The sequence below is a fragment of the Ambystoma mexicanum genome, chromosome 6q (genome assembly GCF_040938575.1).
Source record: "Ambystoma mexicanum isolate Mex_15411 chromosome 6q, UKY_AmexF1_1, whole genome shotgun sequence".
Lineage (NCBI taxonomy): Eukaryota > Metazoa > Chordata > Amphibia > Caudata > Ambystomatidae > Ambystoma > Ambystoma mexicanum.
Window position 1 is genome coordinate 404,048,977 of NC_090937.1, and position 72,089 is coordinate 404,121,065.

Consider the following 72,089-nt stretch of genomic DNA (forward strand, 5'->3'; position numbering starts at 1 on the left):
AACTTTTGCAATATTGATCTGAAAACTGTCAGTGACCCACTTCTGGTGAGCCAAAAACAATTTTGGTGACACAAACATACCAAAAGTTGCGAGGAAAAACTTGATTGTGATCTTTGCATAGATGTGAGAACCATAACTATGAGTAAAATGATGTAAAAGGTTATCCATATTTCACGCACCGAGTGCCATATTTTTCACTAATATAGTTTTGGAGACAGGGAGAAATACTGTGGCTTTGCACCCGTAGGTCGCTCAGACATCAAACAAGGTTTATGAGATTCACAAAAAAAAAATACTATTAAAAAATGTTCCCATATGTGTCATAATATGATGAGAATGGGCAGTAGTCATACAGTGAGATTTCCATGTACCAAAAATCAGACCCAGCCCCTTGTCTTAGTTAGATGATGGATGTGGTCACCTCTCTTGGCTTTCCAAAAACACACCCACATTTTCTGGTCCTATCGGCCCACAGAGGGAAGGGAACCCTTGAACACTGCCCTATCCACTCTGCAAAAACTATGAGACATCTGTGATGTCATTAGCCTTATAATATAGTCCCTCCGCCTCAAATCAGGACTCTCCCTACCCAATCTCGAGGTGTGCAGCTGACCAAATTGTAACCATCATTACGGAGTAAGGCCTACATCTTGGAGTGAAGCCAGGAGCTGGAGTAGCTGACTTGGGACTCTTTTGGAGGACAGAGAGAAGCCTTGACTGACTCCTTGATTGTCCCTGCAGTGATGCCCTGGTTCCCTCTTCATGTCCATTAAGCCCTCTCTTATAAGTATAGACATCCCCAGTAATAGATTAAATAAGCCCTATATTTTCAGCATTGCCATACGAGATTCCACCATCGAAAAATCCCCTATCTTCTTTGTTTTGTAATTCAGTCATTTTCTTATTGAAAATATTTTACTTGTCTGGGCATTGTAGTAATTCTCCCATTGAAAAATCCTTTGTTTGTCTGTGCATTTCAGTAATTTCCCATTGAAGAATCTCCAGTTGCTTTTGTAGATCCCTAGTATATATTTTTTCAGTAAATCAATTAATTTCCACATTATTTCACGGGATCGAGAAATCGAGTTTGAATTTGAAACTAACTATCTCTTCCCAGTGTCCTTTGAGTTGTTATAGTTATAAAGTGTTCCCCCGACTAATTAAATTAATTGTGAGCTGAAAATCATTTCTCTATGTGTTTAAATGGTGTTTCCCAAAACAAATTTCTAGGTGCACCTTTGGGGGGCAATAGGATCCTGCCCAGTGCCCACTTTGTCCATGGTTTAAAAGGGGGGACCGTGGTGCGCACATTGTCTTCATGCAATCATGAGCGCTCTCATTCCTGTGCCAGAATTGGTGGCAGGCAACAAGGCATTTTTGTATCATTCTGGACCTGGGACACACAATAGGAGGCAGGCGTTCCCAGCCTAGGGGACACTTATAGCTATGAAAGAAATAACAGTTTCTTACTCTGCAGAGGGTCGCAGGACATTCAGGGCCTCATTACACGGACGGTGGTAAGGGTTTACTGGTACCGGTAAAGGTACCAGTGCTGGTAAACCCTTACCGCCTTACTACGAGGTCCCTTTGTGGGACCCTACCTTAACGGCTGGTTCTACCAGCCATTAAGGATGGACCCACAAAGGGACCTAGGAGGTAATTACGGCACCGCAATTTGTGGTACAATAATTACCACCTTTCCCATTCCCATTGAGCCCTATGAGGCAAAAATGGGAATGGGGAAGTGCCATGGTGAATGGGGAATTTCCGCCCCCACACACCTTGGAATAGGGTGCTAATTCCGCCATTCACCATGGCGGACTCGGTAAAATACCGGCGGCAAACATGGCGCTAATGACATTTGTGATGTCATCTTTGATGTCCTGGGTGTTAGTCTTAGCAGTGCACGGTGGTGGCGCCAGTTATGGTTGCTTAGCTTACCATAACTGGCGAATTTCAAGGGTTTTTCGGTTTTACTTGGAACCATAACATCCCTTTGACAAAGTTTTTTCACTGAATTTCATAGGTTTTTAGTAGCGCAACTTAACCATAACGTCCCTTTAACAAAGTTTTTTCACTGAATTTCATAGGCTTTTAGCAGCGCAACTTAACCATAATGTCCCTTTAACAAAGTTTTTTAATTGAATTTCATAGGTTTTTATAAGTGCAAGTTAACCATAACGTCCCTTTAACAAAGTTTTTTCACTGAATTTCATAGGTTTTTAGTAGTGCAACTTAACAATAATGACTTTGACTTTATATACATATCATATGGAGCTGACTGAATCTCTTCTACTGTACTTGATGTCCGCAAACTCATTTAATGTCCGCGGACATGTTCAAAGAACAGTACCACTACCTAAAAACTCTGGGGGGGTATGTTTGATTGATATATCATAACATAGGAACATTTAACAAATTCAAAAAGAAGCACACAGACACATTATATGTACTAATACATAAGAAATGTAAGCCATATATACAACACACTAACCATTCATTTAAATGCACTATGTTCTAAAATGGAATATACCACAAGAAAATATATTGGCTTCCAAGATAATTCCCTCACAAATACGAAAGAACTGAGAACAAGAGCAGACCCACTGAGCACATAGGACATATCTTACCTGAAATAGTAAGTGTACTTAATTTTATTCATATATTTATAAACTTTCTGTATTACATAAAAAAATATATTATCTTTTTTTTTTCTCTCACAGAAATGTCTAGTACTCTGGAATGGCTAGAGGAGCATTTCCCACATGAAGAAATGTCACAAGATAGTGAAACTAATGGTAAACACTTTATAATATAAACCATTTAATTATTATTATTTTGTATACATTTAACATATATATATATTTTTTTTGTACAGAGCATACCAAAATAGAAAATACTTCAGAAAAACCTGTTATGGATAACACTTTTCACAGTATAGAAGAAAAAATTGATTTATTGTTGACTAATTTTAATAATTTGAAAACTTTTGTGGAAGATCATTTTAAACCAAAAACCTCGTACCATTGCCCCACATGTGCTTGTCCCTCCTCACCATATCCCAGTCAATTATCTCCAAACCCTCTCCATAACCAAAACGTTTTGATGAGACTTCCATCCCTTCTTCACCTAATAACAATCATGTTGAAACCCCTAATTCTCCTGTTTTTGTTTCTGTTTCTGCCTCACCTTCTCTGTCATAAATTATTAATATATGTTAAATAAAGTTTAATTTTTATATTGTGTTGTAAATAGTTTCGTTTTTTTTTTAAAAAAACAATGTAGGTGTCCGCGGACAGTGCAGGTGTTCTGAAATGTTCGTAAATAAACGAAAATGGAGGTGTCCTGAAGAACACTATACCTGTTCGTACTGTTCGCTAGCAAGATGGAGCTATTCTAAGAACAGACGCGGTGTCCTGAAATGTTCGTAAAAAAAAAAATTAAAGTGTCCTAAAGAACACTATATCTGTCCGTAGTGTTCGCTATCAAGTTTAAACTCTTCTAAGAACACAATTGGTGTCCTGAAATGTTCGTACGTAAACAAAAATGGAGGTGTCCTGAAGAACACTATACCTGTTCGTAGTATTCGCTAGCAAGTTCAAACTGTTCTAAGAAGACACGCGGTGTCCTGAATTGTTCGTAATTAAACGAAAAAGGAGGTGTCTTAAAGAACACTATACCTGTCTGTACTGTTCGCTAGCAACTTGAAAATGTTCTTAGAACACAATTGGTGTCCTGAAATGTTCGTACATAAACGAAATTGAACGTGTCCTGAAGAACACTATATCTGTCCTTACTGTTCGCTAGCAAGTTTAAACTGTTCTAAGAACACACGCAGTGTCCTGAAATGTTAATTTCACGTGTGACGCAATTTTAATTAGTTCCGGACCCGAACAGTGTCTGTAGAATATCAACGCGCATGTGCTAGCCAATCTCCATGCATTTGGTGTCCTGCGGACATGCGCTTCCTTCGCGGACTTGTTCGCGAACGGATCATATGACCGCGCCCACGCTGATCGCGTGTTCTGAATGCGGACACTGTTCGGGTCCCCGAACTGTGGAAACAGAAAAATAAGATAAGGCCGGGAAGCCCAGAAAGAAACACACCAACACAGGTTGCAAAGAACATACAAGTGCTTTATTTAAAAGATACAACAGTTACCAAAGTCAATTGACAAACGGATAGCTATTCAGCTCTCAGAGTAACATAACGAACTTCAACGAGAGTTCAATGCGTTAGTGAGAGAGAGCGTACATTGGAATACTTGCGTCTTTTATACTGTTTGTCCAGTCCTTGGCCAACCCTCTCGCGGGTTAACCATTCTGTGAGCCGGGCCTATGGGTTCCTTGCCAGGTCAATCCTTTAATATATATGCATTTTGATTAGTTTCACTGATATAGTTGTACATTTACATATAGGTCAACGGTAGGACAAGGTCTCAGTTCGCGACCCCGACAAGTGGCCTGCAGGCATATTAATTATTCATGTGTACGGAGGTCACAACGGCCAGAATCTTACTCAGAATGTCATTCAGCCTCCATTTTGATGTTCAGGGTGACTTCCATATAACAAGAGAACCTAAAATGGTGGCTTAATCCAAGATGGCGACTTACATTACTTTCTCTAAGGTCAAGACCTTGCCGTGGAGTTTGTTCGCATATGATGTTTAAACAACTTGGCGTAGGCCAATACACATACAATTGATGCGATAGGGGGCATAATATTGCTTCAATTCAACAAACCCTCCTTTTGGCCTATGCCAAGTGCTAATATCATTTCTAATATCTTTGTAAATAACTCCATGCATTGGCGTCCATACATCCTGAATCATTATCCGTAATATCTATAGCCATTAGGTCGTTCATCAGAACCTCTTGTAACACAAACTCTTTAGATGCTGTATCTGGGGCATACATTTTGTGCCCTACTGTGCTCACTGCTTGAGCACAACATCCCCCTAGCATTGCACATATACTAGGTAGACATTGGAAACAGCAACAAAGGAATAGCAGGATTCCCAAAATAACCAGTATAACAGAAAGCACCTTCCAACCCCAGGATCGTAGAGAATCCCAGAACCAGGCGCTAATATTCCAATCTCCCACAGGAACATGCACTTCAGAACTAAGGATGTGCAAGTTCTGTATTGCTTTGAAAATTGTCGGTGAGGAATCTGGTACGAAAACACAGCAAGCGGACCCCGCTAATTTGCATACTCCACCACGTTCTGCCAGGATGACATCTAATGCCATCCGATTTTGGAGTGCTACCAATCTTATTGCTTTTTGTTCTAGTGTCATATTGTAGAGTATATCCGTGGTCCGGTTGATGGTTCTCTCCAGTACCCTTGCTAGTCCCCTTATATTTTCAGAATTTGCTATCTGTCCCCAAAATGGCACAACTGATTTTGCTATATCTCCCAACACTTGCCCAGGGGTATCTCCGTTCTCGTCCCGCCGTGGGCGAGCTTTAGAAACTTCCAATGTACTAGCTATGAATACCCCAGGTAACAGGATTCCTAAATAACAGGTTCCCTGCCAATCCTTGGGCAACCAGGGAAATGCTGTACTACCGCAAACGAAATAGACAGGCCCCCCTACATACAGAGGCCTGTTCTCCCCGGTCAAGTTTACAATGTTCACACAACCTTCAAAATCTCCCATTGACAGAGTGCCATTTCTTTGTACTCAAAAGGGGACTGAATCGGGGCTATGATTAATAGAGTAGGAAGGAGGCACGGCGTCCTTATTGCCTATCGGAGCCATTTTAAAGGAAATTAGAGTTTGAAAAGGAAGAGATAGTTTATCAGATGGCCTAATAGAAGCAACATTAGGTTTACTTCTATTTGCAAAAAGCGAGCATCCCAGGGGAGTCAATTCATGTTTCTCAAAATCATTTAAATTAGTTCCATCAAAGTTCCCTGAGATGCTATCATTCCAACGGCCAAAGAATAGTGCTCTAAGAGAGGCATAGCAAACAGTCGTTAAAGGTAAAGGGTGAATATACCATCCTAGCCCCTTGTTCCCATGTTGCGGTAAATGGGTGCAAATCCAGCAATTACTCTTATTAAAAATGGCATGCGTTGCATTCATTATTATCATTAAAGTGTTATTATGGTACTTTTGTCTATGCTGGGAGTCTCTAGGTGACAAAGTGTGAAGGTGTACAGAGGGAGTCAAAGCAGTAGGTACAATCTCAATTGGCAGTAGAGGTTTTAGAGGGTACATTTCTTCGAAGTACCAAAGCCCACAGCAGTAACTATACAAATTCCAATTATTATTAACACAACACAGCAATATGTTTTCGGGGCCCAGGCACATCGTTCGTTGTCCGAGTTGGTCACCCCCTTATTTACAAGTTCAATACGAGCAGCAGCAGTGGAGGTGGCAGGCATCGTAGTTTCTCAATCGACGACCCCAATGTTCGTTGCTGGCGACACTACGGTCGCGCGACTTCTTAGTCCTTCCCCAACCCTAGCCAGCAGAATCCCTTTTTCAAAAAAAACTTCCTTTTGCAAGAGAAAAGACTCTCAATAACTTTTTCTTTCCAGATGCACAGGCAAAACCCGTGCCGTAGTTCTATTTTCTTCGTCGAAGGTCGTACCTCATGGTACCCAGTACTGTTTGATCCGGAAATAGGGTAACGTCACTTCCTGAGGGAAGCAAGGTATCGGAGGCGACGGAAGTCGCAGAACTTAAAACAGTGTTTTCCGGAAGTGACTTTTTCAAAGAGTGCGGAGATGAAATGGACTGTTCCCCAAGCTCCACGGGCTCAGAGAAATTCTCCGACGCACTCACAGCGCTGTTTGCTACTCCAGGATCAGAGATTGTAGCACCAGCGAGGGGTTCTGCTTCTTCTGTAACGTGTGGCGTCGGGTGAGGAAGTTTTCTTAACATGCGTCACGTGGATCCAATGCTTCTTTCCAGCCACCCGCACTGCTGTCTGGGTGACCAACAGCACCTGGTAGGGTCTCCGCCAGCGAGGCGCGATACAGGAAGACCTTTCGTAGGCCTTCACCAGGACCCAACTTCCAGGCTGAATATCGTGTCCTAGGCCCGTAAACCGCACAGGTAAAGCTGATTGGACCTGATGATAAATGAGATACAGATTTTTAGTGAACTGGTTACAGTAGTCTACAAGCAATACATTTTTGACCTCCTTCAGGGTTTTGGGCTTCAGAAGGCCCCAAATGTTAGCAGGTCTCCCCATCACTACCTCAAATGGAGAGAGCCCAGTCTTAGTTTGAGGTGTGGTACGCATGGCTAACAATACAATAGGTAAGGCATCCGGCCATTTCAGTTTGGTGTCGGCACATGTTTTTGCAAGCTTATTCTTTAGGATACCATTATGTCTCTCTACCAACCCAGCACTTTGAGGATGCCTAGCCGAGTGAAATCGCTTTTCAATGTGTAACGCTGTGCATATCTGCAAAATTACTGCTGCAACAAAATGGGGACCATTGTCTGACCAAATTACCCTAGGTAGCCCAAATTGTGGAAAGAATTCCTTTACCATAGTCTTTGCAGTGGTCATGGCAGTAGCATCCATAACGGGGAAAGCCTCAACCCATTTACTAAAGGCACAAATAATCACAAGAACATATTTTAGATTGTTACACCGTTCCATCTCAATAAAATCAAAGTGGATGACTTCGAAGGGAACAGAAGGGGGCCCAAAGCTACCCCTTGGAGTTACTGTCCCCTTCCCCAGATTATGCTGTAAGCAAATCATACAATTCTGAATTGCTGTGCAATCTTCAAAATTTTATCATTCACCCAGACTTGTTCTAACATTTTCGTGATCTGTTGAGCACACATATGCGTAGGACCGTGTGCCATCGTAACCATTGCCAGCACATATGAATCAGGGAGCAACCATTTTCCTTCAGATGTATCCACCCAACACCCATCGTCATCCAGTTTCCCCATCCCTTCAGCCCACCTTTTGGATTCTTCTATTGTGGCATCAGTTTGGATATCCGCACAGACCCGATACCCTCATCCATTAAATAGGCATCTTTTGTTTCCCTTAGAGCATACATGTCTGCGCTAAGGTCTGTGGCCGTTTGCCTGGCTATCTGGTCAGCAAATGCGTTCCCTTTTCTCACATCATCTATGACCTTACGATGTGCTGCACATTTCATGATCACTAACTGCCTAGGGAGTGAGAGTGCCAAGAGCAATTGCACTATCAGGGGACCATGCTGAATCTTGGTCCCATGTGAGGTTAGGAACCCTCTTTCCGACCAGAGCTTCCCAAAGTTGTGAGCCACCCCAAAGGCGTACTAGCTATCAGTATATATGTTTACTGTATGCCCTTTGGAGAGATCACAAGCTCGGGTCAACGCTATAATTTCTGCGGCCTGCGCGGAGTTATGCGGAATTCTCTTAGTTTCAACAACCGTACTCAACGTAGTAACTGCGTAGGCAGCTGTAGATGTATCATCTGGGGGTTTGAAGCAGGAGCCATCACAAAACAGCTCCCCTTCCGCATTGCCCAAAGGAGTATCTATAAGGTCTATCCTGCCCTTCGTTTCCTGTTCAGTAGTATACAGGCAGTCATGTAATTCTTCGTCACCACAAACAGTATTTTGCGGGAAAGGTAGGAGTTCAGCCGGATTAAGAACACAACACCTCTTAATTTGAATGTGAGGGGCAAACAAATTTAATTCATACTTTGTCAGCCGTGCAGAGGTGAGGTGTTGCGTTTGGGTCTTATTCAATAGGACATCTACAGAGTGAGGTACCATCAAAATTAAGTCGTGCCCTAGGACCATTCCCTCACTCTGTTTTACAGACGCGGCAGCAGCAGCAACAGCTCGCAAACATCTTGGCAAAGCGCATGCGACAGGATCAAGAGCGGAAGAGTAGTAGCCGCACGGCCTATTCTTCCCTCCGTGTTCCTGTGTTAACACAGCCAAAGCACATCAATCACATTCATGCACAAACAACACAAAGGCCTTGTCATAATTTGGAGTACCCAGAACCGGTGTAGAGCATAACGCGGTTTTGAGAAGCTCAAATGATCGTTGATGTTCCGATTTCCATGGCAGCGGCAAAGAAATGCCCTTCTTCGTCAAAGCCAACATCGGTTTTATCACTAGTGAAAAGTTCGGGATCCACAACCTACAGTAAGAAGCCATACCTATTAAGGCTCTGACTTCCTTCTGTGTATTTGGAACAGACATGCCAGAAATGTGTTTTATTCTTTCAGGTGTCAATCTTCTCCCCTCCTTTGACAGGAGGTAGCCTAAATAGGCAACCTCCTGACAACAATATTGACATTTTTTGAGCGAAGCTTTATGACTGTTTTTAGCCAGATGAACAAGCAACAATACAGTGCCTTCTTTACAAGCACTTTCAGAATCTGCAGCTAAAAGCAAGTCATCGACATACTGAAGCAGTGTACAAGTAGTTGGCAATTCAAGGGTATCAAGTGGCTCTTTCAAAGCTCTACTATAAATGCTTGGACTTTCAGTATACCCTTGAGGTGCACGAGTAAATGTGAACGAACGTCCTCCCAAGGTGAACGCGAACAAATATCTACTCTCCTTGTGTATAGGAATACTAAAGAAAGCATTCTTTAGATCCACAACACTAAAGTGCGTAGCTGTAGCAGGGATCATTGTTAGTATCGTTGTTACATCAGGCACAATTGGAAATTGTGGGGCGACAACTTTGTTAATAGCACAAAGATCAATTATGAAACGGTATGGGATTGCGTTGTCGCCTTTCTTGTATACAGGCAAAATCGGGCTGTTACATAAACTACCTGCAATCTCTTCAATCACCCCTCGATGCACAAAATCGGAGACAATGCACTTCAAAGCACGCTCGCCCTCAACTGATATTTTATATTGCGGAATGCATGGTAGGTTAACTCCATGTTTCAAAAATATTTTAACGGGTTTGATCTGTAGCACCCCGACATCATTGTCGTCAACCGCCCACAAACATTCCGGAACAACGCTAAACTCAGGAGGCAATGGTCGAGTCAGAAACTGAGAATTGGGAAGTTGCTGTGGTGAAACCGTCAGTCGCACTCCGTCAGAGGAACAATGAATTACTGCATTCAGTTTTTCAACAAATTTAACCCCAGCAAATTCTCTCCACAGTTCGAAGTTAGGAGGAAGGGACAATGGTCCGCGAAGGGACCCAAAGAAACAGGCACCGGCGAAGAAACCGGGCAAGCAATTGGTATGCCAGAAAACCCTACAGAAACATTTGTTTGCCCTGACAGTGGAATGTTTGGAACCCGGGAATGATCAATGGAGCACTTCTGTGCTCCAGTGTCTATCAAAAACTGATGTCTCCTATTCCCCACTAACAATTCAATGTAGAGACCTTTCTGATTAACGGGAATAGGTGAAGGTTCCAAACCCTGCTTCAGGCAGTCCTAACGAAATAAAATGTTGTCGGAAGGAAGCTCTTCAGAGAAGTAGGCAGCAGAAGGGTGATCAAATATGTTTCTCGTGTCCACACTCGAAATCTGATTTTCCCGTGAAAAAGGTTGCTGAGGATCTTGCGAGAACTGACCTCTATCAGGGCCCCCGCTCCGCGGCGACCTCTAGGTCGTCTACCCAAACTCCCGAATGCATTGTTTGACCTTTGGCGAAGGACGGGGCACTGTGCTCGCCAATGACCTTCCTGGCGGAAATAGGCACATTGATTAACATTCACATGACGCAAAGGAGTGTTTCCTTTTGGGACGTACTGACCTCTGGTCTGTAAAGTACCTCCTCTGGGATTTCTAACAATTTGTTGTAACAATACCATCGTCTTCAAATCTCCTTTCCTCTTCTCTATTTTTTCTTTTTTATTATTAACACGGTTCTCATAATACTGAGCCATGTGCAAAACTTCAGATTGGGATTTCGCCTGCCAAGCGCTCTCAGAGGACATAATCTGTGACTGGATGTCGGGCAACAATCCACGTACAAATTTGTCCACAAACAACCTTTTCCCAGACTATGTGCCCAAGTCCTGTCCACTGAAGTTAGAGAATACCTGTTTGAATCTATTAAAGAACTCGGTGGCACCTTCAGTTTTTCCTTGAACACAGGCCGTAAGCTTGTCCCAAATAATTCTTTTCTCAGGAATTATGGTTTTCAATTTTGCGATAATTCTATCAGGCAAAGTAAGTATTACCTGAGGTGGTTTTTCACCAGCTGGTCTTTCCCCATCAAACCTAGTCATGTTAGCCCACGTATCTCCTAACCCTGGCACATCGTCTATTGTTCGAACCTGCTTCCATAAATCTACGGGCAGGAGTACAGGGAATAGCAAGTCAATATCACTTAAGGTGAACACAGAGGACTGCAAAACGGACTCTATCTCTTTGTAGAATCCTGTCAGGTTTTTCCTAATATCGGGAATTGATTGTCTAATAGTGTTCACTTCCTGTCGTGAAAACGGGACGTGAACAAATTGCGATACATAATGTGCAGGGATGTCCACAGTGGGTGCACCAGTCCCAACATTAGCGGGAATCTCAACCTTTGGGACAAATGTCAGAGGAACCTCTCTCATAGGCAACTGAGATGTAGGTAACTCTGACCGCTTACTAAGCAACAGAGCCAGGTCGAGCGCTAAGGCAGCTGAAGAAGTGTCGGGCGAAAAAGCCCTCATACAAATTCCCAATAACTCTATAGGACAACTAACCTTCTTCCTTACACATTCTTCCTGCAGGTACTGTACCATTACCTGAATCACCTTCCTCTGCATTTCTACTGTATACTGACTATACGTGTCATATACTTCATCTGGTGGTATCGATGAATCCGAGATCCATCGAATCGCATCTTTGGTACAATATCATACTTCCTCAGTTGCCGATCTACGACACGGAAGGAACCGTTTCTGCACATACATACTGTCGTCTTCATCATCCTCATCTCGTAATTTCTCAAAGTCCCTCCTATACTCAAACAATCTCTCAACATGACCATGTACTTTCTCCTCTGTGTCCCTCGAAAGTGCTAAAGTATTTAGATCCCTCACCCCTTGTGGGAGATCCGTATTATGTAATCTACCCCACATTACACATAAATGAGTCCCCAAAGCTTCGATAAAAACATTTTTCTCGGGAAAATTGCCCATACCTGATAATGTGGAAGAAACGTTAACTTGATCACCTTTCTCCATACAGTGCTTAGCCCATGCAAATAATTCCTGTTTCTTGTCTGCAGAAACAGTATTTCGAGTGACAATCTTTGACCCCGCACCCCGATCAACTTCAGTCAATACAGAACCACTCGGGAGAGGAGGTGTGGGCAAATTCAATGAGGGTGCAACTATCGGCCCAAGAGGAAGGGGTGGTACGATAGGTGGAGGAACAACAACTAGAGGAATAGGAACAGTAGGTTGTACAGGGGGAACAGGAATAACAACAGGAATAACAGCACGAATGGGCAGAGCACCAGGGAGAGGATCATACGGAGGTGGCGCAGATGCACCAGGCCTGCGTTCGTTTAACAATTTTTCAATAAATTCTTCGGAAGCATGAAAATCTTTAGAGGGATACATTTTCTGGATACCGAGAGAGAAAGCCCTATCCATATTTTTGACTGACTCTGAATGTTTTTCTTTATCATATAACAATGCCTTTTCGGCATTTGTTTTATGACGGCGTGCATGTTTATCCCTACTTTTAAGCTGCTGCTGCAACGCTTCTTTTTTCCAATTCTGCAAAACATCAAATGCTGCAGGTCTGGCCTTCTTTTTTGGCAAAACCGATTCTAGGTATTCAATACGGGAGATCTCAAAACTACCATTGATTGGCCACTGAAATTCGGAGACATGTCTGGTTTGTCTGTGCCAAATATCATTAAATACTTACAGTACATAGTACATGCCGGCGACCCCTCCTGTGGTGCCGGGCGGCATGATTCCAAAGATTGTCGATCGCTGCGGAACAGAGGAACAGAGGCCTAAAGCAGCTAGACAATTTCCCAGGCATTTCACAAAAAATTGGTGTTACCTGGTCAATAATTGTGTCTGCAGATACAATACGCCAAATTCAAATTGTCAGGGTTAAATTAAGAGTCGGGTCACGACTACACCTGACCAAACCTAAGGAGGACCGTACGGTTTACCAAAGAACTTACCTAACGAATTTTACCTTGTGTTTGGTGGTTTCGACAAATCTGCCCGCCTCAAAAATGGACCCTCGTCAAGATGCTGTGTCAGACCACACGACTATCGTCCAAGGATCGGATCGTGCAGCGCTGCCGAGGTATCACGTCTCGTTCGGTCGGGCCCGCAGTATCACACCTTCCGATCCCGGTTCGATAGTCTGTGTCAACCTTCAATGATCCAGCATCAATCTTGAGGGTCCCTATTCGGGCGCCAACTGTGGAAACAGAAAAATAAGATGAGGCCGGGAAGCCCAGAAAGAAACACACCAACACAGGTTGCAAAGAACATACAAGTGCTTTATTTAAAAGCTACAACATTTACCAAAGTCAATTGACAAACGGATAGCTATTCGGCTCTCAGAGTAACATAACGAACTTCAACGAGAGTTCAATGCGTTAGTGAGAGAGAGCATACATTGGAATACTTGGGTCTTTTATACTGTTTTCCAAGCCCTTGGCCAACCCTCTCGCGGGTTAACCATTCTGTGAGCCGGGCCTATGGGTACCTTGCCAGGTCAATCCTTTAATATATATGCATTTTGATTAGTTTCACTGATATAGTTGTACATTTACATATAGGTCAACGGTAGGACAAGTGGCCTGCAGGCATATTAATTATTCATGTGTACGGAGATCACAACGCCAGAATCTTACTCAGAATGTCATTCAGCCTCCATTTTGATGTTCAGGGTGACTTCCATATAACAAGAGAACCTAAAATGGCGGCTTAATCCAAGATGGCGACTTACATTACTTTCTCTAAGGTCAAGACCTTGCCATGGAGTTTGTTCGCATATGATGTTTAGACAACTTGGCGTAGGCCAATACACATACAATTGTTGCGATAGGGGGCATCATATTGCTTCAATTCCGACAGAACAAATTAAAAGTACATTTTCAATTAATCCATAATATTTTTCAATAAAATCTCACCATGGCACAAGTCCCACATAGTAACCCTGAGTTTCTACGTACCTTTTGAAACTTTTCAAACTTTTTTTTGTGTTCGATCTGTCCGCGGACGACCGCGCACAAGCACCCCTATAAAAGACCATGCCCTAGAGCTTATTCTCTTTGTGTTTCTGGCTATTCTTCAGAACACAGCGATTTTTGCTGCCACCTGCAGATTACACCATCATCGAGATGGCATCCCTGGCTGCTGAACTGCCACCTGGTGCTGCACTTGCTTCAGCACCACCCCCACCCCCTCCACCACCACCACCTCCCCAAGGGCCTGAAGAGGGGAACAGGAGTGAGGATGCAGAGGAGGAAGAAGAGGATGATGAGAATGAGGTAGAGGAAAACCCTACTACCCGCACTAGACTTGAGTCTTGGGTGTGGCGGTTATTTACCATTCATGGGAATGTTCCTAAGGCTCATGCGAACCGTGTTACCTGCAATAAGTGCAAAATGATACTCAGTCGCGGGAAGCACGGTAAGTACAGCTTTGGGACCACTACTATGAAGCGACACCTGAGGTCATTTCACTCTGGGGCTATTCGCAGGGTTGTACCTTGCGAAGAACGTAGCAGGTTGATTTCCTCTACTTCATCCTCTGTTTCTGATCCTGTCACCAAAAGGACCACCTCTGTGGGACAGCGTCTTCCTCAAGCTGCCTCACAGGCCATACAGAATGCTGATGACCCTTACCTTTCGAGGGTCACAGTTGTATGTATGTACTGTGACACAGTACTCTGCAGGGGGAGCGACTTCGTAGTGCTTTTGAGACTATCGTCTCAGAGCACGATAAGATCTGCTCACTACCCAAATAAAACCCATTCTACATCTTCCTCTCTCTACTCGCCCTTTCTTTTCCCTGTGGTTGGTGTGTCCCCCTTTACCTTCCTTTCCCCTCCTCTTCTAGTGTGTTGTGTATAAAAAACCAAAAAAATACAAAATATCAAAAATCCCCAAAAAAATAAGGCTCTTTTCAGAGCCGCCTTTCACAGTTAAAAAATAGAAGTGAAAATAAATGAAGCAGGGCCCTTTGTATGTTTTAGAAGTCCGCGGACAGTTCGCGAACATTTAAAAAATTGGTTTGCTACCCTATCACAAACATTGCAATTTTCTCTGGGAGGAAGTGGTGGCTCTGAAAAGAGCCTTTGGGAGGTGTTTGTAAGTCAAAAATTATAAATGCTTAACACCTACTTCAAAATGGATGTTGTAATTCCAAAAAAGGTCGCAATGCATTTTGAACATTTCTCAGAAAAATCTGATTGCCACCATAAGTAAGATGGACTCCATCTTTGCGAAAAATGTTTGTATAACGAAACAGAATATTTTCATTGTGAAAAGAAGACATGCCAAAATCTTTTAGAAAGGCACAAACAGCTTTATTAACATTGTGCCTTGCTTTTTCCATTTGTGGACCAAATGAAGAAGAACAAAGCCACATTTGTCTCTGCGCAATCCGTGAAAATATCACTTGAGAATTAGGAAACATGTCCATAACCTTCCCAAGTCCTTCTTTCATAGCAAATTGCAAAAAAAATCCAGTCACATGTCCTAAACTGTTCCCTCCACAATGAATTACAATTATGTCTGGATGTTGCTCTGTCTCCAAAGTAGCACAGAGAGGTATCAAATCCAATCACTTCTTTCCACGTACTCCATGCCAGTGTACTTCCACATGTGTGAATCCAAGATCTACAGCTACTCCACAGCTTTCTGCATGCACCTTCAACCAATATATCCATGAATCTCCCAAAATCCATACAATCTTTTTCCTAAAATACACAGACATAGCTATCTGTTGTTCTCTCAGCAAAAACAGTATATGAGAAACTCTCTTCTGGCACAACACACCCACTAAACTTTCCTGACCAATCCCTTTTAGTACTCATTCTCATTTGCATGACTTCTGAACCCAAAAATCCCCGATGTCCGCGAACTACCGCCATGTCCGCGGACATATCGTAACATGAACAGCCCATCTACCATTTCCACTTCACTCTCCCTGCCATTCCCTCATTGGATATAGCTAAGAAATCACATGACCATGCACCAATCACATTCAAGACCTCTACATCTAACTGCATCATCATAGATCAGCACTGCAAATGTACTGTGAATCTGTCTGAGTACAAGTGTCATATCATTGGCAAGCCCCATCTACCAAAAATACTGTACAAGTCTCCAAGATTTCTACTTGCAGCTCCATGCACATCCATATGCATGAACACAAACTTCAGGTATGCATATTTTCTGTACAGTAGATGAACACATTTTCAAACAGACTTTTATCTTATGTAATCTGTAAAATGAATTTTCTGTATTTTTTCAATTTCCTAAAATCAACTATCACTTATAAACCTTTATACTATTTACTTTCTTTATACACACACACTCAAATCATGTTAAACTAACATGTTTTAAATGAAATATATAGACTACATATATTCAAACAAAATTGCATGCAAGCACAATCTATGTTTAAATCTTTGAAAAAAAGACTTATACAATTTGATATTTTTTTGTTTTTATTTATTTATTTACTTAATTACTTTAATTTAGACATGACATTGAGGCGCTATTACCTAGAACAGCTTAGTTACAGAAATAGTGGTATTCATTGGTACTGAACTGATGCAATGTATCTTATGTAAATAAATTAGTTTAATGGTTTTAAAGAAGGCACTGAGCATTTCAATAAAAAAACAATATTTAAATTAAAAACAGCGCTATATACAAACAAAGTTACTAATTTGAAGCTTTTACAATTGCAGTTAAGACCAGTCTCCTGAAAAGAAGCAGCCGAATTCGAAGAACAAAGAAGAACTAAGAAGTTACCTGTTAATTTAATATCACCATAATATTTGTATTATTACTCAAACATACTATAACGTTAATACAAGCTATTTCTGTGCCTAAAAATAGAGATTGTGTACCATTTTGTCCAAAAATCTCCATGTCTTAAACAGTGATTTACAGCCAGAATGGCCCACAAATTCCAATTTTTGGACACACAAATTACCCAACTGATCCGCTACAATTTTCATATTATAGAACAAACAACTGTTTTAATTGTATACATTAGATTTACTATTTGTACTTTTCCACACCACTAGCTTACTTTTTTTTGTCATCTGAACACCAGTTTAGTAACACATAAATTCAAGAATACCTATCCCTACTAGTTGTAGTTCCCAATGCACAATCACACACCATTACATACATCTTTATCATCTTACTCAAACACTCATGCACACAGCACACATACATTCCAGAACACCCCAACCCATATCTTCTTTATTTTTTTCAACAGACCCTAAAGAATGCCTATCAAAAGTCAAGTCCGTAGAAAGCAACGCAAAAGTAGAGCAAATGAAAATAAAGATGTCCAACATAAGCATCCATCTCTAGCAGAATTTGTAAAAAAAAGTTGAAACAAACCGGCTAATACAGTCATTTAGTGAAACACAAGAAGTTTCAAGTGCAAAAACTTTGCCTCCTCTATCAAAATGTAAAACAAACCAAAAAACAATTAACAGAAAATCAGCTATCACTACAGATAAAACTACTTCTTCAAATTTTAATATAGTGCAAAGTAAGCATACCAAGAAAAGTATTTTAGCCAAAATGTACCATCACAAAGTCCTTCAAAATCTTATAAAAACAGGAGAGAAATCATGTTCAATGCTTAAAACCTATCGTCAGAAATTAATCTTAGAAGCGTTGATGGACAGTGCAATTCTTCTAAAAAAAAAGTTATTTATTTTACTGTTAAACAAAATGAAACGACTAACAAAACTAATAACTAAATTACAAAAAAGACTTCTCAATAAGCGAAATGTCAACAGAAAGAACTTCTTAAGTATCTGCGGAGGTGAATGGAATCACACTACGAGCACAGAACCATATTTTAATGAAGAAGCGTACAAACAAAAGCAAACAAATACAATTGCCATACATAGCAGTGGTCGAAGTTATGAAAAAGTGAATAATACCGTAATGGAACAAGAAGTACTCCTTACAAAAATATGCCCTGAAAACTTAGAATTACCCCTCCATTCAACTGAATCAGAACGTCTAGTGTACAAATGGCCATGCACGTCAATGTGTAACATTCACAAACAATGTTTCAAATCTTTACACCAATTCCTCAATAAATATGTAAAAAGCAAAGACAAAATCAAAATTAAATTACTTCAAAATATGGATACCTGTCCAGTGCGCAAGTACACAGGACTACAAGGACATTCATTGGCTGCATTACAGGACCTACTTGTAAAACCACTTTCATGATATCAAAAGGATATCAACACATCATTTAACTATAAGAAATCTAGTCTATAAACTGTACTATGCTAAAAGTCCTGCTTTAGCACTAGCAAAGTTAAATAACATCCTTCTTCATGGTACAGCAAAAGACCTACTTGAAGAAATTCACTATATCCAGAAAAAATATTTTGGAAGTGAAAGCCATTTACAGAATGAAATAGCTTTAAACCAATTAAGCAACAATTCTACACATGGCAACCTTTTGCTAAACACATACAAAGAAGAAATACTAACATTTAAACGTACATCAGCTGAAGTACCAAACCATGTGTGTGTATGTTGCCGTAGAGCTTTTTAAAAAAGTAACATAAAAACTGTAGACCTATCATACAAAATAGAAGACAATGAAGATTCTAAATGGTTTGAATTAGCTCTCTACCTTGTAGCAGAAACAAATACGAAATAACTGAGCCCTTAATGCTTTGCAGTTACTGCACTACAAAACTTGACAAGAACCAAACTCCTTCACGAGCTATCACAAATAATTTGGAATTATACCCAGTAGCAAAACCGCTACAACAACTTAATTTATATGAGAGCATCATAATTCAAACAGTACACTCATTTCAAGCAATAATACGCCTTCAACCAAAAACAGCAAAATTACCTCCCTCTGAATTGGTAAAAGGCATTTGTGGAAAAGTAGTGTATTTACCATAAGACCTAAAAGAAAATGTGCATACTCTAGGAGTGCAACGTCCAATGTAGCAATCTTTAATTATCTTAGTAAATGGAGTACCTACAAAAGACAAAAAAATATGGCAACAGCTGGTAGATTTATATAAAGTTAGACAAGCCTTCCAATATCTTAAAGAGAATAATGAATATTACAAAGAAATTAATATTGAAGAAAACCTGAAAGATACAACTGAAATAATTCAAGAAACACAAGAAGCTGGTCAATTTGAGCTACTAGATCCTGCTACAATATCAAATACTTTAGACCATTATACAATTCATCCTTTGCACTGTAATGACACCGTAGAAGATTTACTGGAAACTTACCAAATGCGTCAAACAAAAGGATTGCATATCAGCATATGGGAAAAAAGTATAGAAGCACGTCCTTTTCCTCTACTCTTTCCTACTGGCAAAGGAGGAAGGTATGATGATAGACCTATTCAAATATCAGCTTCAGAATACCGCTCATTACGGATGTATTCTGAAGATCCCAGATTTAGACAAAATGTGGAATACATATTCCACCTACTCTTTGAAAGTGAACTAGCAACTTTATGTTACGGAGTTGCACACATATTAAAATCAGGATCACACTTTCAAAATATGACAGCTACACAATTATTAGAAAAAGTGCAACAAAAGGATGAGGTTTTACAATCAAATATTACAAATCTATTAGCAAATATGCGTGGTACTAAAGAGTACTGGTTTCAACGTCATGGAGATGTACGCTGTATGATCAGAAACCTTGGCCCACCCACTTGGTTTGTTACAATAAGTTGTGCAGAATATGCATGGGAAGATTTACATGATTTCCTACGCATATCAAATAAAAACAAAACAAACATAGATATACTAACACCTGGAGAACTTTGTTCTTTGGATCCTGTTAATGTTTCAAGATATTTTCAACATCGCTTCATTGCTATGCTACATTTTATTTGTAATAAAGCTGTTCCTCCCCTTAGAGAAGTGCAACACTTCTTTTGGAGAAAAGAATACCAAGCCAGAGGAGCATCACATATCTACATGCTTTTATGGATTAAAGATACTCCTAAATTTGGTCAAGACAGTGATGCCACTGTTTTACAGTTTATTGAAAAATATGTCACTTGTGAAATTCCATCGGAAGCCACAAATAGTGATCTTCATGCACACATTTTACAATTTCAAAGACACAAATGTGGAAAATATTGTCGTCGCAAATACAAAAACAAGGGAAATACTACACCAAATGCCGATTTGGTTTCCCTAGACCAGTTACAAATACAGGTCAAGTGAACAACCTCATGTCTTCAGTTAGACATAGTGTTAAAGGTAAGTCACCTAAAAATACATATTACATAAAAAGAAAAGAAGAAGAAAAATATATCAATGATTATAATGCAATCATTGCCCACTTATGGAATGCAAACATAGATGTGCAGTACATTGCAGACAATTCTACTGCAGTTGCACGATATGTCACAGCATACTTAACTAAAGCAGAAAAGACAGAGCTCCAAGACCTCTGGAATGACCTGTCATCAGATAAAACAGTATCTCAGAAATTATACAGCTTGGGCATAAAAATGCTCACCCATAGAGAATGTGGATCTTATGAAGCAGCTGATCATTTAACTGGTACTTCATTGTATGGTAAATCTGAAAATATAGGATGGCTAAGTCTTGGTCCAGCTAAATCTAGAAAAAGATCATATGAAGATATAGAAACAATAGCCAAACATGATCCCAACAGGCAAGACATTTTAAAAAACAATTTATTAGACACATACTACCCAAACAGAAGTAATACTTTGGAAAACATGTGTCTATACCAAATAGCCCAAAACTACACATACAAAAATAATATGAAACCTGATGAAAAAAAAGGTAAATATAGAGTGACAGACTGTGAAGGCAGCTTAGTTAAACTCACTAAACCAAATTTAATTAATCATATCAAATTGTCATTGAAGACTCCTCAACATAAAGAAGTATATTACATGCCCCTGCCACAACTCTTCAAACCATGGAGAAAAGAAGAACAATTACTAGATAACTATGACTCATATGAGGATGCTTTCAAAGCAAATGAAAGCACTACATTTTTTTTATTATTATTATTATTAAAAAGCCTAATTATTATTATTATTATTATTATTATTATTATTATTATTATTATTATTATTATTATTATTACAACTGATGTAAACCTTACACAGTACAAAACAATGTTGCACAATGAACAGCAACATGAAGAAGAACTCCAAGCCCAACTAGATAAGGATACGCCATGTGTCAGTATGAAGATAAGGAAGACTTAACTATACTACAATCAAAACTAAACAATGAGCAAAGTAGCATTTTTCAAGAAGTAACAAAACAAATTGCACATGGTGTAAAACATGAAAATAAAGAATGTTCCTGCCATAATTATAAACCTATACTACTGTACGTCAGTGGTGAAGCTGGTTCTGGCAAAACAATCCTAATCAAAATCATTAGTCAACAATTGACAAACAACAAACTGTCAGCTGTTGTCACTGCCCCCACAGGTTTAGCTGCCTACAACATAGGTGGTGTTACATTACACCGATTACTACTATTACCAGTAGAACACCAGAACAAATTAGACTATTACAAACTTTCTGCAGAAGCTGCAATGGAATTACGCAGAGTATTGAAACAAATGAAAATGCTACTAATAGATGAAGTGAGCATGGTCTCCAACCTGATGTTAGCTTTGATTCACCTCAGCTTACAAGAAGTACTCAAAACAGACTATGAAGAGCTCTTTGCAGGAAAACACATTATTGTTTTTGGAGATCTGCTTCAATTAACACCAGTAAAAGGTGAACCTATTTTTAAAACATTAGGGCACAAACTCTGCCGTAAAACTGTTGGCAGCATTGGGAATGTCAACCTTTGGCAACATTTCCAATACAGAGAATTAACAGAAAACATGCACCAATCTGCAGATCTAACTTATGCCAACATTTTAAAAAGTTTGAGAGTTGGTATACTTTCTAAAGAAGCAGAAGCAATATTGAAAACCCGGCACATTAATGCACTTCATGGCGATAATGCATGTGCTAGAGATGTTATGGAACAATTAGCCCACAAAAATGTCAATTGTATGGCCTTAATGCCAACTCTTGCAAGCTGTCTCAAATTCAATGAAATAATGTTAAGTAAAGAAAGGAAACCAATAATGGAAATTAGCGCCACAGACAAACTAGATGTACATGGTATGACACTACCCATGTGTGACCAAGCCACAACAAGACGAAATAATTTAGAAAAATCAATCTCAAACACAGCAGGCTTAGAAAAGATGTTAAAATTATTCTTAAATTGCAGAGTAATGCTTAAACGTAACCTTGACGTGGACCAAGGACTAGTTAATGGAGCACTGGGTACAGTTGTTGGCTTTCAAACATACCCACGTGACAACAAAATTCAGTTTGTCAATATACTCTTTGACAAACTTTCAGAAGTAAAACGGATAGGACGCTCAACAGCTAGATTCCTTCTCTTCAAAGATATGTATGTACGCAGAGAACAATTTTCTCTAACTCTTGCATACGCAGTCACGATTCATAAATCACAAGGTCTTACCCTAGACAAAGCAATGATAGATATTGGTAACACAGTCTTTAAAGAAGGCATGAGCTACGTAGCACTATCACGCTTACGTACACTTGACGGTCTATTTCTAATCAACTTTGATTCAAGTAAAGTAAACGCTGATATTCCTTGCATTTTAGAATATAATAGACTTTGCTCACTATACACTCCCCATCTAAACACATATTCTGTTCCACAAAAACTAAAACGTTGTAAAAGAAAACTAAATCAAACAGAAATGCAACAGGACGTCACTGCAAATCCTCCAAAGAGAGTAAAAGAAACTAATACTTCATCAAGTACCACAAACAAAAAAGAATCAATTAGAGAAAGTAAACCAGGTACTTCTTTAAAGAAGGAAGACAAACTCCAAAAAAAGCAGTTAGATACAGAACTACCTGGACCATTTAAATTCTCAAATATCGTTGGTGTAAGTTGCTATGCAAATGCAGCAATGAATATTCTATTTCAATAACCACCAATTGTTGACAACATTTACTTACACAGTACAGACCCTTTGTGTTTGCAAATGTTAGTACTTCACAGAAATGCAGCAAACAATCCTGACAACACATATAGTGTTTTTGGAATAAGACGACAATTGGACTACTGTGCTGGAATGGTGAAATTCACTATAAACTCACAGGAAGATCCACAAGAATTTCTAATGTACTTACTATTAGTACTGGAAAACAAAAACATACCTATAAATGAAATCTTCCAGATTTCATACATGTGGAAACATACATGCACTCTGTGCAACAATGTGACACAAGAAGAAATTCCCAATGAAAGCTTCATATATATATCAATACCAAATTGTGAATCCATTCCATTTCAGCAACTTGTACAAAATATAAACCATGGTAGACTATGCTCTACCTGCAATTGAGATAATCGCTCCACATTAGTAATACAAACACATAGTAAATATGTAATACTAATGCTTCTACGTTACAATGCAGATGGTACCAAAAACAACTGCAAGCTGACTGGATTCACACATAGTCAAATATCACTTGGTAAGAAAACCTTCACAACAATAGCTATAATCTACCACGCAGGAGCCACAACCAATTCAGGGCACTACACGGCATATATAAAAAAGAAATGTGGATGGTTTGAATGTAATGATAGTACCATTACTCTAAAGCAGATATTACCAGCAAATCTTACAAATGCTTATTTGATGTTCTTAAAACCAAAATTTGATAAATAAACTGTTTTTAAACCTTTAAGTAAATTTGTGTTAAAAAAATATAAACTGTTAGAATACACCAAAAGCTATCTAACTGCTCAAAGATTCTACAACAACTAATCAGATAAATGAATACCACTAAATTAGACCAAAAAATACACAGTTAGAATACGCCAATTGGTATCTAACTGTCCCAAAATTTAACAATATCCAAATCGATAAATCAAAACCACTAAAATATATTAAAAAAATAGACAGTTAGAATACGCCAATTGGTATCTAACTGCTCCAAAATTTTATAATATCAAAACAAATGAAGAATCTGTTACTGCTCCAAAAAAAATACAACAAAGCAAAGTATAAAGCATTAGCCAGAAACAAAAAGTGAACATTGAAAACAAACAAACAAATAAACTGTAGCATAACAGAAAAAGGTTTTTTTTTTAATCCAACATGGATTTTTTTTTTCTCCCACAGTCCCAATGATTTTAGCAACACATACAGAAACTGAGCAAATTGCACAGTACTCTGATTTGTACTCTACTAAATATGAGGGTCGAAAAAAAATAAAAGTATATTGCTTATACAAAGTAATAATACTAACATGCTATTTTCTTTTATCACAGAAATGAAGAAGAAAAACATGGACTCCCATTACTAGACCAAACAGTAAGTATACAATAATAATGACAACCATAGCAGCATATCACATCCATAGTATCTAATACCTTTGTTCCTTATACATTTGTTTTTCACCCAAAGTTATAAGCAAATATGAATGTGATATGCTGCGGTGGTTGTTGCCAGGGCATAGAGTCTTGGGTGCATGGCCACCCAAGACTCTATGCCCTGGCAACAACCACCGCAGCATATCACATCCATAGAGTCAAACATTTCAACTATGATCTATGGGAAACTTTTAATGTCAGCGAACAATGTGAGTGTTCTTAGAACACTTTGAACTTGCCAGCGAACAATACAGACACCGTTTTCAGGACACCCCCTACAAACATTTCAGAACAACGCGATAGTTCTTAGAACACTTTCAACTTAACAACGAACAATACGGACATCGGCCTAAGGACACCCCCTACGAACATTCCAGGACACCGGGAGTGTTCTCAAAAACGTCTTCAGAACACCCCCATTTTGTTTATTTGCAAACATTTCAGGACACCGCGGGTGTTCTTAGAACACAGTCAACTTGACAGAGAACAATACGGACAGCATCCTCAGGACACCCCCTACGAACACTCCCCGGACACCGCAAGTGTTCTTAGAAGCGTCTTCAGAACACCACCATCTTGTTTATTTGTGAACATTTCAGGACACCGCGAGTGTTCTTAGGACACATTCAACTTGACAGAGAACAATACGGACAGCGTCCTCAGGACACCCCCTACGAACATTCCAGGACACCGGGAGTGTTCTTAGAAGCTTCTTCAGAACACCACCATCTTGTTTATTTGCGACCATTTCAGGACACCGCAAGTGTTCTTAGGACACATTCAACTTGACAGAGAATAATACGGACAGCATCCTCAGGACACCGCCTACGAACACTCCCCGGACACTGCGAGTGTTCTTAGAAGCGTCTTCAGAACACCACCATCTTGTTTATTTGTGAACATTTCAGGACACCGCGGGTGTTCTTAGAACACATTCAACTTGACAGAGAACAATACGGACAGCGTCCTAAGGACACCCCCTACGAACACTCCCCGGACACCGCAAGTGTTCTTAGAAGCGTCTTCAGAACACCACCATCTTGTTTATTTGCGAACATTTCAGGACACCGCGAGTGTTCTTAGGGCACATTCAACTTGACAGAGAACAATATGGACAGCGTCCTCAGGACACTCCCTACGAACATTCCAGGACACCGGGAGTGTTCTTAGAAGCTTCTTCAGAACACCACCATCTTGTTTATTTGCAAACATTTCAGGACACGGCGAGTGTTCTTAGGACACATTCAACTTGACAGAGAACAATACGGACAGCGTCCTCAGGACACCCCCTACGAACACTCCCCGGACACCGCGAGTGTTCTTAGAAGCGTCTTCAGAACACCCCCATTTTGTTTATTTACGAACATTTCAGGACACCGCGAGTGTTCTTAGGACACATTCAACTTGACAGAGAACAATACGGACAGCGTCCTCAGGACACCCCCTACGAACACTCCCCGGACACCGCAAGTGTTCCTAGAAGCGTCTTCAGAACACCTCCATTTTGTTTATTTGCGAACATTTCAGGACACCGCGGGTGTTCTTAGAACACATTCAACTTGACAGAGAACAATACGGACAGCGTCCTCAGGACACCCCCTACGAACATTCCAGGACACCGGGAGTGTTCTTAGAAGCGTCTTCAGAACACCACCATCTTGTTTATTTGCGAACATTTCAGGACACCGCGAGTGTTCTTAGGACACATTCAACTTGACAGGGAACAATACGGACAGTGTCCTCAGGACACCCCCTATGAACACTCCCCGGACACCGCGAGTGTTCTTAGAAGCGTCTTCAGAACACCCTCATTTTTGTTTATTTGCGAACATTTCAGGGCACCGCGGGTGTTCTTAGAACACATTCAACTTGACAGAGAACAATACGGACAGCGTCCTCAGGACACCCCCTACGAACATTACAGGACACCGGGAGTGTTCTTAGAAGCGTCTTCAGAACACCACCATCTTGTTTATTTGCGAACATTTCAGGACACCGCGAGTGTTCCTTGGACACATTCAACTTGACAGAGAACAATACGGACAGTGTCCTCAGAACACCCCCTACGAACACTCCCCGGACACCGCGAGTGTTCTTAGAAGCGTCTTCAGAACACCCCCATTTTGTTTATTTGCGAACATTTCAGGACACCGCGGGTGTTCTTAGAACACATTCAACTTGACAGAGAACAATATGGACAGCGTCCTCAGGACACCCCCTACGAACATTCCAGGACACCGGGAGTGTTCTTAGAAGCTTCTTCAGAACACCACCATCTTGTTTATTTGCGAACATTTCAGGACACGGCGAGTGTTCTTAGGACACATTCAACTTGACAGAGAACAATACGGACAGTGTCCTCAGAACACCCCCTACGAACACTCCCCGGACACCGCGAGTGTTCTTAGAAGCGTCTTCAGAACACCCCCATTTTGTTTATTTGCGAACATTTCAGGACACCGCGGGTGTTCTTAGAACACATTCAACTTGACAGAGAACAATATGGACAGCGTCCTCAGGACACCCCCTACGAACATTCCAGGACACCGGGAGTGTTCTTAGAAGCTTCTTCAGAACACCACCATCTTGTTTATTTGCGAACATTTCAGGACACGGCGAGTGTTCTTAGGACACATTCAACTTGACAGAGAACAATACGGACAGCGTCCTCAGGACACCCCCTACGAACACTCCCCGGACACCGCGAGTGTTCTTAGAAGCGTCTTCAGAACACCCCCATTTTGTTTATTTACGAACATTTCAGGACACCGCGAGTGTTCTTAGGACACATTCAACTTGACAGAGAACAATACGGACAGCGTCCTCAGGACACCCCCTACAAACACTCCCCGGACACCGGGAGTGTTCTTAGAAGCTTCATCAGAACACCACCATCTTGTTTATTTGCGAACATTTCAGGACACGGCGAGTGTTCTTAGGACACATTCAACTTGACAGAGAACAATACGGACAGCGTCCTCAGGACACCCCCTACGAACACTCCCCGGACACCGCGAGTGTTCTTAGAAGCGTCTTCAGAACACCCCCATTTTTGTTTATTTGCGAACATTTCAGGGCACCGCGGGTGTTCTTAGAACACATTCAACTTGACAGAGAACAATACGGACAGCGTCCTCAGGACACCCCCTACGAACATTACAGGACACCGGGAGTGTTCTTAGAAGCGTCTTCAGAACACCACCATCTTGTTTATTTGCGAACATTTCAGGACACTGCGAGTGTTCCTTGGACACATTCAACTTGACAGAGAACAATACGGACAGTGTCCTCAGGACACCCCCTACGAACACTCCCCGGACACCGCGAGTGTTCTTAGAAGCGTCTTCAGAACACCCCCATTTTGTTTATTTGCGAACATTTCAGGACACCGCGGGTGTTCTTAGAACACATTCAACTTGACAGAGAACAATACGGACAGCGTCCTCAGGACACCCCCTACGAACATTCCAGGACACCGGGAGTGTTCTTAGAAGCGTCTTCAGAACACCACCTTCTTGTTTATTTGCGAACATTTCAGGACACCGCGAGTGTTCTTAGGACACATTCAACTTGACAGAGAGCAATACGGACAGCGTCCTCAGGACACCCCCCTACGAACATTTCAGGACACCGGGAGTGTTCTCAAAAACGTCTTCAGAACACCCCCATTTTGTTTATTTGCGAACATTTCAGGACACCGCGGGTGTTCTTAGAACACATTCAACTTGACAGAGAACAATAAGGACAGCGTCCTCAGGACACCCCCTACGAACACTCCCCGGACACCGCGAGTGTTCTTAGAACAGTTTCACTTTGCTTGCGAACAAAACAGACACATATTGAGTCCTTAGTACACCCCCCAGTCAGTTTATTTAGAACATTTCAGAACACCCGTGATGTCTGCAAACAAATCGAACACAAAAAGAACGTCTGACACATAAAAAACACAACTTTCATCCTATCTCATACACTCCCACCCTCCCCAAACACTCCTACACACCAACACACTCTACAAAATACACATTTTGAACAAAGTTTCACCGCGCTGTCCGCGGACGTCCGCGAATCCAAGATGGCGGGCGCTACCGAAAAATCTGACGCGCTTCACGCTCCACGCCGTCCAATCAGCGAACACGTTGCATGTCTGCGAACATCACGCAAGACGATTGGCCAATCAGGACACTGTCCGCGGAACGAACAGGGAAGTGTGTCCGCGAACCGAACACAGATATCACTAAATTTTTTTGACCTACTTTTTGGCTAATTTTTAAAAAACTACTGGACGGATTTTCACCAAATTTGCAAAAGCACGCTTTCGGGACCAAGCCGCTGCTCCTGGTCCAAATTTGGTGGAAATCCGTCCAGCGGTTTGGGCTGTAGGCGCGAGCAAAATTTTTTTCCCATTCAGTCTATGGGAAAAAAAACGTTTTGGGACCCCCCTATAACTTTGCCCCCCTGGACGAATCCTCACCAATCTTTGCAAATAAATTCAGAGTGACCCAAATACTTCTTTTGCAAAGTTTGGTGAGGATCCGTCCAGGGAGAGCGAAGTTATAAGCCACCCAAAAAGTGCTCTTCCTATGGAAACAGCAAAACAGCAACTTAACCATAACTACATGGCCACTATATATATCCTGTCCGAAACACAAGTTATGCTCATACTAGTCAGAGAACACAACTCATATAGTCAGTGTCCAATGACTATTGGAGCACTTGCATTAGGAGCAACATCAACAAACCCATGAATAGCTCAGATTTTAATCTGTCTTCACAGAAACACAAAACATACCAAACAAAGATATCTGCATATTCTACTAACAGATTTTTACAAATCGGCACATTTGCAGCTTTTCCAAGCATTGCCAAGCAACTTCCTAACACCCAATGGACAAGTAAAATCTAAGGGCTGCCATTCCTGTGACTGCCTACTCAACTCTTCCACACAGAAAAAGAGCATTGCAAATATTGATTCTTTCTAGTCTGGCAGCTTATACTGTCCTAATTAACCTGTTCTTTTTCAATAAATGTTCACCCTAGCCATAATTCACACTCATTTCCAGTAACCCAGAACACTTACATGTGTCTTTGAGCCCAACACTTGCCCTCAAGCAGGCACAGATTTTTGTGATTGTATTTATAGAGCACAACCCAAACCACCAAACTCAGTAGCAATTGAGCATTGTCCATGATGGAGGCACATTGGAGATCAAGCACCTAGATAAGAAAAGGGGTAAGATCTGAAATAGGTAGGGAGGGAAATACTGCATTGCCGGTTCGGGGGGTGGGGCGTGGGTGTTGGAGAGTTGTGTATTATTTTGCAGGAGCCAGTGTCGGGTCCTTTGAAGAGATGGGGTTTCAATTCCTTTTGAAAGTACAGGAAAGATGCACCGGATCCAATGAGATGGAGTTTGTTGTTCCAGATGAGCCTCTGGAGTGGTGTGCCCTCATGGGCAATAGTGGCGGCAAGAACAGTCTAATCACCTTGCCACTAGTTCCCTTCCCAGATAAGTGCCTCAGGTACAGAGGACTGTAGAATTAAGTGTTGTTGGCTCCTATTATGGCCAGAAGTAGTACCCAGGAGGAGCGGTGGGGAGTCGGGCAAGGTAGAGAATGAGGACCTTACATGTCTTAAGGTTCCAAAGTTTGGCCAGGGTTTCAAGGTGCCTAGGATAACGCAGAAAAGAAACAAAGCTGTGACAATCCCTAGATTAGTGGCTCAAGAGCACTGAGAAGTACTTCGAGGAGATTCCCATGGGTTTCATCTGCTGTACAATGATGCCAACTTGGCTTTGAGATGTTCAAACACAGCGGCGTGCAACAACAAATGTTCAACTGAATACAATGCCTCTGCACCATTTAGGTATTTCAGCAATGCCTTCCAGCCATCTTGGCGGTCTCTACAGATGGCTCAATTATGCAGGAAGTGAAAGGTTGTGTCCAGATTTCTCAAAGTTGGTGAGAGGATGTCTATTTGTCTATTTGTTTATTTCTTACGCGCACCAGACAGGAAAACTGCATTTGGGCGCAGATGTTAACTAGAGGTCGAGTTTTAGCTGTGATGGCCTATAGATGCCCTGAATACTTAGATTTATTTAAATAGGAAGGTTTTCAGTTCTTTTCTGAACCTTACCAATGTGGTGCACGATTGTATACCAATAGGTAGCTGATTCCACAACTTTGGTCCAAACACAGAGAACCTCCTGTCACCCTTAGAGGTGTGTTTTGTCCAGGGGATGTATACCAAGAGTTTGTCTCCTGATCAGAGGTATCTAGTTGGATGATACTGGTGAATTCTAGTATTCAGATATCTAGGTGCGAGTTTGTGAAAACACTTGGTACAGTACTAAATCGGAATGTGGATGATGTTGACCCAGAGCTGCTTGACTGGCCTTCTAGGACAGCTTAAAAATCATACTAGTTGCTACGAGGTGCTTATTAGCATTACGCTGCCCTGAGCCCCGATTTTGGTTTACTGGCTGAATAAGCCTCAAAGATATGTCGTTCTCTGCTGAATAAGAAAATGCGCTTGAGGCTGTAAATTGCTGACGTGTACTCAGGCATATCCAGGCACGTCATTTCCCTGGCGGCATCTAGGTGTCTTAGTCTCTTCGTCCTCAGTCACAGGCAAGCTCAAGGTTGTTCCAAAAGTTATCACTTATGTGCCCCAGGGATGTTGGGTGGGGGGGTTAATCCAACTTCTGACTGGCTACCTTCACCCCACTGAAACAACAGGTAACCAACAGAGTGGAGGGATCCCACTCTATGTAAAGTTAAATACTAGCAGGATATCAGTGAGTTACAAACCTCCTGCTCGGATCAATGAGAACATCCTCTTGCGTCTTGTCCTCCATCCTTTGCAGCAATACTCAGGGTGTCTTGCTCCCATAGGGGTAACTGTGGGGAGAAACTAAACAGTATGATAGTTTCTAAAATGGTGGAAGGGTGTTTCCCTGTCCAGAAGCTCCCATCCTACCATAGTTCGACCCATATCTTGCCCCTCCTGAAATCAAAAGACTCTGACTGCAATTATTTGCCTATGACCTACTGTTCTCCAGAGTCCAGCGGTCTATTGTGGGTCCTGCCCTCAGAAGTCCCCCATTTGCATGCAAATGAAGTGCACTTACTGCTCACTGGGAGAACAAATGGAAACCTGTCCTAGGCAGATGCTGGCTAGTGAAACCTATGTGGGAATGAGCTGCAGAGGTCTCAAATCCAATCCCAGGCAGGCAGATTCAGGTATTTTAAATTATAAAAACACGATTGTCGATAGCTTTAGTTCATTACATTTCACAGGAAAATTCTATGGAGACAAGCTGCTACATCTGTATGTCTGTCCAGCAACCAATGATGAGGCTGCTAGAGTACCGCCCTTAGATATAAAGAAGAAATACAATTATATTTTCTAATCATGGCTCTGCATGTTTTAAACATCATTCTGATGAGGTATGGTTTTGGATTTAGCCATCATCAGGAATAATGATATGTGTTCTCTGACTAAAAACGTTGATGCAACAAAGGTTAGGAATGCCAAATGACAACTGTATAATATAAACTCCATTTCCTAAAACCAGCATATGACTAAAGAAATGTACAGAGACCATGAGCACATAGTTCTTCTTTTATATAACTTTATTGCTGAAAGGTGACCGTGTTGTCCAGCAGGTGGGGTTTATCAGTACACTTTGCACAGCAGAATGTATACTTATGTATCTCTATACTTATGTTATGTTAATGCCACTTGTATTGCACACTAAATCACCAGCTTCACAACCCGGGATGCTTAAGGTTTTAAATAAGAAAATATGGCAAGAATAATTACATAGAAAAGAGTCAAATATTTAAGGCTTTCCTAAAAATCAGATGAGAATCCAGATTCCTAAGATATTGTGGAAGAGAATTCCATAAAAGCACAGATTGATATGAGAAGGCATCATGAGAAGGCACGATGAGAAGACTCATCCTCCACCTACCCAAACATTCACACATCACACCTGCTCTTGCCCAGATCGACTGGCTACCCAATCCCCAGAAAATTGCATTCAAAGGACTCTGCATTGTACTCAAAGATATCCACCTCAAAACTCCATCTTACCTTCATGACAACATCAAACCCATTTATATTCTGAGGGCTTCGGTGTGCCCAGGGTGACAAGTAGCAGACTCAGGCATCAAAGATACAAAAACAAAAGGAAGTAGAACTGCTACCTTCCAGGTTCATACCCAATTTTATCAATAAATGGAACAAATGGAAATCGGGGAGCCTGGTATAGTTATACTAATGGATTAAATCCCTGAGTTAGTAACCCATAAGGTTTGTCCAGAAAGAAGAAAGATCGAATAAGGAGACTCACACGTGTCAAAGGTTGTGAACATAAAAGGTTTGTATTAAAACAAAAAAAAAAAAACATCAAAAAAACCCATTTGAAAACAATATGTAAGAGACAAATTTCAATAATCTAGACAACGAATAACTTGGTGGGGTACATAAGAACATCAAAAAACATTTGAAAGCAATATGTATGAGACAAATGTCAATAATCTAGACAACAATAACTTGATAAGGTACATGAAAGAAATGCCCATTCAGGCCTTTTAGTATTTGCTGAATGGAGAGTATTTAAGCGTGACCCAAAGGGGAAAATATTCACAAATGGTTCTGGGTTTTAGAACATGCTCCATGTATAATACATGTAGGAGTTGAAAAGGTTTATTAGACCTGTAGCCATCTAGGTCCTGGAGTTGCTTCTATACAAGGAAGCATCTCATCTTGCAGGTGCCAACGTGACAGGGGGAACTGGGTCAGCTTGTGGAATACAATTGCTGGCCTAAAGATGTTTGTAAAATAAGTACTAATCGGACATATGGATCAATACAGCCCCCTTGCACATAGTACACGTTTCGGCGGAAAAATTATCCCATTTGGAAATGCTTCTGAGGGATACATTTTGTTCTACGTGAACCGCCTTCATCAGGGCGAGTGGGTGGCCCCTGTAGCAAGAAGATAAAAATAAAGAAAAAACAAAAGGAGAAAATCAATGTCAAGTCCTTATGTATCGGGACCCTAATTCTTTCTGGACATAACTGGGTTAAATTAGTAATAACAATTAAATTGTGCAACGAATCGAGTGTTCGAATTCATAAGAAACCTAAGTTTAGTAGGTGGGCAAACCTGAGAATAAATTACGTGAGTGCAAGAAATTGCAACTGTAATCTGTCTGTGGTGGTTGGAAGGCATGCCTAACTCACCACAGAAACCTTGAGGTGAATCTCACTGTGAGGCGGGCACTCCTTGTGGGCCGGATCAGTCAAACCGCACTGTATGTTGCTTGGTTGATGAGGAAGTGGCTGAATTCAGTCCACAAAAATGGATACTGCAGGGAACATCATTCTGTGCAGAGAAAGCAAGAGACAAAACAGTGTCATAGCAGTATCAATTGCGTGTGCAAAGGAGGCTCAATGGGTTCTGTAGCGTGTACTGGGTTGGGAGAATCCACCAAGAATGGAGCAAAAATAGAAAGGGGTTTGTTTGTGATGGTGGTGTAGTATCTGTTCGTCCCATGCAGGGACGTCACGCATATGAACATGGGCGGTATCTGGGCTAGGAGGTGGCTAACTCCCTAGGTGTATGGATGTCTTTCATATGGCAGGGCGAGGCCGGACTTCATTTGTGCCAGCACCCGGCCTGGAGCAGACTGTGACCGCTCCAGGCCGGTTACTAGTAGCTCCTATGCGTGTGGGCGAAAAGAGCCCTTGGCGCCCGATACGAATTTTGTGGTCGTGAGAATTTTGATAAATACCTGTTGAGTGATGCTGGAGGCACTTCCAACTTGGTGCCGTCTGGACGTAAGTCTCCAGATGTCCCAGGCGGTGCTGGAGTGTGCGCTCAAGCATACGATGCTTGTGGTCTGGTGAGCTGCTGCGGACTGAAAGCATTCGTCTTGTTGGCATGTTTGTAATGTCCTGGAGGTGTGTGGGAGCTGGCCAATCAGCTCGCAGAACGTGTTGTGTCCTGATTGGTGGATGCATCAGGAATGCGGAACCGACTCTAGAAAGTCCGCTGTGTGAACGGGCGGAGTTGCCTTCTGGGGCCGGTGCTGGGAGTTCGAGAGAAGAGAGGCAGAGAGTGGCGTGGAGTCCAAATTGGGACTTAATGGGAATGCCCTGTGAGGTCACTGTGCTGCGTGGAGGAAGGTACAGAGAGAGGGCGCCTAGGCGTCCTTTTTTACAGAAATAACTCGGGTGGGTCAGAGTGGGCCGGTTGTCCAATCGAGGTGGGCCTGAATCCACCTGATTGACTGCCCGTGTCACGTTAACTGATCGGGGGGCGCTGCATGTGGGTGCACCCTGTTGTTGAAAAGCTAAACGGTGTAGTCAAAAAGTGTCATACCCAGGGGGAGAGCTAGTGGTGGAGCAGGGTATGAAGTAGAGTTTTTTGTAAAGGAAATAGTAGTAATAAAGACACGTCAGTGTCTCCTAACTATGCGCTGGTGAGTTGCCAGCATGACATGGTTGGCGAATTCGTAGATCAAATATCTTCATCTATGTCTCTGATGAGTGTTTCTCTGGGAAATGCACGTGTAAAGAGTGCAAGGCGGACCGTTCTTTCCCTTTTAATATGGGAAGATTTGCTGTTCATTGAGGCCATGTTGTACCGAGTCCAGTCTGTGGATCCACCTGCATTCAAGGTCTAAAAGTCTGCCTTGGATGTTAGGGCCATGGCGCACTCTTTCAAGAACCCACCATTTGATGTCTTGGGTGGTGTGCTTTTTGTCCATGTAGTGTTGTACCAAAGGTGATATGAGATTTTTGCACCTGATCCGTGACCGGTGTTCAGAAATCCGTGTGCCAATATTGCGCATGGTTTGCCCGACATAGCGTAACTTGCAAGGACATTCTATGCAATAAACCACTTGGTTGGTTTTGCAATTAGAAATGTCTTTAAGAGCCCAGGTTTTTTGTCCCACTTGGAAATGTTGTATTTTGGACGTAAATTGACAAACCGAGCAGGACCCACATGGGTAGTGTCCTTTTAGTGGTTTTAGGTTCCACAGATTGCTTTGAGATGCTTTGAGATGGTCTCTCATCAAACCCATTACCACCACAAACACCAAACAAGCCAGCAAACACCTTCTACACATTCCACTCTGCAAACTCGCATGAACCCAAAAACAATCATTTACCCACTGGGAACCAAGGGCATGGAACACCCTACCTCTCCATATACGCACTGCATCCTCCATCACCACTTTCAGAAAGAGCCTCAAAACATTCCTGTTTCCCCATACATAACCCTGCCCTCCTCCACTGCTATCACTTATCAATCCTAACCTCCCTATCCTTTCCTGAAACCATTTTGTAACTTCTTTTTTCAGCTCCCACCTTTTCACTATTTGAAGCATGCAAGGTGCCCGAGACACTCTCCGTAGGGCCAGCACTAAAAAGAAATTCAAATAAGTAAATAAATAAACAAATAAACAAGGCACAACTGCTCACCCGAGTTCACTTAAAGCAAGGGATATGTGCAAGTCTATAAACACCTGAAATAAGATTTGTTTCTGGTAATATTCCACAATGTCGACTTGCATAAAGAGTGGGCATTCTGAGTGGAAGGCCTTGTTTACTAAACATAAGTGTTTCATTTAAATCTGTCTGTCTACTGTGAGCAAGTGTAAGGTCTTTCATACTGCAGAAAAATAATAGTGCCAGTAAGAAGGTGGGCAACTGCATTTTGGAGACTTTGGAGCTTATATATAAGGTATGGGGGTTCACCTAAGCAAATACCATTTCGATAGTCCAAGTGTGACAGCATAGGGACAATTGCTGCTTGGATTTTAGCAGGCTGATGCAGTTGGAATAAAGGGAAGAAACCTTATTTTGTCCCCAGAACCAGCTGCTGTTGTACAGATAGATGGCAAGCTATAAGGACTCCTAGATTCCTGCAACAGTAGTTGGCTGATAAGAGGGTCCTGCGATTGACAGCCACCTGAGAGAGATGCTAGAATGAGGTGTTCCTGCTTCCAGTATCTCATTTTTAAGGGTTCAATTATAGGAAATTGCTCCTCACCCAATGATGCAAAGCAGTAATACAATCAAAGAAATTACCTGGGTTGACAAGAGTTGGGACAGCTGATATTTGTTACAAAATTAGTGTATCATCTGTGAAGTTAACGAAATCAAGGCCAAAATGTCTGATTATTAGAGTAAATGGAGAAGATAAATGTTAAAAAGCATTGGAAAAAGAGCAGAACCTTGTGTCACTCCACACTTCATAGGAAAATGGGGAGAAGAAAAAGGTGGAATCGCTCATTGTTTTCTGTTTGTTTGGGCTGGCTAAAGACACAGCCTAATAATCTGTTAGAATACAGACATTTCATTAAGTTAGGTTTTACTGCATAGAATGCCATAGAAAGATCAAGAAATACCACTGCACCCAACAGAAAACAATCAACAGAGAATCTCAGATCATCAAGACCAGCAACGACCATGGATTGACTCCCACTGCAGGCTCTAAAAACAGTTTCAAGTGAGTTGAAAAGATTGTTGTCTTCAACAAAAGGCTGCAAATGGTTGACAACCATTCTTTCCATCAAATTAGAAAGAAAAACAAATTTGAAATAGGGCAGGCATTTCTAAGATTGGATGTATCAATATCAGGCTTTTTCAGTAGCAATGTTATTGTGGCCATTTTATGTGAAGTTGGCACTAATTCATGTTCTGATGAGCTGTTGATAAAATGTATCATTATTGCGGCAACAGGTGGACGATAAAGAAGACTCTTGACGTATGTTGCCAAATGTGGATAAATAACAGAGCTCATTGGATTACTACAATTTAACAATTTAGAAAAATATTGGCGTATTAGGTGATAAAAAAAGCTCAGTTTAGCTGATGACGATGATTCAAAGGAATTGGGCAATGACGGCAATGCTGGTGATGATGAGACAGCTATAACAGAACATATCATAATTTTGTTGTTTTAAAGTAAAGAAGCCAGCAAGGTAATCATGGAGAGTTTGGCATGGCAAAGTGGAATTTATAGTGGCATTAGGCCAGCAAAATATATTCATGAGCTTGAAAAATTCTATTAAACATAAGATCTCATCTCAATGCACTGTGGTCTAAGAGTAAATGAAAACTTTGTCACAACTTCCAGGTGCCTGGTTTACATGTTTTTGTAATTTTAATTGTGATGTGAATCAAGGAATTCGTTTTAGTTTGGCACTGTAAGTATTTAATTTAAGGGGGATTTGTCCCATTATAAATTTAGAAATTTCAAGTTTAAGTCACTATTATTAGGACAGCATCTTGGACCAAAAATAAGGTCAATATGATCTGCTCACTTTGATCTTTATAAATCTATCAACAACAAAAAAACTGCTGAATGGCGGTCTATCCACGCCAACGGAATGGAATTGTAGAAAACAAGACCTTTAGCGTGTGTGAATAGTGGATCTAATATATGGGGCCTCATTCCGAGTACGGTGCTAACCAATGGCGCTATTAACGCCTTGGTTGACGCCGTACCCGGACCGGCAGCGCCTTGGTGGATGGCGGAATCAGCGCCCCATTCCAAGGTTGGCGGGGCGGTAATTCTCCATTCACCAAGGCTCTTCCCCATTCCCAAATGAGCCCCATAGGGCTCAATGGGAATGGGGAAGATGCAAATAACGGTGACCGTTCATTACGGTCACCGTTATATGCTTGGAGGCCCCTTTGCGCCCTCGACTTTAACACCTGCTCAAAGCAGGCGTTAAGGGCGAGGGCGCAGAGGGAACTCGGAGTATAGCGGTAAGGGAATACCGCCACCGGTCTCGTTACTGGTGGCCGATGTCCCTTACCACCATACTCGGAATGAGGCCCATGGTCTTTTTCATGAGTAGGGACAGTTCATGAGTATGGGCGGCTGAGAAAGGCCTGATTTAAAAAGCTGTCAAGTAGTTGTTTAGCACTGCTGTGGTGGTTGGGTTAACATTACAGATGTAAAAGTGACCAAGGACAAAGAGATCGGGATATTGTATAGCGCTTTCAGCTACTCCATCCGGCCAATTGGTCGAAGTGCGCAGGAGAGACGCTTTTTTACTTTTTTTTGGCAAAGTTTCACTGTTCCTACACTTTCATTTTAAAAAGAAACCACTCCGTAATGGATTCTTTAAAATAAAAAGTGCAGGAAGAAGTCAGAGCTTGCTGCTCTACAATATATTGTGAAGAGCTGTGATGGCACCTGTGCATTTCTCAGAAGGTATAGTATTTGCTGCACATGCGGCTGGCTCTCAGTGTGCATATGCAACCCCATCGGGCCCAGGCACAGTGCTTTCTAATGCACAAGCTTTGACTGAGCCTTCCAGTGCATGTTGAGAAGTGGAAAATATGATGAAAAGCACTCTGCAGACACACAGGTTGTTCAGACAAACAACAGTCAAGTTCACCTGGCTGGTCGCAGCTTGGTGATAATGTCACTTGGTAATCTTGTATTAGACTTTTTTTTTTGTTCGCAGAGCCTGAGGATTCCCTAAGGAGAGAGTCTGCACCTCCCATTCACAGGCCCTTTCTCACAATGTAATGAATTCCTGAAATATAATTGACTCTGTCTGATGTGGCAGATCAGAAGAAGGACACAGACACAATGAGGACATTTTCTTTATTAACATATGTTTATTAAAGTATAAAAAGAAGGCCTATATTTCCCTATCATTATAGGGTGTTCCCTGCCTACTTTACTTACTTAGATGCTCGGCAGTTAAAAATAAATGTCCAAAAGAATCAGTCTGCTGTCCAAAGCTAACCTAACTGATCCTACCACTATTTTAATAAACTAACGTTAAGGTAATGACTCCCTTCTCCTGGTAGTTGTGCTTTTGCACTTATGTTCTCTTGTTTCCAAAGATCTAATCAATATACAATCCATAAATAGTCCATTGTTATTCTCTGTATTAGTTCCTTCAATTCCCTTAGTGGATTGATTATCTTTTTCTCTTTGTTAGGGTTCTTCCTTACTCTTGTCAGAATCCTTCTCTCTTTATTGTTGGATAATGAACGTACTGGTATTGTGTCCTTTTCTCTGTTTTTTTTCTTGTCCAAATACTTATGAATCCTCTTTTCCCAAAGTGGTCTTTCATGTATAAGCTTTGTCTTAGCGACCTATCTGGTCTTCAGTTCAATTGTCTCTTTTTATTGTGTTCCATATTGGATAATGGGTGATCTTCCCCTTTTCCAAAGGTATCAACACTTTATTCCTTTCACTCTTGGTGCTTTCTATATTTTTCATTACCACATTAATATAGTTCACCTTAATCTACTTGCTTTCCACACTTTCATCAGTTGTACTGGGACGAGTTTTGTTACTTCTATAATGAGTCCCTTTTGGCTTCCCAGTATTCCAATTCTGCCTGTTACTTTCTGTATTGTAGGGGAACGTCTCTGGTGCCTGTAGGTACTTGGAACCTTGAACTTCTGCCTTCCTCTATTTCTTAACATCTCTCTCTCTGTCCTCCCTCTTCAACATACGCGGCACAGTCCATTGGAGATTGTGATTTAAAGGGACAGCTTCGCTTTCTCTTTCATAACGGTATACATTCACTTGATCTACTTCCCAGTTATGGAACTTGTAATAATATGTTGTATTAGATAGTTCCATATAGGCCATCACATGGAGGGCACCAGTGAGCTCTTCACGGGAACGAGAGTCCTTGTCCCCAAAGTGGGGGAGTCTCTTCCGGTAAGGTCACAATTGCCTCGACCCCTAGGGCGGGTCTTGCAGAGCGGGCTCACCTCCCTATCCTCACAGTGAGGGGCTTCACTTTGGAGAGAAGGGACAAATTCCCTCGATTCGTCACACTGCACAGTGATACCCATCCATTGCTATAAATCCGTAAACATATGCATAAAATTGTATCTAATGCAAAGCAAATACGCAACGGTACAAGAATGGCTCGTTTTTTAAAATGTAAAATATTTTGATTTCTGCACACTTTAAACGCTCTTTCAGCAAAAGTACATCTGTGTTGCAAGGGATAATTGCAAGTGCTTGTGTGCGTGCATGATGCACACTATAGCAACTGGGAGAGAGATGCTCAGGTTATTATATGCATTTTTAAACCCATTTCAATGTATGCTAGGTATGTCACGATGGGCCCACACCAGCGTGCTCGCTTACTGATGTAGTGATGCAAGAAAGGTGTTTGCAGTTTGTGAGATTTTTTTTAAAAAACAGCATTTCGAAGAAGTAGTTTCTTCATTTTGTGTAATTAATGCGGCTTGCAAAGTAACCTTGTGACAAAGTTTCTCGCCTGCGGGTGCTTCCTTGAGATTATTTTAGACTTCTTCTGTCTTAAAAGTTGATTTGTTTATTCAGTAAATGCAGCGTTGAACCTGCACACCAGCCTTGTAGAATGCATTGCTTTCAGCACCCTTTGCAGTGCACTGCATGCATGCCACACCTGCTCAGATCTGTATTTTACCTGATTTCTACTATTTCTTTAAATATATATTGTGCAACTCCATCCTTTGTTTGCATTAGCGCTTGAGTAGCAGATACGGCCGAGCTATATTATTTAAGAGGCGGCACAAACGCTTTTTAAGGGCTGCGGGCAACTCTAAAATTGGTGACTCCAAAGCGCACAGCCCACAAAAAGCCAAGTGCACGCATGGGAAACTTTTGTAACCACAGAACGTCTGGGTTTTGTTTGTTTTTCTATTACAGAGAAGGCCATTTTTTCTAACTAGAAAACCGTGACTCCAACACTTATCAATTTTCGGCAAACCTATTTCGACAGCATTTTCCGTTCGGATGTCCCTTCGGTTGTGGCCCTTTTCTAAAGTTTGTGCAAACATTCTCGGATTCTGAGTTCCGCGCCGAGATGACGTTTTTCAGTGCACCCGAGTCGGCATAGGCTAAATGTGTTATAACAAATGTGTTTCGGATTCCACCAAAATATATGCATGTCAAAACGGCCCAGAAGTGATTCTCCTTATGTCACACATTCCTACTTCAACTATGCTGTCGTGCAGTCGCATGTGTTCCTTTGAAGCAGTACAGTCTCTGTTTATCAAACCCAATGACCTGCACTGTTTTATGAGTTAGGGTTCACGTTTCTCAATATTTGAAAGTCGGAAACGTGAGCCTGTATTTTCAAACATGGGCACAGTGCCTGTTTTCCACCACATACAGTAGCAGTGGTATTTGAGGCTAACATTGTCAGGGATCACTTGCGATCACTCGAGTGTAATGGGTTACACCTAAAATCGATGTAATTAGATCTCTGATGAAAACGTACTGTAGTATAAAAAACGAAATATAATGGATGAAAGTAATAGAATGGAAGTGCCCCATAACCTACTTAAATTTCAGGCATTTGGAAAGTGAGTGCAAATAGAGATGAATTGAGTTGTGGAAGTAGTATTCTTTGCCCATTGTTAACAGGGCTCCACCCTGTATCATCACAGCTGAACCTATGCCCCATGCCAGGGGAGCCGACTTATGAATTTCCCGGGGGGAGGGGGAGAGGTCCAAATACAGGCAGTGACATCACTGGCAGTTATATGACCGCAAATTTGCATGTAGTCGCCCACCTGGTGCAACGGCGCGGGGGGGGGTGGGGGCGCGCGCAGCACAGAACAGTGGAAACAGTGGAAACATTGGCTAGCATGCACTGCATATACTAAAGTCAAGTAAGAAGGAGATTTAAGCCATCGAGTTGCATTCCAGTAAGACATCACTGCCCCTACTCCACCGCTCAATAATCGTCCAGGTTGTAGTAGCCCTCCCTCAAAAGGCAGAGCAACACAACTAGGATGGGAGAATGAAATGCTTGCTAAACAGAAGGTACAGCTGCAAGGTGGAGTACCACCACCACCAAAAAAAAGTTCCCAATTCAAGGGAAACGAGAAGTAAAGACGTTTCCCGATTAAAAACTACCAAGCAAGACGTGTGTGGTGCCATAGTTCAGTAAAACATCAACAATTCAAACTTACAATAGTGCTGCTGTAGATTGGCCAGCCACAAGTGACATTTGCTAAGATGTTGCCTCTGGGTAACCAGATAGAGTTATGGATGTAGCTTAATCTTAAACCTTTCAGTGGACACATCAGATGTTCTGCTGAAGTATAATGCAATCCTTGTTGAAGTATAATGCAATCAAATGTGGTTTCAGACTCGGGGGGAAGAGTGTTAACTGCTTTTAACATTGTAGTTTACCAGAAATTCTGGTAATGTAGTGTACAATGTTAAAAAGCAGTTACCCAGGCTCACCCTGCACCCAAGTGATGTTTGGGACTGATGGAAGCACTCACGTCTAAATGTTGTAGCCATGGTTGTCTCCATGTTTTAAAAACTCCCACTTTCCTGGTTTTCAACATTCATTTGAAACACCCCTTATTCAAAAAATGAGGAGTCAGTAAAAAAAGTACACCCCACTTATGCTTAATAACGTCTTACCTTCCAAGAGACGAGCATACACCTCATTTGTCAGGGACTGCTATTAGAGGCCTGCCAGGGCCGGTGCTATCACTAGGCAAGGTTAGGTGCTTGCCTATATGTTGGAAATGTTAGAGCTGCAAAATGCTTTTTTTAACACCCCCACACTACCGCCTTTCCTGGTTATAGCACCGGTCCTGTTGTTAGTTACTGCTGCAGTAAGGCTGGCTGCAGCAGCAGACCACGTGGCGCAGTGAAGGCTGGGACTTGGGGCCGGGTCAGGATCACGATGGGTGACTGGGCGTGGTGGCAGCGCTGACACCTGTGCAATGTGCATTAGCACACCACCAAGCATCACAAGTGCCCCTTGACCGATCCGATCGTCAACTCAATGGTATGAATGCTGCAGTGCAGTGCGACGACCACCAGAGGTACTCTACCTTTTCTCACTTTCCCTCAGTGGCTCTCTGTTTCCAGAGCCCTGGTTCTCTCTAGGTTGGACTACTGCAACAGCCTCTTCCTCAACACCCCTGCTTCTGCCCTGCGCCCTCTGCAACTCATCCAGAACAGAAGCGCAAGACGTATCTTTGGCCTCAAGACCAGCGACTGCATCTCTCTGGCACTGAAATCCCTTCACTGGCTCCCTGTGGCTGCAAGGATCAAGTTGAAGACCCTCTGCATTGTCCACAAGGCTTTCTGGAGCCTTGAACCTACCTATCTGCAACTTTGCCTACCTAAATACTGTCCCTCCCGAGTCTTCCACTCATCTACCTCCAACCTTCTGCGAATGAGCCGGTTCTCCAAGCAGAGATTTGGATGGAGATACTTATCCTCAGCAGGGGCCTCCCTCTGGAATAGCCCCCTGCCGCCCTCCGTCTTGAGCCTAATATCCTTAAGTTCTGGAAACTCCTTAAAACCTTCCTTTTCTCCTCTTCCTTCTCTCTCCCTACTTTTCTCTACAGCTTGCTGACTGGCCGCCTGGTGTACCTCAAAGTCTCACAGGTCCCTGGCACCCCACCAGTCCTCTCTTGCACTTGCCTCAGCGCCTTGCACTCACCCCGCCCTCAATGCACTTGAGAAAGGACCCAAGAGAGTGGCTCTCTCTGCACTTACCCTAGTATCCACTGACTGGGTGCCCTTGGACCCCCCCTGGAACTGTCTGTGCACTTCCACGATCCGAATGCACCATGTTTGAAGATTGTCTGTCTGTTCTCCCCTGTCTACCCCCCTTAATTACACTTGGTAAAACTGCAGAATCGTCGGCAGGCCTATCGCTGTGTCTCAACTGTTAATTGTGTTATTTGCACTTACTCTGCCTGTGAAGACTATTATCGTCTCAGAATTTCAAGGGCTCTGAACGACTGTTGTTTTGTCCCCATGTTCCCACCCTGCTTGAGCGCTTTGAAGCACTTGCCTTGTGTATAGGCGCTTTGTAAATAAACATTACCATACCATACCATGACTTTGAGCGTGCTTTAGTCAAGCCTTACCATACAACTTTGTACTTGTAGTGGCTGCAAATGTTTTTTCAAAGCAGTTTTCTGAGAGTTATTCACTTAATTTGAGCTGTACGTGCTACTGATATAATAAGAATGTCTTACCAGGCCTGCCCACAGCCACACAATTTATAAGCACTATGGTGTCCTTCACTGAAGTCCTGTTGAAACAAGCCTTGGCAAAGCCAACAGTTTTGACTTGTATATAGGTACTAGGCATTTGCCAGGCAATGCAGTTATATGCCCAGGTAGCGAACCATTTGCACCTGCTACCATCAAGGGCCAGTTTATACCACAACAGCAGTGCCTGACAAATGCCTTTCCCATGTTTACAAAAAGGCCCAAACCATTGGCATTGCCAATGCTTGTTTATTTTGTTTTCGTGGTATGGTGCCAAATCTGTCACCTGGAGCTGCTGTTTTGAGCTACCCCACATTCGTTTGTTGATTTCTTTTTATGCATGCTGGCCTAGAAGTCACCCCCTCCTGCAGGGCAATACACATCTCGTGAACACAAGGCTGTGGGGGCGCGGGGGTTGGTGGGAGGATGGTTGATTGAGAACGGTTAGAATCTGGAGTGGGGCGGCAATCTGACAGTTTGCCTAGGGTGGCAAAATTCCTTGCACCGGCCCTGGGCCCTGGTACTCGCACCATTTTGCACCTGCTACAATCAATGGGCAGTTAATACCACTATGGCTGTGTCTGGCAAGTGCCTTTCCCCTACCTGCACAAAAGCCCAAACGATTGGCATTGCCAATGCTTGTTTGAGGTTGCTGTAGACGGATGAAGAGAGAATTATAGTGTGCAAAATAAAAAACGGCATTCACCAAAATATTCCAAATTGCGAACACTTGGGCAGTTCCACACCACTGCTGCCACCCAGGCCAGTTTCTTGGCCCGGGCGAGGCAGGCAGCTAACCGGGGCGCAATTGCCCCAGGGACGCAATTGCCCCGGTCCCTGCCCCTGGCTGGAGGGGTTCACACGTCTGGGTTTGTGGCGGCAATTGCCGAGGGCAGAGAGTGCGGCAGCGTCGTAGCAGGTGCTGGCGCTCCCTCTTCTGACTGTAATGTCATGTAGTACACAAGTACTACGTGACATTACGGAAGTCAGAGCAGGCTCCCAACGCACCCCCTCCCTTGACTTTCGCGCCACTTGGGGTGGGGTTGGCGTGTACTAGTGTGTGTTTGTGTCAGCATGAAAGTATGAGAGTGTGTGTTTTCACTGGTCCCCTTTTCACACTGTGTGCTCCCACTGGTCCCTGTGTCTCAATGTCTGCCCCCACTGGTCTCTGTGTCACGATGTGTGCCCCCACTGGTCCCTGTGTCCCAATGTGTACTCCCACTGGTTTCCGTGCCACAATGTGTGCCCCCACTGGTCCCCGTGTCCCACTGTGTTATGTTATGTTAATTGCACTTATAAGGCGCCAAAGCCCGTAGGCATCCAGGCGCCGAAAGACAGAAGCAGTAGCAGACAGAGCTGGAATTATTCTATTCAAACAATATAGTCTTCAATTGTTTGCGAAAAGCAAGGTGGTTTTCTGTCAAGCGCATCTGTGTCGGAAGAGAGTTCCAAGCTTGTGCTCATCGGACACAAAAGGCCCTACCTAAGCCTCTAGACCTTTTTATCCGGGGCAAGGCTAACAGAGACCCAGCCGAGGAACGTAGGCTTCTTGTTGGTTGATAGACATTTATTTTTTCCTTCAAATAAGCCGGAGCGTTTCCAAAAATACACTTATGACACGTGGTAAGTATTTTGAATTGGATACGAGCTGCCTCTGGAAGCCAGTGAAGTTTTCTTCTAGCCACACTGGTGGGTTCCGAGCTTTTCATCTGGAAAACGATTCTAACAGCTGCATTTTGTATCTTCTGCAACTGTTGGAGGTCAGCTTTGTTAGCTCCCCCCAACAGTGCATTGCAATAATCTATGTGAGGAAGTATTACTGCTCTCACAAGTTTTATGAGATTTTCTACCAAAATCAACAGGGCTATTTGTCTCAAAACATTTAGGTGGTAGTTTGTATTGGTAGTGATGGCAGTAACATGTGCCTCACTATCCAGACTTTCCTCCATATATGTACCCAAAGTCTTAACTTTCTTTACGGTTTTGATTTTAGCATCTTCTATTGTAAAACAATTATAATCTTGGCTTAGTTTGAATTGGGCATGCCGGGAGTCGAAAAGCATCAGCTCCGTTTTCGCAGAATTCAAACAGAGCCAATTAGTTGACATCCATTGTTTTATGACTTCATATGCTTCGGCTACTGTTTGTTGGTCAGCCTCATAGTTCCCAGTTATGTTCAAGACTAGTTGGAAATCATCTGCATAGTTACAGAAAAAGATCCCCAACGATTCTAACTCAATACATAAGGGAAGAATGTAAATATTGAACAGCAGGGGAGAGAGACATTCTCCCTGGGGGACTCCACATGTGATAGTCTGTGGCTCAGAAGCACAGTCGCCCCAGTAGACACGAGACTGGTGACCCTCCAGAAAAGATCTGAGCCAAGAAATGGCATTTTTGGAAAGTCCACCTACCAACCCCATTCTGTTGAGCAAGATCTTGTGTCCCAATGTGTGCCCCCACTGGTCCCCGTGACCCAATGTGTGCCCCCACTGTGTCCCAATGAGTGCCCCCACTGGTCCCTGTGTCCCAATGTGTGCCCCCACTGGTCCCTGTGTCCCGATGTTGTGCCCCCCACTGGTCCCCGTGTCCCAATGTTGTGCCCCCACTGGTCCCCGTGTCCACTGTTGTGCCCCCACTGATCCCTGTGTCCCACTGTTGTGCCCCCACTGGTCCCTGTGTCCCAATGTTGTGCCCCCACTGGTCCCCATGTCCCAATGTGTGCCCCCACTGGTCCCCGTGTCCCAATGTGTGCCCCCACTGGTCCCTGTGTCCCACTGTTGTGCCCCCACTGGTCCCTGTGTCCCACTGTTGCACCCCTACTGGTCCCTGTGTCCCAATGTGTGCCCCCATTGGTCCCCGTGTCCCAATGTTGTGCAGTGTTATATTGAGTTTGGGAGTGGCGCGCAGGATGCGGTGGGAGTGGGGTGCGGTGGGAGTGGGGCACGAGGTGGGGGGCGCATTCCTAGTGTTTCAACCTGGGCGCCAAATGGGCTAGAAACTACCCTGCTGCCACCACTCATAGTGCGACAGAGGCCAGGCCTTTGTGGGGCCTCAGGCTCCATTAGAAGCCTATTCATGAAGAAAATAAAAAGCACACACCTTATTTTGTCTTCATAAATAGGCTGTTAATGGAGCCCCAGGCCTCACAAAGGCCTGGCCCCTGTCGCACTAAGCATGTTTGGCAGGGGCAGTGGATCGGGCTGCTGCTTGTTGATGAAGCAACAGCCCGATCCTTTGGTAATTTATCCTCTTTTTTCTTTTCAAACTGTGGATGCGGGCCCCCCTGAGCATTAGGCTGCGGCCCACCAGAGGGGTGCGCCCCACAGTTTGAATACCGCTGCCCTAAGCCCTCCCCTCCAGGACCATACACCAATATGAGTCCTAGAGGGGAGGGCTTAATCGGACATGTTCGCACTTTTACCCGGCTGGAGGGAAGTGATGCGGTATCGATGAAAAGGGCCATCAATGCTGCATCACTTTTCTCCGGCCAGGGGGGGGCTCAGCCCCGACTTGATTGTGCCGGGGGGCTCGGGCCCCTGCCCCATGCCAACATAATACCCATATACCACGTAATGACTCTAAAATGTCTGTGTCATTTCATTCTGTTACTGCAAATTTGCCCTTTGTTGCTACTAATCTACCCACACCTCGTATTACCACCACTACTAAAATGCCAGATGTCGCCACTGTTTCACCTATGCCTTGTGTTGCCACTACCACGAAAGTGCCCCGTACTGTTACACCTATGCCTTGTGTTGCCACTACCACCAAAGTGCCCTGTACTGTTACTGATTTACCTATGCCTTGTGTTATCACTACCACCAAAGTGCCCTGTAATGTTACTGATGCTTCTATGCCTTGTGTTGCCACTACCACCAAAGTGCCCTGCCTGTAATGTTACTGATTTACCTATGCCTTGTGTTGCCACTACCACCAAAGTGCCCTGTGCTGTTACTGATTTACCTATGCCTTGTGTTGCCACTACCACCAAAGTGCCCTGTACTGTTACTGATTTACCCATGCCTTGTGTGGCCACTACCACCAAAGTGCCCTGTACTGTTATTGATGCTCCTATGCCTTGTGTTGCCACTAACACCAAGGTGCCCTGTACTGTTACTGATGCTCCTATGCCTTGTGTTGGCACTACCACCAACATGCCCTGTACTGTTAATAATGTACCTATGCCTGTCCCACTGAAATGTGCCCTGATCAACCCCTGCTCCCTACCAGCACATGCCCTTGACGTTCACGACCTGATCAGCAGTAACAACCTCAACCTACTATTCCGCAGCAAAACATGGCTGACTGACACATCTGGTCCTGCCCTTACTCTTGCCATCCCAGCTGGCTACACAATCTATAGACAAGACCGCTCCTCCCACAGTGGGGGTGGGGTAGCGGTTATCACCAAGGAAACCCTAGCAATCAGGAGAATTTGGGGGGACCTTGATCAAAATTCTGACTAGGTCCTGCTCAAGCTCTCCCATAACTGCACCTTTGCCTTCCACCTCGTCAACCGCCCCCCTGGCCCTTCCAATGAATTTCAGGATGCCCTGACCCACTCACTCTCAGATAACTTGAAGAAAACTTCCAGAATCTTGCTCCTGAGCGATCTCAACCTTGGCCTGAACGACCCCAACGACTCTCACGCCAAGGCCCTTCATAAAGCTCTTTCCACCCTAGGGTTCTCGAAGCCATCGCCAGCCCTACCCACTCCAAAGGACACACATTAGATTGGTTGTCCCACCATAACTGTTCTGTCAGTCGCCCTAAAATCACCCCTGTACCATGGTCTGACCACTATTGCATTCAATTCTACATCATCACTTCTAAAGGACCCCCCAAACCCACCATCACTCTACCAGGCGCACTCTCATGATGTTCCCAGCAGTGTACTCACGACAATTTCTCCCAGTACCTCTTGGTGCCTGCTCTACTTCCTCCTTTCTCTAATGGCCCTGAGACACTGATTAATGACTTCAAAAGTGTCATCACCCAGGCCATTGACACGGTTGCCCCACTCTCCCTGAAAAAAGCCAAAAATGTTAAACACAAAAATGCCTTGTTCACCCAGGATCTCCTGCAATTACGTGCCAAAGAAATGGCTGCTATCACCAACTCAACAAATAACCCCACAGAAACTACAAAAGCTGCATTCAAAGCCATATCCAAACACTACAAAGCCGCCATCACCAAAGCAAAAGCTTCATCCTTCAACACCAGGATAGCTAATGCTAAATCAGGGACCAGAGAAATCTTCTCCATCTTTAGAGAGCTCGAGACCCCTACGACCCCCCACCCCCACCTCCCTCCTCAAGGGAAAAGCTTGGTGTAATACAATACAGTCTGCCATGTTGAATAAGCTAGATACACTGCAGGCCAAAATCCTTTCCCACCAACGGGCACTCACCAACCTAATAGCCAAAAATGACAGCAGCCCACCACCAACAACCAACCCCAGTCGTTCCCCTGTGTTCGACTTTAAAGATATGGATGAATCAGAAGTCACTGCACTCCTCCGTACCATTAAACCCTCCAATGCGAATGTGGTGCCTGTCTGGCACAGGTCATCAAGGACTGTGCACCCTCCCTAGCCCCCATCATCACAGCATTTATCAACAGCTCCTTCCATTCTGGCCATGTCCCTTTGGGACTAAAGGAAGCATGGGTTTGTCCGCTCCTTAAAAAACCTTCCCTGGATCCTTCTCTACCAGGTAACTACAGGCCTATCACCACCGTCCGCATTCTACTAAAAATCATGGACAAAGCAGCCTACCTGCAAGTTCAGAAATTCATTGAAGACAACCATCTTCTCGGACTATGGCAATCAGGTTTTAGACCACGTCATGGCACCAAAACAGCCCTTCTTGACATAAGAAACCAAATGGATGACCTCAGAGACACAGGCAAACCTGCGCTCCTTCTGCTCCTAGACCTCTCTGCTGCCTTTGATCTGGTAGATCATAAGACTCTCTGCCATCATCTCTCCACTGCAGTTAACTACTCCACCAATGCCTGAAACTGGATAACCTGCAAGAGAGAGCAATGAAGATTTTTTCCGACTCCTCCTGTGCCAACCCTAGCACCATCAAATGCGGGGTCCCGAAAGGTTCATGAATTGCTCCCACCCTCTACAACCTCTTCACAAGGCCACTATTCAAAATCCTGAACGCCCTGGGTATCTCATATACAAACTATGCTGATAGACACCCAGGTGCTCATCCCCCTCTCGGGTGACTACCTGTCCGACCTGAACATTCTCAACTCCATCTACTCTACAATCCAATCCTGGATGGCAGAAATCTGGCTATGTCTCAACAGCGAGAAAACCGAGCTTCTGCTGATTGGCTCCCCATCCACCTTGAGTAAGCTGGACCAACAATAATCCTCCTTCACCATTGACGGTATCCCCATAATCGTCTCACAATCAATTAAAACCCTCGGTGTGTACTTGGAACCTAACCTCTCAGTGAACAGGCAGGTTAATGCCATAGCGTCTACCTCAGCATACCTTTCCAAACTGATCAACACAGTGAGACCCTTCTTGTCCCAACAAAACTGCATCACTATTCCGAGGGCCATCATTGGATCCAGACTAGACTATTGTAACGCCCTCCTAGCGGGAACCTCATGCAAAAATCAAGTCAATCTTCAGCTTGTGCAAAACAACGCTCTCAGAGCTGCCACTGGCCTCTCGCATAGGGATCATATTACAGAGCTCACAAGACAGGTCCACTGGTTAGCAGTCAAGGAGAGGATCATTTTTAAAACCCTTGCCCTTACGCACAAGTGTCTTCACGGCCAGGCTCCCCCCTACCACATCCAAATGATCTCCAAACCCCTTGCCTCCAGGCCATCCAGAAATCCTTACTCCAACTTGATAACTGTTCCCAGGACAGGCAAAGCCTGTGCCGGCGGCACCAGCTTCCCAACCCTGGCAGCCACCCACTGGAACGCCCTCCCTCCCGACATCAGGGCAATTGAATCCCAGGCGGCTTTCCGCAAGGCCATCAAAATGAGACTCTTTGTTTGAACCAGCCTGTTCTCGCTCAATCCTCTCTGTGCCGGTAACATAGAAACATGATGCACCCCTTCTCTCTGTAACTGTAACCTGTACCTTGCTGTGTACCATGCTCTAAGTTAACTTACAACGGGCGACTTCATTGTTACCCAGAATTAAGCCTTCGTAAGCACTCTCATAGCGCCTTGATGCCTGCAGGCTGTAGTGGGCTCTATAAAAACAAATAAATAAAAGAAATAAAATAGAGATGATGAATTAAATGTATCAATTGAGAGGGAAACTCCAGCAGGCTTTGGCCACTAATCGCAAATGTGTGCATGCCTGCTTGGTGGCATATTGGAGCCTGTAAAATAGTAACCCTGCAGATTAAGGCCATATCCTCGGGCTAGGAGGATAGCTCAGGGTAAATTCTTTTGCTTTGGAAGCAAGACAAGACAAAGCAAGGCAGGTTCAAATCCTGGTTCCAGTTTAGAGGCTGTATTTAGCGCCTTAGAAAAGGAATTATAAAAGGGCTTTATTTTTTGCTTTTTTATCTGGCAGGTCAGGTCAGACATTCCTGGGGGGATGGCATCAGGCTACTAATATTAACACATTTAACTTCACCAGACTGTTCAGTGCTTGTGTAAGAGCCTGAGACAATTTGATTCTTTTATATTTCTGTGGCCTATTATATTGTTAATACCAACATACTCCACATTTTGATGTTGTTGTGTCCAGAATGTTCAATCACCAGCTATAATAGGTATCACATCCCACTTTTGTGCATGGCGCTTCATGCCAGAGTCCTCATGCTTCTTAGCGCTTGTATTGCTCTCCCCAAAGTGCACGGAACAAACATAAATTACCAATGCAATTACAGAGCAAATACTTTGAACGTAGACAGATGCAATAACTCACTGCCACGCAGTCTTAGAAGATAATCAGCTCTTATACGGCTATTTATTCAAAACTTAGAAGTACATAGAAATAACTCATGAAAATAATATGGACATAAATCACAGAAGAAGTAAAGAATTCAAAAGGAAATACATCAACGTGAGCGTAACAGGATTCCTCATCTTGCCCAGAAGCGGCTGGAAGACCCCGGGAACAGCCAGGCCGAGAGCAGCACAGCTCACAGGAGGGCCGGACGTAAGCGTCCTTCTCCGGCTGAAGTCTCACCTGACCACCTCCGGGCTTCCGCATATATACACACTCCACAAAGGGGAGTCAATTCTCGAACCTTCTGGAAATTGCACTTGCGCAGTTGAGGAGCAGCCATCGTTTGCCAGCTGGGTCAATCGAGAGCTCCCCCCAAGAAGTGCAGTGCCTCCCTTCTATAAAAACACGCTCCACGGAGAACAGTAGCAAACGATAACAAAGTTAGCTTTCCCAGCAGAAATCCCCTTGACTGCATACCAGGTTTGGAAAGCATGTTTTTCTCAGCACCGTGAATCTAACACTCAGCAAAATGTGTGCAGCTTTTCACTGCGGCATGAGGTAAATATCCATCATGGCTCCGAGCGCTCCCAGAATGCATTGCGCACCAGCGCCATTTTAGATCAAGCATAAAAATTCCACCCTTGGATATTTACCTTCCATAGCCCGGTGGCACAGGAACCGGTCTCTGAAACCTACGAAATGTTAAAACTAAATTGGGAATACATTGAATGCAACAACAACAAGCAATTATGATCGACAATATAATAAAAATGCAAACAGAAATGTAACGTAGTGTACCCCCAATATCAGGTATCTATGAAAATAACCAATCCCACCAATTTCTATTACGATCTTGAGACACTTGAGAAATGAGATCCCTCAAACCTCGAAGATGGCTTTCAATAGATAGTGAATGGTCACTTAAATTGAAATAACACATACCTTCAAATGCGTTACACCCTAAATTATGTTTTCGCAATAGATAATCAACAGCAGCTCTGTTCTGCAAAGTTGCTTTTCTAATAACTTGACTATCGAGGAGTAATTCTTCTAAAGCCTGCGAAGTATGATTAAGGCTTTTGACTACTAAACATGCTAATTTCATCAAAGATTTGTAACCTCCAGCAGCTAAACCCCAAACTCCCACTAATGAAAGGGTTAATGCTAGAACCTCAGCTTCTGATAACAAATGTACATGTGAATCACAGTCAGGAGATAGACCTACAGATTCGAAAGTTGACCTTTTACCTCGAGTTATCGCTGAGTGTAAAGGAAACATCATTAGTCCTAATCGAGTTAAAGCACATGGACCTCCAGAAATGTTAGCTGTAATATAAGTGTATGTAATGTTACGACATGAAAACAGTCATCCTGTTGGAAGTTTCACATGATTCAAATGACTAGCAGTTATCACTGTATGATTACAAGACATAGGGCCTCATTACACGGATGGCGGTAAAGATTTACTGGTACCGCTAAAATACCGGTACTGGTAAATCCTTACCACCTTACTACGAGGTCCCTTTGCGGGTTGGGGGATTTAACGCCTGCTTTTTGCAGGCGTTAAAAACCAACCCACAAAGGGACCCAGGGAGCTAATTACGGTACCGCAATTTGCGGTACCGTAATTAGCGCCTTCCCCATTCCCATTGAGCCCTATGGGCCAAAAATGGGAATGGGGAAGGGCAATGGTGGAGGGGGGAATTACCGCCCCGCCAACCTTGGAATGGGGCGGTAATTCCCCTTTCCGCCAAGGCGGTGCCGGTATTTTACCGGCATGAACCATGGCGCTGATAGCGCCATGGTTCTCCGCCATTCGTGTAATGAGGCCAATAGTGTTATTTACACTGGTGCATTTGCGTGACACTCACGAACATAGTCTTCTCTCGAACATTGTATGATTGTGCTGATTGGTCAACTCTATTTGTCGGCATTTGCCAATTTCTTGTGCATTGCATGTCATAACGTAACATACATCACCTTGGGTTATATTATAAGTAATAACACGTGTCCATTTACGGTCAGTCTCTTGGCAGAACCGACAGTATTCATAAACTGAAAAAGATTGTCTAATATCTGAGTCTTGAACTAAAGAATCGTTGTGTGTGACGCCGAAGATATGCTTTAAAACCGGAACAGGCGTCGGCACCGCTACTAAACACGTAGTCAATAAAGCTTCAGCATTGGGCACATCAGTAAGACAAAAGTGTGATATGTTCAGTACTTGCTGTGCCAGATATATCCACATATTCTTTTATTGGGTGATCATAGGAGAGTGTTTTCACCTTCCTACGATCGCATCTTGCACGACTGGCATCAAGGTTGTTTTCACTGGCTCCTGATGTGTTTGTCACATTTCACGAATCCGTGCCTTCTGTTAGGTTGGCTTTTCGGCACTGGCATAAGGCTGCTTGGGGACAACATTATTCATCACTATCAGTATCCCCTTGATCACTGGCACAGATGTGACATTTTTCGTTGGTAGTAGCAGACTGTTTAACTCTCCCAAATGGAGTCCATTTAGTTCCACAGTTACACCAACCAGACACAGGATCTACAAAGCAAACCCAGAAAAGAGATATCAGTGTTGCACATCACTCTCTCAGGTAACATTTGTCTGCGGCTACATATTTCCATTTCTTTCTACCAGGCTCCATAACTAAAACTACTTGATCTTTGCCTGATGCAATGACATCTGCGGGCACTGGTGGGCCACTGGGTTTTTCCACCCACACCTTTGCACCCGGTACCATACTGTCTGAAGAGCCAAAACCGCGGTCCCCACGTGTAGTTAACACTGTAGGAGGCTCCCCCTTCTTACTCATGGACAACTTAATGGGAATGACTATCAATTGGGCCACTTGATCACCCTTGTGGATTGATAACAATTGATCCCCACTATTCATTAGGATGACTTTAATCTCGTCTTGGTAATCAGCATCAATTACCCCTCCGGACACTTGAACTCCCTTCAATGCTAGGCCAGATCTAGGGGAAATCCATCCCATATGCTCTGGGGGAATCTGTACTCCGATTCCTGTTTCAATTCCAACTATTCTTCTTGGATCTAATCTGATTTCTTCATGGGAATGCAAGTCTACCCCTGCTGACTCTGGCGTTGCTTGATAGGGAGCTAATGAACCTGGAGTAATTTCCCAGTACAAGAGTGTTTCTCTGACTGAATTGGGTTGAACCTGTAAAGTAGGAGTCATTAATCGCATCAAAAGAGTTTCATGTTCATACACAGGCCTATTGTTTAATACTTGCACCGCATCAAACACACGATCACGCCAGCCTACCAAACTGCCATCTCCAGATTTGCGCAACTGTTCTTTCAATAACCCATTCATTCGTTCAATTAACCCTGCAGCAGCTGAATGGTAGGGAATGTGGTACAGCCACTCAATGCTCTTTTCCTGACAAAACTCCTGGATTAGTTTGCCTCTGAAATGTGACCCGTTGTCACTTTGAATCTGCAATCGCACTCCATAATGTAATATGATCTGATCTAACAACCTGATGGTGTTTATTTGGGTTGCACGTTTGCACGGCAAAACCATCAAATATCCTGAGTATGTATCCACAATAGTGCATGCATACTGACAACCTCTGCTGATTGGCATGGGACCGATATAATCAATCTGCCAAATTTGACCTGGTAATTTTCCTCTTCTCAATGTGCCTCGAACAATATGAGGTATAGGTCTATGTAATTGGTGTTGGCACACGGGACATTGCAAAATGATTGTTTTCACTATTTATAAAGGAAGACCAATTCCTCGAGCTTGTGCCCACCTGATAGTAGCCTTTTCTCCAAGGTGCCTACATTTCTGATGGGCCCATTTGGCCAAACCCTCCAAATTGTCCTCCTGAGCCTCTGCATCCACTGATGAAATCTTGGTGTGTTCGTCTGCAACAGAATTAAACCAACGTTCTAATGAATCTGTGGCACAATGTGCGTCCACATGATATACAGTGACTTCACTTTGTAATAACATTTCTGCAATATCTTGCCACAGTTCTTTTCCCCACAACTCTTTTGAATGAATCTTCCATCGAATCTTTTGCCAAGTTGGCAACCACACTGCCCATCCATTCGCCACTGACCATGAATCTGTGTACACCTAACACTGACCAGGGTTCTCTTGTTTCAATGCTTGGTAAACTGCGTAAAGTTCTGCGAACTGACTGCTCTTCCCTTTTCCTGTCGTTGTCAACATCTTTTTTGTTTTGGGAATGTACGACACTGATTTCCAGTACCGCTCAGTTCCCACATATCGAGCTGAACCATCCGTGAACCAAGCATGCTCTGTTTGCTCCACGGTCAAATCGCTGTAAGGTACTCCCCATTTCACGGGAGACTCACGTTTTTCAGGCACTTCCGTTGGTATGTAATCTGAGGGCGGTATGTTGGCTACTTGCTCATGTAATTTTGCCACTCCACCCTTTCCTGATTTGGCTCTGTCTTGAATATACCATTTCCACTTAATTATGCTGGCTTCTTGAGTATGTCCTATTCTATGCGTTTTAGGAGAGCTCAGTACCCACTGCATAATTGGTATTTCTGGTCTCATGAATACATCATGGCCCACCGTCATCTGCTCGGTATCAACAAGAGCCCAATAACAAGCCAGCAATTGCATTTAATTCCACCTCTCCTTCCTTCAAGGGCCATAAATCAAGCACCTGCTGCACAGTGTCTTTCGCCATGTCAAAGGCTTTCTGCTGCTCTTCCCCCCACTGAAACTCATATTTCTTTCGTGTCACATTGTAGAGGGGAGCCAATATCTGCCCTAAATGAGGAATGTGCTGTCTCTGTTGGGAGAGGGGCGTAGTGAGAGAAGAACCGAAGGCAGGCGGCAAGATAGCAGAGACTCCCGAGTGTCCCGAAAAGACATGTTTTTGGCTTTGTTAAAAGATGGTGTGCCACACGAAGAAATTGTTGGCATTGAAACCAGAGTAATGTATGAATTATACAAAAAATGAGGACTTGCAGCCAAAGAGCGCTATAAAGAGGTTAAGAAACAAGTAGTCACCACGCCACTGGGGGACACCTCACCTTCTGCTCCCCCTGTGGAAGAGCAAGATGAAGGGTCTATGGGGACACCTTCCCACGTACCAGCCAACATACTCTGATTTGAGAAAGGTGGTGAGTGTGATGTTAGAGGCGGAGTCGAGTCACACTCCTTCGAAGTTTGACTAGGGCTTCGGCCAAGCCCCAGCAGCATCTGCCCGCATAAAAGTGGATAGGCTGCCTCAGGTTGATGTTAAGATTTTTTGGGGGCCAGGAAATACGCAAGGGGTGCAAGCATTGATAGACACCGGGGCGGAGGCCTCTTTGATTCATGGTAATCCAACACGATTTAAAGGCAAACAGTTTACCATTACAGGTCTAGGGGGAAAGGAGACCCCCGCAGTACAAACGAGAGAGAAGATGAAAATAGGTAATTTAAAGAGGCAGAAATACCAAGTGTTGATTGTCCCGATACCTGAATATATAATTGGCTTTGACATTTTGGAAGGGTTAACCTTGGGACTTGGCGGTAGAACGTACCAGTTTGGGGTGAGTGCATTAATCTGTACACCCATTACCGTAGGCAAATTGAAGATGCCCCCAGTGCAAGTGCCAGTGGCAGCCAAGCGGGTAGCAATGAAACAATACCGCATTTCTGGGGAGCACAAGGACATTTCAGACACCATCAAAGAATACGTGGAGGCGGGTGTATTACGCCGTATTACCACCTCATGGAAGAATCCTCTCTTGCCTATTAAAAAGGGAGATGGGTCGTGGAAGATGACAGTGGATTACAGGGAGTTGAATAAACAAACTCCTCCCTTAGTGCCCGCAGTCCCAGATGCTATTACATTGATTGAAAATGTCCAAAAGTTGGAGGGGACTTGGTATGCAGTGATCGATTTAGCTAATGCATTTTTCTCCGTGCCAATTGCTGACCAATGTCAAGAACAGTTTGCATTTTCGTGGAGTGGACGTCAGTACACTTTCACAAGGCTACCTATGGGGTACATACACAGCCCAACTATCTGTCACCGGCTGGTGGCAGAGCACTTAGACAAGATACCGTGTAAACCTGACATACAAATCTCCCATTACATTGATGATATTTTGATCCAAGGCAAGGGTGAGCACAGTGTACAAAGCCAGTTAGATGTCCTTATGGAAGGATTGAAAAAGGAAGGGTGGGAGATTAATCCGAGTAAAATTCAAGGTCCAGCTGAAACAGTGATATTTCTAGGGATTCAGTGGCATCATGGAAATTGAGAAATGGTGCCAAAAGCCCGACCGACAATACTTGAATTCACCACCCCAATGAACAAAAAGCAAGCTCAGCAGTTTATAGGACTGTTTGGGTTCTGGAGACAGCACATTCCTCATTTAGGGCAGATATTGGCCCCCCTCTACAAGGTGACACGAAAGAAATATGAGTTTCAGTGGGGGGAGGAGCAGCAGAAAGCCTTTGAGATGGCGAAAGACACTGTGCAGCAGGTGCTTGATTTATGGCCCTTGAAGGAAGGAAAGGTGGAATTAAATGTGTCTGTACAAGACGATTATGCTAACTGGAGTGTGTGGCAGAAACAAGACAGGAAACGTGTGCCATTGGGATTTTGGAGTCTTAAGTTGCCCGACGCTGGTAACTCATACACTCCATTTGAGAAGCAATTGCTGGCGTGTTATTGGGCTCTTGTTGATACCGAACAGATGACGGTGGGCCATGATGTATTCATGAGACCAGAAATACCAATCATGCAATGGGTACTGAGCTCTCCTAAAATGCATCGAATAGGACATGCTCAAGAAGCCAGCATAATTAAGTGGAAATGGTATATTCAAGACAGAGCCAAATCAGGAAAGGGTGGAGTGGCAAAATTACATGAGCAAGTAGCCAACATACCGCCCTCAGACTACATACCACCGGTAGTGCCTGAAAAATGTGAGTCTCCCGTGAAATGGGAGTACCTTACAGCGATTTGACCGTGGAGCAAACAGAGCATGCTTGGTTCAGTGCGATATGTGGGAACTGAGCGGTCCTGGAAAGCAGTGTCGTACAATCCCAAAACAAAAAAGATGTTGACAACGACAGGGAAAGGAAAGAGTAGTCAGTTCACAGAACTTTACGCAGTTTACCAAGCATTGAAACAAGAGAACCCTGGTCAATGTTATGTGCACACAGATTCATGGTCAGTGGCGAATGGATTGGCATTGTGGTTGCCAACTTGGCAAAAGAATGGATGGAAGATTCATTCAAAAGAGTTGTGGGGAAAAGAACTATGGCAAGATATTGCAGAAATGTTATTACAAAGTGAAGTCACTGTATATCATGTGGACGCGCATTGTGCCACAGATTCATTAGAACGTTGTTTTAATTCTGTTGCAGACGAACACACCAAGATTTCATTGTCTCAGGAAGACAATTTGGAGGGTTTGACCAAATGGGCCCTTCAGAAATGTGGGCACCTTGGAGAAAAGGCTACTATCAGGTGGGCACAAGCTCGAGGAATTGGTCTTCCTTTAGAAATAGTGAAAACAATCATTTTGCAATGTCCCGTGTGCCAACACCAATTACATAGACCTATACCCCAAATTGTTCGAGGTACATTGAGAAGAGGAAAATTACCAGGTCAAATAGGCAAATTGATTATATCGGTCCCATGCCAATCAGCAGAGGTTGTCAGTATGCATGCACTATTGTGGATACATACTCAGGATATTTGATGGTTTTGCTGTGCAAACCAACTGAACACCATCAGGTTGTTAGATCAGATCATATTACATTGTGGAGTGCCTTTGCAGATTCAAAGTGAGAATGGGTCACATTTCAAAGGCAAACTAATCCAAGAGTTTTGTCAGGAAAGGAGCATTGAGTAGATGTACCACATTCCCTACCATTCAGCTGTTGCAGGGTTAATTGAACCTATGAATGGGTTATTGAAAGAACAGTTGCGCAAATCTGGAGACGGCAGTTTGGCAGGCTGGCGTGATCGTGTGTTTTATGCGGTGCAAGTATTAAACAATAGGCCTGTATATGAACATGAAACTCCTTTGATGCGATTAATGACTCCTACTTTACAGGTTCAACCTAATTCAGTCAGAGAAACACTATTGTACTGGGAAATTACTCCAGGTTCCTTAGCTCCCTATCGAGCAACTCCAGAGTCAGCAGGGGTAGACTTGCATTCCCATGAAGAAATCAGATTAGATCCAAGAGGAATAGTTGTAATTGAAACAGGGATTGGAGTACAGATTCCCCCAGAGCATATGGGATGGATTGCCCCTAGATCTGGCCTAGCATTGAAGGGAGTTCAACTGTTGGGAGGGATAATTGATGCTGATTACCAAGGCGAGATTAAAGTCACCCTAATGAATAGTGGGGATCAATTGTTGTCAATCCACAAGGGTGATCGAGTGGCCCAATTGATAGTAATTCCCATTAAGTTGTCCATGATTAAGAAGGGGGAGCCTCCTACAGTGTTAACTACCCGTGGGGACCGCGGTTTTGGCTCTTCAGACAGTATGGTACCGGGTGCAAAGGTGTGGGTGGAAAAGCCAAGTGGCCCACCAGTGCCTGCAGATGTCATTGCATCAGGCAAAGATCAAGTAGTTTTAGTTATGGAGCCTGGTAGAAAGAAATGGCAATATGTAACCACAGACAAATGTTACCTGAGAGAGTGATGTGCAACACTGATATCTCTTGTCTGGGTTTGCTTTGTAGATCCTGTGTCTGGTTGGTGTAACTGTGGCACTAAATGGACTCCATTTGGGCGATTTAAACAGTGTGCTGCTACCAATGAAAAATGTCACATCTGTGCCAGTGATCAAGGGGATACTGATGAATAATATTGTCCCCAAGCAGCCTTATGCCAGTGCCGAAAAGCCAGCCAGACCGAAGACATGGATTTGTGAAATGCGACAAACACATCAAGAACGAGTGAAAACAACCTTGGTGCCAGTTGTGCAAGATGCGATCGTAGGAAGGCGAAAACACTCTCCTATGATCACCCAAGAAGAGAATATGTGGATTGGCACAGCAAGTACTGAACATATCACACTTTTGTCTTACTGATGTGCCCAATGATGAAGCTTTATTGACTAGGTGTTTAGTAGCGGTGCTGACACCTGTTCTGGTTTTAAAGCATATCTTCGGCGTCACACACAATGATTCTTTAGTTCAAGACTCTGATATTAGACAATCTTTTTCAGTTTATGAATACTGTCGGTTCTGCCAAGAGACCGACCGTAAATGGAGAAATTTGACACGTGTTATTACTTACAATATAACTCAAGGTGATGTATGTTACGCTATGACCTGCAATGCACAAGAAATTGGCAAATGCCGACAAATAGAGTTGACCAATCAGCGTAATCATACAATGTTCGAGAAGCAACTGTGTTCGCGAGTGTCACGCAAATGCACCAGTATGTCCTGCAATCATACAGTGATAACTGCTAGTCATTTGAATTATGTGAAACTTCCAACAGGATGGCTCTTTTCATGTGGTAACATTACTGTTATATATTGGTTGTATATATAAATGTTTAGTGTTGCTGTGGTAACTTCTGCAGCCTATGTCAGTGTTTGTATTTGCTAAGAATGTTACTGTATTATTCCATAATGGATCTTTCTTACAGCATATGTTCTGGAACGCTATTTCATCACTGTGTTGTTACTTGACTTTTGTCAGTTAGATCCTGGATGTTGCCAGAGGCGGGGGTATCTTGGTATGCTACCCGTGTCAATACAATAAAGCTGTATTCCACATACCTCGCATTGTTGCTTTCATTACAATGGCGCCGAGGATGGGATGTCCTTTGTAATCCCGGACCAAAGCAATGTCGAGTTGAGACCCCCGACCACCCCGCTGTGCAGGAGACTGCGCTTCGTGGGCCGAGGATCGAACATCCAGGAGGTGGCAGCCCCGTTGGGACTAGCTCATCCACGACCCCGCAGCGTTATTGGCCACCCGAGCTGGTGCACTTTGACTTTGGCGGCGCTGCTGTGAGGGAGATCGCAACGCGACCGGCGTTGAGCAGTGGGGGCTGCCCAGAAGGAGGCGTGCTGTCCTGGCTCACGCAGGAGGTAGCGAGTTGAGCCCTGCAGCGCTGTTGGAGTCGAGCACTGTGTGCCGCCTGCACGCATGTTTGCCTCTAGCTGTGCAGGCAGTCGGTGGTTGCATCCGGAACGCAATCTTGGACCGTTGTGTCTGCCATTGGGGAGATGCTTGGAGGCAATCCTCTGCTCGACTGGCGGTAGAAAGGGTAAGCCCACAGCTGCTGCTGCTGATTGGCTGCCATCAGGTTGTGCGTGCGACGCGCTGGATGTAGCTACTTGTGACGTGACATGTGATATTGTTTTCGTTTGCGCAACAAACGAGTTTAAGACTCGAAGTGACCTGAATGTGGCTGCAGTGCCACGTTATATTCTGCAGGAGTGCAATTCAACCTTGTCTTGTGGATAAAGTTGCAATTTGACAAATTGCCTAGGACCCTCTGTGGGAAGGCAAACTTTGACAAGTGTGGGCACTGTGCATCACAGGTGAGGAAGTGTGCTTTTAAAGCTTTACTGGGGGAACCTTGTTTGATGACTTTGGATTGGATTTGTAGCTTTTAACGAATAAACCGGTGGGAGTACATCCTGGTTAGTTCACAGAAACATCTATTGCAAAACAGTACTCTAATCCCCAGCTGTGGAAACAACCGTCGACTGTTTTGTAGTGCATTCTTATTTCTGGGGAAGGTCATTATTGTTGCTTAGTCCCACATCTGTGATAGGAAACATGGCTCTGTCTGGAGTTCCTGGTCCACAAGCGTTCATGCCCTCACCAGGTCCACCAATAATTAAATAGGCCCCTTGGAAAAAGGGTTTTCTACATTATGTTAATGCCACATGTGGAAATGGGATGTCTGTAGAACTTAAAGTGGCGATGTTAATGCACTTCTTGGGTTATGAAGGTCAGAGAATATATGATACACTCCCTGATGTTACTGAATTAGATATGGAAGAGGGAGCTAATGATTTTGACCTTGCTTTGATCAAACTCGATAAGCATTTCGAAGCTAAAACTAGTACGGTGTTAGAAAGATACCATTTCGGCATGAGATGCCAGCATGAAGGAGAATCTGTTGAAGATTATATAACTGTTTTGAGACACTTATCTATACATTGTACATTTGGTGGTGGGTTGGAGGAACACATAAGGGATCAATTTATGATTCATTGTTCTAATGATAAAATACGCGAGGAGATTTGGTTGAAAGATGATCCCAGCTTGGAGGAAGTTATTAGCATTGCAAAGAGGATTGAGCATACATTGCAGTGTGTGGCAAAATTGTCAGGCAAAGAAAGTAAGACTGTGGCAGGATCTGAGGTGTTAGTGGTGGGTGATAAGAAGGGACTTTATCCCAAAGAAAAGAAGAAACAGAAAACCAGGCCCAATAAACGCTATGAGAACACCCAAACAAAAGGTGGGGGATATGAACAAGGTAATAGACGCATTCAAAAGGACAATCCCCAACTCAATACGAAGAGAGAAGATAGGTTATGTTTTCGTTGTGGGAGTGCACGACATTCGTCCACATCCCCCCTATGTCCTGGGAGGCGTGTTAATTGCAGTATATGTAAGAAATGGGGTCATTTTGAGAATTGCTGTAAAAATTATCAGATAGGAGGTACACTTCTTATTGAAGAATATGATGGTGCGTCATCTGAAGAAGCTGACGATTCAGAGAATTAAATTGTTACAGTGCATATTGTAAAATGTACAGGATCTGATGAATGTGAACATCCTTCAGCATGGATAGAAGTGAATGGTCATACAGTTAAAATGCTCGCTGATTCTTGTTCTAAAATCACATTAATGTCCAGAATGGTTTTTGAAAATGTGGTTGGAGGTGCTGTTGAACATCTACTTCCCTCCGATAAAATACCTGGGGGTATAATGGAGACAAGATAGAGATCTTGGGGTGTTGTGATGCAGAGTTCAAATTTAAAGGGAGGATGACACGTGGAAAAATGTATGTCACTAAAAAAGGAGAAACTTTGTTGGGTTGGAGGGAACAGAGAGGGTTGAAAATTAAGTTGGATCCCAACAGTGAAGAACGGGTACTAAATGTGGTTCACTCTCCTGAACTTAATAGGAACAGAGGCAAATGTGAAATGGGTACCCTGAAGTATTTTGTGACAAAGTAGGATGTCTTAAGGGAATGGTTCACAAAATTGTGATAAAAGAAGGAAGTCACCCGATTGTGTCAAAACTTAGGCCATTACCGTTGTCAATGCAGAAAGCTGTGCGTGACGAATTGGTAAAATTGGAGAAGGAGGGAATTTTTGAGCCTGCCAAGGCAGTAGAATTGATATCTCCCGTGGTGGTGGTGAAGAAGGGAAATGGAGATTTGAGTGTATGCATTGATTTGAGAGAACTCAATAGGTGTGTTGTGGCGGATCGCCATCCTCTCCCAAATATATGAGAGCTACTAAGTAGGATTGGAAGTGCCAAATATTTCGTGAAACTTGATATGGCAAGCGCTTATCATCAGATAGGTTTAGATGCTGAGTCCCGCAAATTGACTGCTTTCATTACTTATGAAGGTATATATCAATTTAAACGCATGCCTTTTGGATTGGTATCTGCTTCCTCTGTCTTCCAAAAGGTGATGGACAAATTACTGAAGGAAGTCAGTGGAGTGTGGTGTTTTCAGGACGATGTCCTTATATGTGGGAAAGATGAAGAAGAGTTGAGAAGTAGGCTTGATATGGTTCTGAAAATATTTAAGTCAAGAGGAATAACTTTAAGGTGTGAGAAATGTGTCTTTACGACTCAGGTAGTAGAGTATCTGGGTCATGAAATATCTGAGCAAGGTCTCAAACCAAAAAGGAATTTAGTAGAGTCCATTTTGAAAACGCAGTCACCAAAGAATAAGGCTGAATTGAGATCATTTTTAGGTACTATTGAATTTTATCATCGATTTGTTGAGAATTATGCGGACTGCATAATCAATTTGAGGGCGCTACTAAGAAACGGTATTGAATTTGTATGGAGCAATGAATGTGAAAAATAATTTGAAGAAATGAGGAGGAAAATTGATATGGCAAAACCCTTATCGATGTTTGACACAAGAAAGAAAACAAATTTGTCTGTGGATGCCAGTGACACTGGCATAGGAGTGGTGATGCTGCAGCCAGACATTAATGGTACTGAGATGGTCGTAATGGATGCGTCCCGCATGTTGAGTGGTGCGGAATTGAACTATTCTGTGTTGGAAAAAGAAGCTTTGGCTTGCCATTGGGGCATAGAAAAAATGAAGAATTTTGTCTGGGGCCAGGAATGTGTTCTAAGAACTTATCATAGGCTACTTAAGTCAATTTTTGAAAACAAAGGCCTTGACAAAGTTTCGAGGTGAGTAGCAGGTTGGGTAACCAGACTACAATGTCATATATTTTTTATAGAAATAGTTGCTGGCAAAGAGAACATTCAGGCTGATCATGCCTCAAGGGTGATGCTTGAGGATAGTGTGAATGACAGAGACAATAATGAGTGTGGTGAAAATGATATGGTTTTTGCGACTGTGGAAGGTATCATACAGAAACAAGAGTGGCTTCAAGTCTTAAAGTCAAGTGAAATGTGGAGACGGATCATGACATTTGTAGAAGGTGGATGGCCAGAGAAAAGATTGTTATCTGGTGAGGAAAGGTCAATGTGGGAGGTGAGGAATGAATTGTCGATAAAAGGAGAGTTGTTGTACCGGTGGGATAAACTGGTAGTCCCAGAGGGTTTGAGAGGAAAACTAATAGGTTGTGCCCACCAAGGACATATAGGTGTATGTAAGACTAAAGAAGTAATTAAGGCTGATTACTGGTGGCCAGGGATGGATCGGGAAATTGAGAAGGCAGTGGGTGCATGCGCTGACTGTATATAGTCAGGAAAAAACCTGATTGTTGTGTCCCAACCAATGGGTAAAACTAACACCCCAACAGAAGTGTGGCAAGATTTATCAATGGATGTTTTGGGCCCACTTGATATGAGTGTGGGTAGAGGAAGGTTCATTCTCGTAATGGTTGATACTTTTTCAAGGTGGACTGAATTACGATCTTGAGGGAAGTTACGTGTCGATGCATAATAAAATTCCTGGAGGATGTTTTTGAGAGGGAGGGTTTACCCAGGAGTATACTCTCTAATAATGGTCCACAATTTGTGGGGACAATGTTTTTAGAGTATCTTCATAAGTGTGGAATGAAACACAAAAGGACACCTTTATATTATCCCCAAGCACATGGTATGGTCGAAAGAGTGAATGGATGCATTATGGAGGCTATTCGTGGAGCGAATGCGTGTGGTCTCGATAAAAGAGTGGCTGTGAGGGACAGGTTGTATGCGTTGTGGATGGCCCCACGAATTGAGACAGGAATTAGTGCTTTCGAAATAATGAGAGGACGAAAGGCAAACACTTGTGTGGCACCAGCCTGGTTGGGCAGGGCGAGAGCAACAGATGTGTTTGTGGATTCTGTAAAAACAAAAATGGATGCCCGCAAGGATAAGTTGGTGCAAAGTGTCAATGAAAAACATCCAAGAAGAAAAACAGTTGTTGAGGTTGGAGATTGGGTGCGAATAAGGAGAACGGATGTCTCCAGGAAAGGAGAGCCACTCTACACAGAACCTGTTAGGGTTGCACAAATTTACAAAAATGCTGTGTGTGTGGAGAGTGGTCAAATCTGGAATTTATCCAGAGTTGCAAAGGTAAAAAGATAGACTTATACTTTCTAATGTGTTTATGTGTGATAATAAAGAAGTTTCATTTTGTCTATAGAGTTGCAAAGGTGAAAAGATAGACTTATCTTTCTAATGTGTTTGTGTCTGATAATAAGGAAGTTTTTTTTTTTTTTAGGGGAGGGAGGTGTGTTATATATTGGTTGTATATATAAATGTTTAGTGTTGCCGTGGTAACTTCTGCAGCCTATGTCAGTGTTTGTATTTGCTAAGAATGTTACTGTTTTATTCCATAATGGATCTGTTTTACAGCATATGTTCTGGAACGCTATTTCATCACTGCGTTGTTACTTGACTTTTGTCAGTTAGATCCTGGATGTTGCCAGATGTGGGGGTCTCTTGGTATGCTACCCGTGTCAATACAATAAAGCTGTATTCCACATACCTCGCATCGTTGCTTTCATTACATACACTTATATTCCAGCTAACATTTCTGGAGGTCCATGTGCTTTAACTCGATTACGACTAATGATGTTTCCTTTACACTCAGCGATAACTCGAGGTAAAAGGTCAACTTTCGAATCTGTAGGTCTATCTCCTGACTGTGATTCACATGTACATTTATTATCAGAAGCTGAGGTTCCAGCATTAACCCTTTCGTTAGTGGGAGTTTGGGGTTTAGCTGCTGGAGGTTACAAATCTTTGATGAAATTAGCATGTTTAGTAGTCAAAAGTCTTAATCATACTTCGCAGGCTTTAGAAGAATTACTCCTTGATAGTCAAGTTATTAGAAAAGCGACTTTGCAGAACAGAGCTGCTGTAGATTATCTATTGCTAAAACATAATTTAGGGTGTAACGCATTTGAAGGTATGTGTTGTTTCAATTTAAGCGACCATTCACAATCTATTGAAAGTCATATTCCAGGTTTGAGGGATCTCATTTCTCAAGTGTCTCAAGATCTTAATAGAAATTGGTGGGATTGGTTATTTTCATGGATACCTGATATTGGGGGTACACTACATTACATTTTTGCTTGCATTTTTATTATATTGTTGATCATAATTGCGTGTTGTTGTTGCATTCAATGTATTCCCAATTTAGTTTTAACATTTCATAGGTTTCAGAGACCGGTTCCTGTGCCACCGGGTTATGGAAGGTAAATATCCAAGGGTGGAATTGTTATGCTTGATCTAAAATGGCGCTGATGCGCAATGCATTCAGGGAGCGCTCGGAGCCATGATGGATATTTACTTCATGCCGCAATGAAAAGCCGCACACAGTTTGCTGAGTGTTAGATTCAAGGTGCTGAGAAAAACATGCTTTCCAAACCTGGTATGCGGTCAAGGACATTTCTGCTGGGAAAGCTGACTTTGTTATGGTTTGCTACTGTTCTCCATGGAGCGTGTTTTTTAGAGAAGGGGGGCACTGCGCTTCTTGGGGGGAGCTCTCGATTGACCCAGCTGGCAACCGACGGCTGTTCCTCAACTGCGCAAGTGCAATTTCCAGAAGGTTTGAGAATTAACTCCCCTTTGTCGAGTGTGTATATATGCGGAAGCCCGCAGGTGGTCAGATGAGACTTCAGCCGGAGAAGGACGCTTACGTCCGGCCCTCCTGTGAGCTGTGGTGCTCTACGCCTGGCTGTTCCCGGGGTCTTCCAGCCGCTTCTGGACGAGATGAGGAATCCTGTTACGCTCACGGTGATGTATTTCCTTTTGAATTCTTTACTTTTTCTGTGATTTATGTCCATATTATTTTTGTGAGTTATTTCTATGTTCTTCTGAGCTTTGAATAAATAGCCATATAAGAGCTGATTATCTTCTAAGAGTGCGTGGCTGTGAGTTATTGCGTCTATCTACGTTCAAAGTATTTGCTCTGTAATTGCATTGGTGATTTATGTTTGTTCCGTGCAGTTTGGGGAGAGCAATCCATTTTTGGCGTCACAAACAGGATACTTGTGATGATTTGTGCCGAGTGTTCAAGAATCTGTTGAAATGTAGATAGGATTTTTCTTCTCTCTTGAATGATTTTGATATTGATGATGTGAGGCGTGCTACTGTACATTCTAAAGCCTCATGAGCACTAGGTCCAGATGGTGTCCCAAACATCATTTTTAAAAGTAATCTGGATTTTTGGTCTCAATTTTCTTTTCAGTTATTTACTTCTGTCATTCTCCAAGGGATAATCCCTGCAAGCTGGAATGTTTCTGTTTTAATTGCAGCTTTTAGCTTAGGTACTCATTCTAATCCTACTCATTACAGGCTGCTAGCAATGATTGACTTGGCTGTCAAGATCTTCTCTACTACTATTCTGTTAAGCAAACTATCTAGGTGGCAATGACATTGATTATATTTAAAGTTCAGCAGACTGGATCTAGAAGAGGTTGCTGCACCGTCCATAATATTTGGGTCCTGCAATATCTAATTTCCAACACCCTTCCCAATCAAGAGAGTTCCTTATGTTTTTGTTATATTGAATATTCTGCTGCTTTTGACTGCGTATTCTGTCATTTATTGTAGTAGAAACTCAAGAAATGGAACATAGACCCTGCTCTTTTACATTTTATAAAATTATTATACACAAACACTGTTGTTACAGTGATGAGTTTATGGCACTTGGAATGTGCATGGGGTAAAGGAAGGGATTACACCAGAATAATTCTGAGTCCAAATAACCGGACAAACTCAAGAAGATGGCAAGTTACTGTTTTATTAACAATTATCTAAAACAGGCAGGTTACAATGAACATCAACAGACTGTGGGGGGAAATATAGCCCCTGAAGGCCAGAAATAAAGAGGCCAGAGTGATTTGGAAATGCCAATTGAAATCAAGGCCAGCACAGACAGAAATTGTGATGTCAGGCAGGAGGCCTATTGAAACAAAAACAGGCCTAAATCACCAAGGAAAGAAAGTGGGCGTGAAGTTCAAAAGTGCAAAGATATGCACAATGCATTTCAGCAAGGAAAGGAAAGACATGTGACTGATAATGCCATTTTACTCAATCCATGGAGAGTTGCACTGTTACTTAAAGAGACAGCCATGCATGCATTATCTTCAATGTAATACCTACCAGACTGTGTTCCAGTCATATAATTTACAAGAAATAAAATAAATTCCTTTTCATTTTTCCCTCATCCAAATGACAGTATGCTAAGAGAAATGATTGCTAGACCTTCAAGGTTTGAACATGGTTTTCTCATACAACTGCCCTATACAGATGGGTAATCCAGAAGTGATGCTCATGTATTTGAAAGTGTGAAATTAAAATATTACATAGGGATAAGGCCCAGGCGCCTTATAAGATGTCATGTAAATGCTTTTGTGTGTGAGTTTAAAAGACATTTGCTTGCAGGGTACGTGAGTCGGTCATTTCTTAGCCTCCAACACCTTTCCTCTGCTGCCCTGAAGAGACAGGCCTGGGTGTCAACTATCAATCAAAGCCATTACTTCAAAATATTACAAAGAAATACACTGCTTAGAGATAAACCACTGTAAAGACAGATAAGGCCATGCCTGTTCTTGCAGTAAAAGTGACCTTGAGGTTACTATTCCCATAAAAGGTCCATTAGTGTTGCTATCAGGGCCTCACAGGCCTTGCAGAGGGATAGGCTAACATAAACATGAAGCAGGCTCTGCCTAGTGACATGGTTAGTGATAAATGAAACTGAGAGGAAAAAGGGTGGGGGCTAGAGTGAGCGATGCCTGTGAAGGCTGAAGTTTGATTAATAGAAAAATACATAGTATTACATGAAAAAGCAGCGTAGATGCCACAATGGTCATCCAGACTTTTATTAAAGATGACAGTCTCTCCCTTTGAACCATGATAAAAGGTTTTTGGTGTGATAAACATAACTAAAGTTATACATGAAAATTTGATTTGGACCTTCCCTTGATTCCGAGAGATGTGAAAGTTGGTGTGTGGGCGAAGGAAATAATTAACATGAGAGCTATGAGGTGGCATAATTCTCACTGATATGGCTCCTGAGTTATGAAGAAAAAACTTATCTCTGCATATGAAGGGCATGTCGACTTCAGACTAGCCTCATCTGATTTGCCTTAAAATGTAGTCCTATAAAATATACTCATACATGTAAATATTTGAAAATGTAGGGTACTTGCCATCTTCATAGATTTTTGTGAGTTTTAAAACATGCTGAGCCCACTGTCAAATTGGGACGATGAAGCTTTCTCCTCCCACAATTGTCCTGACTCACTCCCCCCATCTCCTTGTCCTATTAGCACACAGGTGGGAGGTGGGTAGAGAAAATCAATCCCTTTGCGGGAATCAAAACAAGTTTTTGATGTCATTTGCCCTATAAGTAAACCAGTTTGCATTAGAACTGGCCTTTTGGTCACTTATTTCGAGTGGCAACCGGCTGCTGAACTCTTGTGAGAAACATCCCAGCAGAGAGGCCAAAATCTTGCATTGCAGACAGGAACCAGGGAACAGAGAAGCTGGCTGGGACCCCTTGGAAGATTTAGAGGGAACTCTCTTTGACTGACACTATAGCTGTCCCGGCGGTTCTCTGATGCCCATTCCAAGGCCGCTCCTGTAAATAAAACTATCCCAAAATCCATAGATTGTGTAGGTCCTGAATTTTTCAAGCATTGCTGTAGTTATTTCCCCATAGCTAAATATCCTGTTTGTCTGTGTAGATCCTTAGCATATTTAATTGAAGTAAATCAATTAATTCCCCTATTGAATTCACGGGATGTGTATGTTGGCATTCGAAACCAACAAGCTCTTCCCAGTGTGTTGTGAGCCGT